The sequence below is a fragment of the Arachis hypogaea genome, chromosome 20 (genome assembly GCF_003086295.3).
Source record: "Arachis hypogaea cultivar Tifrunner chromosome 20, arahy.Tifrunner.gnm2.J5K5, whole genome shotgun sequence".
NCBI classification, from domain to species: Eukaryota; Viridiplantae; Streptophyta; class Magnoliopsida; order Fabales; family Fabaceae; genus Arachis; species Arachis hypogaea.
This window is the reverse complement of record NC_092055.1, coordinates 30,816,081-30,888,169: the sequence shown is the minus strand read 5'-3', so window position 1 is coordinate 30,888,169 and position 72,089 is coordinate 30,816,081. Positions and strand designations below refer to the sequence as shown.

General features: G+C 37.5%; 1 protein-coding gene, 1 long non-coding RNA gene and 2 other non-coding genes across 4 annotated transcripts; all 4 read left to right on the top strand.

The window, feature by feature from the left end:
• Nucleotides 1-11,808: 11,808 nt before the first annotated feature.
• LOC112787340 (small nucleolar RNA R71) lies at nt 11,809-11,916 on the top strand. Its single transcript, XR_003194758.1, has one exon. It is a non-coding gene; the product is annotated as a small nucleolar RNA R71 (small nucleolar RNA).
• A 12,146-nt stretch (nt 11,917-24,062) lies between these two features.
• On the top strand, nt 24,063-25,930 carry LOC112783640 (alcohol acyltransferase 9). Its single transcript, XM_025826674.3, has one exon. The coding sequence runs from the start codon at nt 24,522-24,524 to the stop codon at nt 25,836-25,838; it is 1,317 nt and encodes a 438-aa protein (XP_025682459.1). The 5' UTR covers nt 24,063-24,521; the 3' UTR covers nt 25,839-25,930.
• A 12,060-nt stretch (nt 25,931-37,990) lies between these two features.
• Nucleotides 37,991-38,098, top strand: LOC112787665 (small nucleolar RNA R71). The gene has a single exon (XR_003195065.1). It is a non-coding gene; the product is annotated as a small nucleolar RNA R71 (small nucleolar RNA).
• Nucleotides 38,099-49,323: 11,225 nt separating this feature from the next.
• Nucleotides 49,324-50,626, top strand: LOC140182650 (uncharacterized). The gene is made up of 3 exons (XR_011878631.1): nt 49,324-49,428; nt 49,583-49,940; nt 50,497-50,626. It is a non-coding gene; the product is annotated as an uncharacterized lncRNA (long non-coding RNA).
• The last annotated feature ends 21,463 nt before the right edge of the window (nt 50,627-72,089 follow it).

The following is a 72,089-nucleotide window of genomic DNA, read 5'->3' as shown; positions in this document are numbered from 1 at the left end:
AAATCAAATTTGATGGATTCAATTTACCATGGGCATGAAAACTATTAAATCGAAACTACTTCATTCGATTTACTAGTATCTCCCTTAAATCGAATCTATTTCATTCGATTTACTATAGTTGCAGCTAAATCGAATCTACTCCATTCGATTTACTATATGCATGTAAGGTGCTTTGTTTTGGAACATTCATATAATATTGAATGTCATTCTATTTGTTTAGGTACTTTATCCTAATATTTGCTTTAAAATTACTATAAAGCATAAAAGATAACAGTTACAACATAATTTCAAATATCAAAATATTTTAAAACAACAATATTTGCAATAGAATTTTGGATTAAAATAAGAGTCATATTTGTTTTAAGCAACAAGTTATATCACATATATATGAGAGTACATAATAAAATAAATAAATATATAAATAATAAAAAACAAATTAAATAAGAAAATTAAAAAAAAAGGAATAAAAACGTGAAAAAAGTGTGTTTAGACATTTTAATTTTTAACTTTTGTAATATACATTATTGTAGTATTCATTCTTTTTGTGTAAAAAATAAAAATAAATAAATAAACTGACTTGGCAGGCTGACCATTCCTAGCATCCCGATGTTTTGCAGATAACTAAGTCTCTGAAAGAAGCGCGCCCCTGAATACCTCATTCAACCGTGCACCAAGCTCCGGAAGGTCAAGGAAGTTGGTGACCTGATGACAGGGGAGCCGGCGACCGAAGCAGCTAAGCCACTACACTAGTACGAAGGAGCAAGCTCAATAGCCTCTTCCTCTGAATGCCTTATTGACCGAATGACCGGACGTGAAGGTCTCCCCTCATCCGACTCTCTGCAGGGGAATCCCCACTCACAGCTTCGAAATCTCATACCCAAGTGTTTAGGAATAGATTAACTGGGACTGGGGGATCACCACCTACCCCATCAAAATTGGCGAATTTGAAAACACAAATTTGACTATTAAAATGATAAGACACGATATATAACAACCATATATTTACATATGCAAAATTACTAATTTTCAATTAAATACAAAATAATTGATGACGATAACTTAATCCCTATGAATATAATAGGTTTAATTACTCTGCTGGTTCCTATAGTTTCGTAAAATTTTTAATTAGATCTTTATACTTTTTTTTCTTTTAATTAAATTCTTGTACCAATTTTTTTTTAATTGGATCTCTACACTTTTTTTTTCTTTTATTTAGGTCCATTGTACCAATTCTTTTTTTTTTAGTTAGGTCCCTATAAAATTAAGTCAATTACTACTAAGAGAGACTTAATTGAAAAAAAATTTTGGTGTAAGAATCAAATTAAAAAGAAAAAAAGTATAAAAACCTAATTAAAAATTTCACAAAATTATAGAGACCAACAGAATAATTAAACCAATATAATAGGAGCCAAAACACAAACCCAAAAATACACTATTAATAATAGCACAAAGAAGGTTATCACAAAAAGTGAATAATAACACAAGTAAGATATATACATCTTACGTGTTATATATGTATAAAGTAAATGCTTATTGTTATATATATATTGAGAACCATTGTTTTCTAACATATTGAAAACAAATTCGGACTTATGAACATCACATGTGTTCATATCCTGTCAAAAATATAGCCAGACCTAAAATGAATAAAAGTCCATCTAAGAGAGTTGGTTTCATCTATATTTACTTGTTACGGATTTGGCTCACGGATTCTATACCTGAAACGGTCTCGGAATTCGGTTACCTGGGTCCGACCCGCTCTGCCTATCTAGAAGGCCCAGAACCGGCTCATTAAAGCTCCTAATCAACTTTCGAATTTAAGCATCTCCCTTATCTTAGCCAAACAAGATAAGATAAGATAACTACCATCACATATAAATAGAGGACCTAGGTCCCTCCAGGTATTCATTCATTCCACACACATCTTACTCCTCTTAGATCCATTCCGACTTGAGCGTCGGAGTGTCTTTACAGGTACCACCCCCATCGTTCCAGTCAGAGAATCCGGCATCCGTCTCAACCCGCAAGTTTCCGGTCCATCTCTCAACCCGTACCGGAGGCATCCAGTACATTGGCGCCGTCTGTGGGGACTCGCAACGTTTAGACGGAATGGCGGACGGATTCGAGGAGCAATTCCCGAGCCACCACGATAACTCTCGAACAAGGAACCCGACTCCCGAACACCAAGAAACCACAACCCATGGAAGGATAGCAAGCACTATTCGCCAGACCCCAGTGCAAAACAAGGAGAATGGTCTCGAGATACCGATTAACGAAAACCTGGGAGAAAAAGCAGCTCAAATAATCCAAGACCTCTGTCTCCGAGTACAAGATCTCAAAATCCTGGCAGTTAGAGACCAAACACCGACCACCACCACCGGTAGAGCAATAACATTCTTTCCCGAAGACTGCCAACACGGCACCTCGGTGGAAGACGCCCCTTTTGTCATCTCGGCAAAGATCGGAACCGGACTAGTCAGAAGAATACTGGTGGATACAGGAGCAGACTCTAACATCCTCTTCAGAGGAGCCTTCGACAAACTCGGACTCCGCAACGACAATCTACAGACACACCGCAACGGAGTCACCGGACTCCAAGACAACTTCCTCAAACCAAATGGCTCCATCGTCCTCCCCCTCACGATAGGAACAGGAAACCAAAGGAAGACAATCCTATCCGAGTTCGTAGTACTCAAAGACTCCACCACCTACAACGTCATCCTCGAAAGAAAAACAATTAACGACCTCTCCGCCGTCATCTTCACCAAATACCTTCTCATGAAGTTCACAGTAGAGGATGGCTCCATCAGAACCATTCACGGTGACTGGGAGATCACAATAGAATGCGACAACGCCAGCTTAGCCCTACGAAAGAAATCCCACAACGCGGCCGGCATATTCTTAGTTGACCTGGACGCCCGACAAGACGGACAACCTAGGCCGGAACTAGAAGGAGACATGGAGAAATTGCAAATAGGGCAAACTAAAGAAGAATATACTTTCATCAACAAGAACCTCCCATACGACCTTAAAGAGGATCTCTCACGCTTCCTAAGAAAAAGCAGGGACTTGTTTGCATTCACACTTGTCGATATGCCGGGAATAGATCCCGATCTAATGTCTCACTGACTCGCCGTAGACCCCAAGGCTAAACTTGTGGCACAGAGGAGACGAAAAATGTCTTCCGACAGAGCAGCCGTAGTCAAAAAACAGGTTAAAGGCCTCCTCGAAGCAGACTTTATCAGGGAACTGCCCTATATGACCTGGCTGGCTAACGTTGTGCTAGTCAAAAAGGCTAATGGGAAGTGGCGGATGTGCATCGACTACACGGACCTGAATAAAGCCTGTCCAAAAGACGCCTTCCCCCTACCAAATACTGACGGGCTGGTAGACGCTGCATCCGGCCACCAGTATCTTAGTTTCATGGATGCGTATTCAGGATACAACCAGATACCCATGCACCGACCTGACGAGAAGAAGACGGCCTTCATCACTCCCGACGGCACATGCTGCTACACAGTCATGCCCTTCGGCCTAAAAAACACCGGAGCCACCTACCAAAGGCTCGTCAACAAGATTTTTCAAAACCTGTCTAAGACCAAGCTGGAAGTCTACATAGATGACATGCTCGCCAAGACCGAATCCGGCGAGCAACTCATCAGCGACCTCGAGCTTATAATGAACACCCTAAGAAGACACCAAATGCGTCTCAACCCGACAAAATGCGCCTTCAGGATAGAAGCAGGAAAGTTCCTCAGTTTCATGATCACGCAAGCCCAAAAAATCTCAAACATCCAGAAGCTTACCGGCCGACTTACCGTACTATCCCGTTTTCTAGGGACATCAGCGCAAAAGGCGATCCCTTTCTTCAAACTGATGAAGAAAGGAACCCCCTTCAACTGGGAAGTAGAATACGAAGAGACATTCCAACATTTCAAAAAAGTCCTAGCAGAACCCCCAGTTCTCACCAAACCCCAAACCGAAGAGACCATTTACCTATATCTCTCCGTAACGGAAGAAGCACTAGCAGCAGCCCTTATCCGAGAAGATGAGAATAAGGCCCAGCGACCCATCTACTTCAGAAGCAAAGTCTTACAGGACATGGAAACGTGCTATTCACGCCTTGAAAAACTCGCCTTCACACTCCTCACGGCCTCCCAGCGTCTCCGAAAATATTTCCAGGCCCACCCCATTACGATTTGTACCGACCAAGCAGTCAGGCAAGTCCTACAAAAGCCCGACCTAGCGGGGAGGATGCTCGCATGGTCCATCGAACTATCCCAGTTCGAAATAAAATTCGAACCCCAGAATGCGATCAAAGCACAAGTCCTGGCAGATTTTATCACCGAGATGACACCGGGAAATCCCACCCTCGAAACTTGGAAGCTACTCGTAGACGGCTCATCGAACACCACCTCTGGAGGAGCTGGAGTGATACTCGAAAGCCAAAACGGGGTCATAATCGAACAATCCGTTCGGTACGAATTCCCGGTCTCCAACAACCAAGCAGAATACGAGGCTCTATTAGCCGACCTAATCCTAGCCAGAGGGGTCGGGGCAAAAATCCTAGAGGTATGCAGCGACTCACAGGTAGTCAGCTCCTAAGTTAACGGAGACTACTAAACACGAGACCCCCTACTCCAACAATACCTCACCAAAGTAAACAAGCTAAAGGAAAAATTCGATTGTGTAACCATACGGTATGTCCCCAGAGAACGAAATGCCAGGCCAGACCTACTCTCGAAACTGGCCAGCACCAAGCCAGGACAAGGTAACCGGTCGCTAATTCAGGAAGTCATCAAGACGCCGTCCGTATCAGCACGGGCTGACACCACCCTATCAGTTTCCAACCAGGAATCATGGACCTTCCCTATCCTTCAATATCTCCTCGATGGAATGCTACCCGAGGACTCTAAAGAAGCAAATCAAATAAAAAGGGAAGCCGCAAATTACACTGTCGTAACAAGACAACTATACAAATGGGGATTTTTGCAACCCCTGCTCAAATGCATCGAACCCGGGGACACGGAGTACATACTCCGTGAAATCCACGAGGGCTGCTGCGGCCATCACATCGGAGGCAAGACATTGGCCCAAAAAATCATCCGAGCCGGATACTTCTGGCCCACAATCATTAAAGACTCAATACAGACAGTCAAAAACTGCGACAAATGCCAAAGGAATTTAGACTATCACAAAGTTGCCCTACACCAGCTCAACATCATAACGGCAGATCGGCCATTCGGAACTTGAGGCATCGACCTCGTCGGCCCCTTCCCAACGGCCCCAGGACAACTCTGGTATATCATAGTCGCAGTAAACTATTATACCAAATGGGTCGAAGCCGAACCCCTGGCCTCTATCACGGCAGCTCAATGTCGCAAATTCCTCTGGAGACATATCATAACCCGGTTTGGCATCCCAGAGGTCATAATCTCGGACAACGGAACCCTGTTCGCTGACAAAAAGTTCAGGAAATTCCTAAAAGGACTACATATATCCCAACGCTTCAACTCGGTAGAACACCCCCAGAAAAATGGACAAGTCGAATCGACAAACAAAATAATAGTAAAAGGACTCAAAAAATGACTCGACGAAGCCAAAGGACTCTGGGCCGACGAGCTCGGATCAGTACTCTGGTCGTATCAGACCACCCCCCAAAGCTCCACCGGGGAGACCCCTTTCCGCCTCACGTACGGGATAGAGGCCATCGTCCCTGTCGAGGTCGGGGACCCCAGCACAAGAAGAACCAACGGGGGCAACGACGAAGACGCCGAGCGAGACCTCACAGAAGAAATCAAGTCCATAACCCACATGCGAGAGCTAGCCTTAAAGCAAAAAATCAAGATAAGGTACAATCACGGTGTGATACGGAGAGACTTCTCACCCGATGACTTAGTCTTACGATGAAACGACATAGGAACTCCCACGCCAGGAAAAGGAAAGCTCACCCCCAATTGGGAAAGCCCATACCAAGTCAAAAGGAGAAGTTGGGAAAGGGGCTTACAAGCTCGAAAAGCTCAATGGAACCGAGATCCTGAGAACCTAGAATGCCGCCAACTTGCGGCGATATTACACGTAGGCGTACACCATACCCTCAAAATTTGCGTTTTATTTTTATTTATGATTCATTGTCAGTTGTTTTCAGGTACTCTTTCCCCACGAGGGTTTTAACGAGGCCCAACTTTAATAAAATTTCATTTACATTCATATAATTGCCTCACATCTCTCCCCCAAACCCCACATTAAAACGGCATAAACACGCGGCCACCACTGGGAGACTGATCACTGGTGCACGAAATTGTGATCTCCAGGCTCGAACAAATCCTGGTAATGGCTCCAAAGCTTGGTGCTCTGATCTTAATTCATAATTGTCACAACTTCGATACAACTAACCAGCAAGTGCACTGGGTCGTCCAAGTAATACCTTACGTGAGTTAGGGTCGAATCCCACGGAGATTATTGGTATGAAGCAAGCTATGGTCACCTTGTAAATCTCAGTCAGGCGGATATAAAATAATCATGGAGTTTTCGAATATTATATAATAAGATAGGGATAGAGATACTTATGTAAATCATTGGTGAGAATTTTAGATAAGCGAATGGAGATGCTTTTCGTTCCTCTGAACCTCTGCTTTCCTGCTATCTTCATCCAATCGGTCTTACTCCTTTCCATGGCTGGCTGTATGCAAGGGCATCACCGTTGTCAGTGGCTACATCCCCTCCTCTCAGTGAATAATATGCTCACGCACCCTGTCACGGCACGGCTATTCATCTGTCGGTTCTCGATCATGCTGGAATAGGATTCACCCTCCTTTTGCGTCTGTCACTAACGCCCAGCACTCGCGAGTTTGAAGCTCGTCACAGTCATTCAATCATTGAATCCTACTCGGAATACCACAGACAAGGTTTAGACCTTCCGGATTCTCTTGAATGCCGCCATCATTCTAGCTTACGCCACGAAGATTCTGGTTAGGAGATCTAAGAGATACTCATTCTAGCTTAATTCATGTAGAACAGAAGTGTTTGTCAGGCACGCGTTCATAGGGGAGAATGGTGATGAGCGTCACACATAATCATCTCCTTCATCACGTTCTTGGGTGCGAATGGATATCTTAGAAGCGAAATAATAAGAATTGAATAGAAAACAGTAGTACTTGCATTAATCTTTGAGGAACAGCAGAGCTCCACACCTTAATCTATGGAGTGTAGAAACTCTACCGTATGAAAATACATAAGTGAAAGGTCCAGGCATGGCCGAGATGGCCAGCCCCTAAAACGTGATCAAAGGATCATAAGGTAATCCAAAGATGCCAAATACAATAGTAAAAGGTCCTATTTATAATAAACTAGCTACTAGGGTTTACATGAGTAAGTAATTGATGCATAAATCCACTTCCGGGGCCCACTTGGTGTGTGCTTGGGCTGGGCTTTGATTGTTACACGTGTAGAGGTCCTCCTTGGAGTTGAACGCCAGCTTTTGTGCCAGTTTGGGCGTTCAACTCTGGTTTTGGCTCCTTTTCTGGCGCTGGACGCCAGATCTGGGTAGAAAGCTGGCGTTGAACGCCAGTTTACGTCGTCTATTCTTGGCCAAAGTATGGATTATTATATATTGCTGGAAAGCCCTGGATGTCTACTTTCCAACGCAATTGGAAGCGTGCCATTTCGAGTTCTGTAGCTCCAGAAAATCCACTTTGAGTGCAGGGAGGTCAGAATCCAACAGCATCAGCAGTCCTTTTTCAACCTCTGAATCTGATTTCTGCTCAAGTCCCTCAATTTCAGCCAGAAAATACCTGAAATCACAGAAAAATACACAAACTCATAGTAAAGTCCAGAAATGTGAATTTAACACAAAATCTATTAAAAACATCCCTAAAAGTAACTAGATCCTACTAAAAACAATGTCAAAAAGCGTATAAATTATCCGCTCATCACAACACCAAACTTAAATTGTTGCTTGTCCCCAAGCAACTGAAAATCAAAATAGGATAAAAAGAATAGAATATACTATAAATTCCAAACTATCAATGAAACAGAGCTTCAATCATATGAGCGGGACTTATAGCTTTTTCCCTCTTGAATAGTTTTGGCATCTCATTTTATCCATTGAGGTTCAGAATGATTGGCATCTATAGGAACTTCAGATTTCGAATAGTGTTATTGACTCTCTTAGTTCAGTATGATGATTCTTGAACATAGCTTCTTTATGAGTCTTGGCCTTGGCCCTAAGCATTTTGTTTTCCAGTATTACCACCGGATGCATAAATGCCACAGACGCATAATTGGGTGAACCTTTTCAGATTGTGACTCAGCTTTGCTAAAGTCCCCAATTAGAGGTGTCCAGGGTTCTTAAGCACACTCTTTTTTTTTTTGCTTTGGACCTTGACTTTAACCGCTCAGTCTCAAGTTTTCACTTGACACCTACACGCCACAAGCACATGGTTAGGGACAGCTTGGTTTAGCCGCTTAGACTAGGATTTTATTCCTTTAGGCCCTCCTATCCACTGATGCTCAAAGCCTTGGGGTCCTTTTTAATTGCCCTTGCCTTTTGGTTTTAAGGGTTATTGGCTTTTTGCTCTTGCCTCTTGGTTTTAAGAGCTTTGGCTTTTTCTGCTTGCTTTTTCTTTTTCTTTCTATTTTTTTTTTCGCCTATTTTTTTTTTCTGCAAGCTTTGTTCTTTGCTGCTTTTTCTTGCTTCAAGAATCATTTTTATGATTTTTCAGATTATCAAATAACATGTCTCCTAGTCATCATTCTTTCAAGAGCCAACATATTTAACATTCTTAAACAACAACTTCAAAAGACATATGCACTGTTCAAGCATACATTCAGAAAACAAGAAGCATTGTCACCACATCAATATAATTAAACTAAGTTCAAGGATAAATTCGAAACTCATGTACTTCTTGTTCTTTTGAATTAAAACATTTTTCATTTAAGAGAGGTGATGGATTCATAGGACATTTATAACTTTAAGACAAAGTTACTAACTACTAATGATCATGTAATGAAGACACAAACATAGATAAGCACATAACATGGAAAACGAAAAGTAGAAGAATTAAGAACAAGGAATGAATCCACCTTAGTGATGGTGGGATTTCCTTCTTGAGGAATCAATGATGTCCTTGAGCTCTTCTATGTCTCTTCCTTGCCTTTGTTGCTCCTCCTTCAGTGCTTTTAGATCTTCTCTGATTTCATGAAGGATGATGGAGTGCTCTTGATGTTCCACCCTTAGTTGCTTCCAATAATTGTGTGGAAGAAAATGTATCCCTTGAGGTATCTCAGGGATCTCTTGATTTGCAGTCAAATGTTCTACCACTGAGCTATAGACCCTTGATGGAAGCTTTTGTCTTCCCTTTCCTCTTTCTAGAGGTTTCTCTGGCCTTAGGTGCCATCAATGGTTATGGAAAAAACAAAAAAGCTATGCTTTTACCACACCAAACTTAGAATGTTGCTCGCCCTCGAGCAAAAGAAGAAAGAATAGAAGAAGAAGAAGAGGATATGGAGGAGATGGATGGAGGTGTGTATTCGGCCATATGGGTGGGATTTGGTGGGAGAGAGATGTTGAATTTTGAAGGTAGTGGTTGTATGGGTGTGAGTGGTAAATGGAAGACAGAAGGGATGAGTGGTTATTGGGAATAGAGGATGATTGAGAAGAGAGAAGAGAGTGAGTGAAGGTAGGTGGGGATCCTGTGGGGTCCACAGATCCTGAGGTGTCAAGGCATTTACATCCCTGCACCAATTTAGGCATGCAAAATGCCCTTGCACACAACTCTGGGCGTTCAGCGCCAGGTTGGTGCCCATTTTGGGCGTTCAACGCCCCTTTACTGCCATTTCTGGCGTTGAACGCCAGAATCATGCTTGTTCTGGGCGTTCAGCGCCAGAACTATGCTCTGTTCTGGCGTTTGAATGCCAGACAGATGCTCCTCCAGGGTGTGATTTTTCTTCTGCTGTTTTTGATTCCGTTTTCAATTTTTCTATTTATTTTGTGACTCCACATGATCATGAACCTAAGAAAACATGAAAAACAATAAAAATAAGAATTAGATAAACATTGGGTTGCCTCCCAACAAGCGCTTCTTTAATGTCAATAGCTTGACAGTGGGCTCTCATGGAGCCTCACAGATGTGCAGAGCTTTGTTGAGACTCTCCAACACCAAACTTAGAGTTTGGATATGGGAGTTCAACACCAAACCTAGAGTTTGGTTGTGGCCTCCCAACACCAAACTTAGAGTTTGACTGTGGGGGCTCTGGTTGACTCTGCTTGGAGAGAAGCTTTTTCTGCTTCCTCTCCATGGTTGCAGAGGGAGATCCTTGAGTTTTGAATACAAGGGAGTTCTCATTCCATTGAAGGACTATTTCACCTCTGTCAACATCAATCACAGCTCTTGCTGTGGCCAGGAAAGGTCTTCCTAGGATGATGGATTCATCCTCTTTCTTTCCAGTATCCAGGACTATGAAATCAGTAGGTATGTAAAGGCCCTCAACCTTTACTAATACATCTTCTACTTGTCCATAAGCCTGTTTTCTTGAGCTGTCTGCCATCTCTAGTGAGATTTTAGCAGCTTGCACCCCATAGATTCCCAGTTTCTCTATTACAGAGAGGGGCATGAGGTTTATCCCTGAACCAAGGTCACACAGAGCTTTAAAGATCATGGTGCCTATGGTACAAGGGGTTATGAACTTTTCAGGATCCTGTCTCTTCTGAGGCAATGTCAGTTGATCCAGATCACTTAGTTCATTGATGAACAAGGGAGGTTCAACTTCCCAAGTATCAATGCCAAACAATTTGGCATTCAGCTTCATGATTGCACCAAGAAACTTGGCAGTTTGCTCTTCAGTGACATCCTCATTCTCTTCAGAAGAGGAATACTCATCAGAGCTCATGAAGGGCATAAGGAGGTTCAATGGAATCTCTATGGTCTCTAGATGAGTCTCAGAGTCCTTTGATTCCCCAGAGGGAAGCTCCTTATTGATCACTGGACGTCCCAGGAGGTCTTCCTCCTTGGGATTCACGTCCTCTCCTCTCCTCACTGGTTCGGCCATGGCGCTTATGTCAATGGCCTTGCACTCTCCTTTTGGGTTCTCTTCTGTATTGCTTGGGAGAGTACTAGGAGGGATTTCAGTGATCCTTTTACTCAGCTGGCCCACTTGTGCTTCCAGATTTCTAATGGAAGATCTTGTTTCATTCATGAAACTTACAGTGGCCTTAGATAGATCAGAGACTAGATTTGCTAAATTAGAAGCATTTTGTTCAGAGTTCTCTGTCTGTTGCTGAGTTGATGATGGACAAGGTTTGCTATTGCTAAACCTGTTTCTTCCACCATTATTAAAGCCTTGTTGGGGCTTTTGATCCTTCCATGAGAAATTTGGATGATTTCTCCATGTTGAGTTATAGGTGTTTCCATAAGGTTCACCTAAGTAATTTACCTCTGCTATTGCAGGGTTCTCAGGATCATAGGCTTCTTCTTCAGAAGATGCCTCTTGAGTACTGTTGGATGCAGCTTGCATTCCATGCAGACTCTGAGAAATCATATTGACTTGCTGAGTCAATATTTTGTTCTGAGCCAATATGGCATTCAGAGTATCAACTTCAAGAACTCCCTTCTTCATAGGCGTCCCATTACTCACAGGATTCCTTTCAGAAGTGTACATGAACTGGTTATTAGCAACCATGTCAATGAGTTCTTGAGCTTCTGCAGGCGTTTTCTTTAGGTGAATGGATCCACCTGCAGAAGTGTCCAGTGACATTTTTGATAGCTCAGATAAACCATCATAGAATATATCCAGGATGGTCCATTCTGAAAGCATGTCAGAAGGACACTTTTTGGTCAACTGTTTGTATCTTTCCCAAGCTTCATAGAGGGATTCACCTTCTTTCTGTCTGAAGGTTTGAACATCAGCTCTAAGCTTGCTCAGCTTTTGAGGAGGAAAGTACTTGGCTAAGAAAGCCGTGACCAGCTTATCCCAAGAGTTCAGGCTGTCTTTGGGTTGAGAATCCAACCATAATCTAGCTCTGTCTCTTACAGCAAAGGGGAAAAGCATGAGCCTGTAGACTTCAGGATCTACTCCATTAGTCTTAACAGTATCACATATCTGCAAGAATTTAGTTAAGAACTGAAAAGGATCTTCAGATGGAAGTCCATGAAACTTGCAGTTCTGCTGCATCAGAGAAACTAATTGAGGTTTCAGCTCAAAGTTGTTTGCTCCAATAGCAGGAATGGAGATGCTTCTTCCATGTAAATTGGAATTAGGTGCAGTAAAGTCACCAAGCATCTTCCTTACATTATTATTATTTTCGGCTGCCATCTCCTCTGCCTGTTCGAAAATTTCTGTAAGGTTATCTCTGGATTGTTGTATTTTAGCTTCTCTTAATTTTCTCTTCAGAGTCCTTTCAGGTTCTGGATCTGCTTCCACAAGAATGCTCTTATCTTTGCTCCTGCTCATATGACAAAGAAGAAGGCACAAAAAAATAATAATAATAATGGAGATCCTTTATACCACAGTATAGGGATCCCTGTGTGAGTGGAAGAAGAGGGGGAGACACAGAATGTAATATAATTGAAGAAACACAACTGTGAGGATGGAAGAGAGGTGAGATGAGATGTTAGGATATGAATGAATAAATAGAATGAGATGGGGGAGAGATAATTTTCGAAAATTGTTTTGAAAAAGAGTTAGTGATTTTTGAAAAATGGTTTTTTTGAAAAATGTTAGAAATTTTCGAAAATTTTTGAAATCAAAAATAAAAATAAAAATAATTAGTTAATTAAAAAGAAATTTTGAAAAAAGGGGGAAGATATTTTCGAAAATTAGAGAGAGAGAGTTAGTTAGGTGGTTTTGAAAAAGTTAAGAAACAAACAAAAAGTTAGTTAGTTAGTTGAAACAAATTTTGAAAAGATAAGAAGTTAGGAGGTTAGATAGGATATTTTGAAAAGATATTTTTGAAAAAGATAAGATAAGAAGATATTTTTGAAAAGATATGATAGAAATTAGTTTTTGAAAAAGATTTGAATTTTTAAAATCACAATCAATGACTTGATTCACAAGAAATCACAAGATATGATTCTAGAACTCAAAGTTTGAATCTTTCTTAACAAGCAAGTAACAAACTTCAAATTTTTGAATCAAAACATTAATTGATTATGTTATTTTCGAAAATTTGGTATAAAAATAAGAAAAAGATTTTTGAAAAATATTTTTTGAAATTTTCGAAAATAACTAAGAATTTTGAAAAAGATTTGATTTTTGAAAAAGATTTTGAAAAAGATAAGATTTTCAAATTGAAAATTTGATTTGACTCATAAGAAACAACTTGATTTTAAAAATTTTTGAAAAAGTCAATCCAAATTTTCGAATTTGATGAGAGAAAAAGGGAAAGATATTTTTTTGATTTTTGAAATTTTTATGAAAAACATGAAAAATATGCAATGCATGAAATTTTTAGATCAAAACAATGAATGCATGTAAGAATGCTATGAATGTCAAGATGAACACCAAGAACACTATGAATGTCATGATGAACATCAAGAACATATTTTTGAAAAATTTTTAATGCAAAGAAAACATGCAAGACACCAAACTTAGAAATATTTCATGTTTAGACTCTAAGAAACGAAAAATGCATATGAAAAACAATAAAAGACACAAAACAAAAAATCATCAAGATCAAACAAGAAGACTTACCAAGAACAACTTGAAGATCATGAAGAACACTATGAATGCATGAATTTTCGAAAAAATGCAAGATGCATATGCAATTGACACCAAACTTATAATATGACTCAAGACTCAAATAAGAACACAAAAATATTTTTGATTTTTATGATTTTCTAATTTTTTTTTGGATTTTTTCGAAAATAATATGAAAAAGAAAAAATAAGGATTCCAAAATTTTTAATATGAATTCCAGGAATCTTGCCATGTTAGTCTAAAGCTTCAGTCCAGGAATTAGACATGGCTCACTAGCCAGCCAAGCTTTCAATGAAAGCTCCAGTCCAAAACACTAGACATGGCCAATGGCCAGCCAAGCTTTAGCCTTTAACACGAGAGTATATTGCTCTTTGATAACAAATTGCAAGCCTCAGTCCAAAAGAATTTAGACATGACTTTACAGCCAGCCAGGCTTCACATGCTTCATGAAACACTAGAATTCATTCTTAAAAATTTTGAATAAATTTTTGAAAACATTTTTATTTTTTTCGAAAACAAGAGAAATTTTTTGAAAATATTTTTGAAAGATTTTTGAAAAAGTTTTGAAAAATAAAATAAAAAGAAAATTACCTAATCTGAGCAACAAGATGAACCGTCAGTTGTCCAAACTCAAACAATCCCCAGCAACGGCGCCAAAAACTTGGTGCACGAAATTGTGATCTCCAGGCTCGAACAAATCCTGGTAATGGCTCCAAAGCTTGGTGCTCTGATCTTAATTCATAATTGTCACAACTTCGATACAACTAACCAGCAAGTGCACTGGGTCGTCCAAGTAATACCTTACGTGAGTAAGGGTCGAATCCCACGGAGATTGTTGGTATGAAGCAAGCTATGGTCACCTTGTAAATCTCAGTCAGGCGGATATAAAATAATCATGGAGTTTTCGAATATTATATAATAAGATAGGGATAGAGATACTTATGTAAATCATTGGTGAGAATTTCAGATAAGCGAATGGAGATGCTTTTCGTTCCTCTGAACCTCTGCTTTCCTGCTATCTTCATCCAATCGGTCTTACTCCTTTCCATGGCTGGCTGTATGCAAGGGCATCACCGTTGTCAGTGGCTACATCCCCTCCTCTCAGTGAATAATATGCTCACGCACCCTGTCACGGCACGGCTATTCATCTGTCGGTTCTCGATCATGCTGGAATAGGATTCACCCTCCTTTTGCGTCTGTCACTAACGCCCAGCACTCGCGAGTTTGAAGCTCGTCACAGTCATTCAATCATTGAATCCTACTCAGAATACCACAGACAAGGTTTAGACCTTCTGGATTCTCTTGAATGCCGCCATCATTCTAGCTTACGCCACGAAGATTCTGGTTAGAAGATCTAAGAGATACTCATTCTAGCTTAATTCATGTAGAACAGAAGTGTTTGTCAGGCACACGTTCATAGGGGAGAATGGTGATGAGCGTCACACATAATCATCTCCTTCATCACGTTCTTGGGTGCGAATGGATATCTTAGAAGCGAAATAAGAAGAATTGAATAGAAAACAGTAGTACTTGCATTAATCTTTGAGGAACAGCAGAGCTCCACACCTTAATCTATGGAGTGTAGAAACTCTACCGTATGAAAATACATAAGTGAAAGGTCCAGGCATGGCCGAGATGGCCAGCCCCCTAAAACGTGATCAAAGGATCATAAGGTAATCCAAAGATGCCAAATACAATAGTAAAAGGTCCTATTTATAATAAACTAGCTACTAGGGTTTACATGAGTAAGTAATTGATGCATAAATCCACTTCCGGGGCCCACTTGGTGTGTGCTTGGGCTGGGCTTTGATTGTTACACGTGTAGAGGTCCTCCTTGGAGTTGAACGCCAGCTTTTGTGCCAGTTTGGGCGTTCAACTCTGGTTTTGGCTCCTTTTCTGGCGCTGGACGCCAGATCTGGGTAGAAAGCTGACGTTGAACGCCAGTTTACGTCATCTATTCTTGGCCAAAGTATGGACTATTATATATTTCTGGAAAGCCCTGGATGTCTACTTTCCAACGCAATTGGAAGCGTGCCATTTCGAGTTCTGTAGCTCCAGAAAATCCACTTTTAGTGCAGGGAGGTCAGAATCCAACAGCATCAGCAGTCCTTTTTCAACCTCTGAATCTGATTTCTGCTCAAGTCCCTCAATTTCAGCCAGAAAATACCTGAAATCACAGAAAAACACACAAACTCATAGTAAAATCCAGAAATGTGAATTTAACACAAAATCTATTAAAAACATCCCTAAAATTAACTAGATCCTACTAAAAACATACTAAAAACAATGTCAAAAAGCGTATAAATTATCCGCTCATCAATCACCCCTAGGGCCTAATATACGGATATCCACGAAATAAATGACTACACGACCCCACGACAGTCAGTCCCTCCTGACTAAACCGGGAACGCAAGTAGAGTCACAATACACGGCTCAAAGATACTTAAAACCAAACATGCCAAATTTACGGCCTAAACAGGCCTAAAAAGTTCAGAGTCATAACTTACGGCCACACGGCCAAAATATCAACAAAATTACAAAAGTTCTAAACATAATCAAAAGAAAAAAGAAGCCTACACGAGGTCAATGATTTGGCCATCACGGATAGTCTTGAACGCCCCCATCATGAACACGTCCACACCCGGCGCAAGGACTAAAACCTGGGCCCTCATCGTCTCCTCGGTAGCAGCAATGGCACCCTTCACATCCGCCAGAAACTCTACCTTTTCCTTCTTCAAACCCTCGGCCTCGACCTCCAGGACTGCAACCTTAGCCTTCAAAACATTCACCTCATCAAGGAGCACAGCAGCCCGAGACTCGGCATTGGAAGCCCGCTTACACTCCACCCCAGCTGAGACAGCAGCGAAGTCTCGACCTCGGACAGATGGAGGATCTCAGTACCCGCCTCCTAGGATGACTTCATGGCCTTCTCCTTAGCCACCTGCGCAGCCTCAAGCTGCTCCTTCAGCTTAGCCGCCTCAGCCTGGGAATGGCGAAACTTCTTGTCCAAAAGGCCGACCTGGGCCATCATAAGCTCAGCCTTCCGAACAATAACAGCGGATCGGTAGAGGGAGCGATAGACAGACTTGGCCTGGAAGGCCACGTCACAGTCATAAAAAACCCCTCAGTACCGGGAATAAGATGCTGGTCAATAAACGCCGAAGCATCGAAGATCCGATCCATCACAGAAGGCACAGTACCCTCCTCCTCCAGATTTTCACTACTAACCTCCTCGGGCCTCTTCCACTTCCAAGAAGCCTCGGCCACTGAAACCACAACTACCTCATCCTCGGGAGCGTCCACGTGACCCGGGGAAACCCGAGCTTCAACCCTCGCCCCAGTCGAGATCACCTCTTGCGAAATAACCCGGGAGTCCGTGGCTTGTTGAGACCCCAGGGTGGAAAGAGCAACCGAAGATGCCTCCTCCCGATCCATAGCAGCCTTGAGTCTCGCCAGCGAAGTCAAGCCACCAGCTATCTCAACTGAAAAGGGAAAGAAAAAACATAAGTCCCAAACTCGGCAACACGCTAAAGAAAAAAAACCCACACACCAACATATGACCGGAAAGCCATAGGGTCCCCCATAACATCTCGAGGATTCAATGGTCGTTCCCTGAACAAATGCCAGAGGACGGAGGCAATGTCCTTATCCTACGGAGTCAATCCATCATAAATAACTCTCGTCAACACCGATGAGGTTGAGCCCTAAATGACATATATCCTTTTTATGCTTTCCCTCCTTGGTCGGGAGGGTACATAAGAAAAGAAAGAGAAAAATGGGAACGGAGACCAGAAGCTCGAAAAATTCGCACACAAGCTCAAACGTACGAACAGCCGCCCAACTATTCGGATGAAGCTGAGACGGCGCTACGGAACACTGACTCAGCAACGCCTAGACAAAAGGCGAAAACGGAAGCCGCACGCCAAGTCGAGTGAACATCGATTCATAGACCCACATCCAATCCGGGACGGTCGGTGAATCGAGGTTCAGGTAGCAAACCCTCTCATCAACATCGGGGAGGGCGAGCTCATACTGACGCTCCGCATCACCGCTTCTGATCACGGAGCATTTGGAGATTCGCCTCCATCATCCGTGATGGAACCCCCCAAACGCCGCTAGTCACCCAAGCATAGCGGGAGGGAACACCCCTGGAAGGAGCTATTGGAGCACCCACACCCTCATTCCTTCACCAATGCATACCTAAAACAAGGAGGAGCACCACCGTCAGCCTACTAACACTACGCAGAAGCAGAAAGGATAACAAAAAACCTATCACCTACTACCAATCCACGTAGTGGTGCTCAGTCCCTCCAAAATGTAAAACCACTACCCCCACCCAAAACACAGTACCAGAAAGCAGCAGGCAACAATACATGGCAAAAATAGGAAAACAAACACCACAGAGTAACAAAAGGCAAAAGGAAACCAATCTGGTATTGTGAAACGTAAACTTGAAGAGTGTTAAAGTAGGGAAGCAGAAACACAACCACGGAGAGATAAAACAACACCAGAGCAAAAGGGAAAGCGAAGGAAGTATCACAGAGAAAAACCAAGAAATGAGACGAACGAGGGAAGGAAGAATAGGAACCAAAACGGTTTAAAAACCAACAAAAGGACAAAAATACCCCAAGGAACAAACAGAGCGTGAAGGGTAAAATCGAAAAGCAACCCAAACGTCCCCTCGCAATAAATGCTCTCTTGGAAAATGAAACTGACAAGCACGCCTCAGAAAATGCAACGGACACAAGGATACAGAAGGGTCGCGTCAAATCAAACGACCAGGCGAAACTCGACTTAGCCTCAAAACCCGGGACCAACACGCCGATCTCCCCCTGCTAAATCCATCGAACGACGATCCGAGAAACCGAAGAAGGCCACAAACGGCAAAAACTGTATCCTCCAGCGACAGACCGACCTTACTCGCTCTCCCGCTGTGGGGGCAACTGTTATGGATCTAGCCCACGGATCCTACACCCAGAACGGTCTCAGAACCCGACTACCCGGGATCTGACCCGCTCTGCCTATCTAGAAGGCCCGGAACCAGTCCATTAAAGCTCCTAACCAACTTTCGAATTCAAGCATCTCCCTTATCTTAGCCAAACAAGATAAGATAAGATAACTACCATCACCTATAAATAGAGGACCCAGGTCCCTCCAGGTATTCATTCATTCCACACACATCTTACTCCTCTTAGATCCATTCTGACTTGAGCATCGGGGTGTCTTTGCAGGTACCACCCCCCCATCGTTCCAGTAAAAGAATCCGGCATCCGTCTCAACCTGCAAGTTTCCGATCCATATCTCAACCCGTATTGGAGGCATCCAGTACACTACTCGATCTTATAGAGGTCAGACACAATGTCAAACAACTCAACTCTACTTATCTAAACAAATAACTAATTCTTAAGATATCTCCCATTTATCTAGAAGGAAGATCTCAACAACTTTTTTAGAAAAAGAAAACGGTCATCCACTATCAAAGGTGGAACTACTACTCTAAAAGGTGGTTATCTACCCAACTATAAATACACTGATACTCTCAAGTATATTCAGGACTCATCAATCTATAAAAAAACATTCTTTAAACCCTTGCTAACTTAATAAGCATTAGAGTCCTTTATAGGTACCACCTCCACCTCCTCAGAAGAAACTCGAACAGCAGTACCTCGGCACCTACAGAAGTTGGACGCTGCCACAAAAGGAGTCTGGACCTCACGTTCAAGCGCAAAAAGCAACCCATCAACCACGATTTTTCCATCAACCACGATCATATTAGAATTGATAAAGGAGAGGTCTACCTCGAGAGCTATAATTTAAAACTAAGCCTTCAGGTTCTCAACTAATTCATGCATCCCTGAGTTATAGTCTCCTCCAAATCTTCATACTTCTCTCTTGACTTGGTGACCTCATCCACCAAATTCAGCTTTTTCCCGAAGACCCTGGTATAGCTCTCCTCATTGAGTTCTACCATATAAATTAAACAATAGTAAAAATAATAATTTTAAAAAATTTGAAAGATTTAAATTTTAAAATAAGTAATATATTATTTAGTGATATTTAAAATATTAAATTTTTAAATATATAATCAACAATAATTTGATAAACTCATTTAAAAAAAATTTACTATAAAAAAATTACAATTTAAAAATGTAAACTTTTTAGAGTATAAATGACAAAATAATTTTATAATAATTTAATTATTTTTATTATTTTATGTAAAGAAAATTTTGTTTTATTAAGGTCTAAAAAATAATATTGAAATTAATACTATAAAAAAATATTTCAAATTTAATATTACGAAGAAAAATAAAAAAATATATAAGGACTAATTTGATTAATTTTTAAAATTTTAGGGATGGAAATAACTAATGTCTAGATTTTCAAGAACTATTTTTATTATAAATAACTTTTTTACATGTCAAGTGACACGTGACATGCTATGTGTAACTGACCTAATACGTGTGACATGTGGCATTAATTTATCACGTCATCATCATGCCATATGACACTTAACAAGACACGTCATCATTTAACTATCGGAAGGACCAATTTGATTTATGTTTTATCTTTTAATGACTAACATGACTAAATATTATTTGAGGACTAATTTAAAAAAGGTGTTTGCTTCGGTACGACGATAAATTTATACGTACCGATATAATAAAAATGTGGACAAATTAAAACACGACATGTGGATTATATTTTCTACGTCAATAATTATTTTTCTTTTTTAAATACATATCATATCAATGATTTTACTAAATCACCCTTATATTTTAATAAAATTAAAAAATGAATTTTATTTAATTTTTATAAAAAAATTTAAATATTTTTTTTTTGGTATTGGACAAAAACAATCCTAATCCTTTTAATTTAATCAAAATTCAATTAATTTTAGTTTTATAATTTTAAATCTGAATCAATTTAAAAATCAAAACCAAAATACATTTCATTATTTATAATTGATTCCACCGTCGCCGTTATGTCCCTCCGGAAGATTATTCTCCGATGTCACCAATGCAGCATTGGCAGCAGCTCTCGTGATGTTGATGGAGCCGCCATGTGTCTCTTGAATTTGGCCCACAAGATTGGAGCTTTGAAGGTGTTGATGGCCACAGCGATCAAAAGGTGGTTTTTGTAACGACGTTGGAACCATCGCGATGATCGAAGGAAAGATATAGCGGGAGATTGTTGAAGCTGAAAGGGGAGATTGAAAGACGATCAAAAACGTCTTCTAGGGTTTGAATCTCAAATTTTTCATTATTCATAATTGAATCAGGATGATGAAATATATTTTGGTTTTGATTTTTAAATTGATTCAGATTTAAAATGATAAAATTAAAGCTAATTAAATTTTGATTAAATTAATATAATTAGGATTGTTTTTGTCCAATACTAAAAAAAATTTTAAATTTTTTTATAAAAATTAAATAAAATTTATTTTTAAATTTTATTAAAATATAAGGATGATTTAGTAAAATCATTAATATGATATGTATTTAAAAAAAATAATTATTGACGTGAAAAATATAATCCATATATCGTGTTTTAATTTATCCACATTTTTATTATATCAATACGTATAAATTTATCGTCATACCGAAACAACCACCTTTAAAAAATAAATAATTTTTTAAGAACGAATTAAACTATTAATCTAATTAAAACCTTGAACACTAAATCATCTTTAAAGATAAGAATTTTATTGTATAAATGATCAAGCGACTCAAAAAAAAAAAGAAACTTGCAATTTTAATCGTTATGAAGATATAAACACTTGGTATTTATCTCAACAACAAAACTGATCCAATGTTAACAATAAACCAAAATTAAAGTTTTTTTAATGGTGCAATCATAAATGGTTATGATATATTGATATCACTTGTTGGAGCTTTTTAGATTCTTTAATTCTAAAATTATCCATGTTAAATTATTAAATAAAAATATTAGAAAGTAAAAATATACTTAAATTTATAAGCATGATTGAAATAGTGTGATTTTATGATATTTTTCAATCAAAGTCTTCTATATCTCTGGTAGAATTAAATCATAATTTTTCTTATGAAAAAAAATTACAAAAGTGACTTTGATGTATTATTAGAAAGCGAAACTCTGAAGTTATTATTTATATTTGAGTGTTGCACTCATTAAATTCTAAAATCCAAATAAAATAGTATCTCTAATTTTATTTTTATTTAATTCTAAATCAAAATAATAATAAATTATTTGATTCATTATTTATAATAATAAATAAGATCACTATTATATAAATTATTTAATTTAAGGGCAATTTACCTAAATAAAATGGTTGGGAGAAATCTTTACTCAAATGCGACAACTGCAATTCCTTTACTTGCGTGTCCTCATTTATTATTATGTAAACCGTGGTAAGTTACTACGTTTTACTTTTTACACATCAACCGTGGCAGGTAAGCACGGTTTATGAAGTAACCAAGATGAGCATAAACCGTGGTAACTAAGCACGGTTTATGTAAAGAGAACTTTGATCATAAAACCTTGTTACTTCCCACGGTTTATGAAAGGATATGCAAATGCAAAAACCTTTGTTACTTGCCACGGTTTATGAAGAGAAAAATTCTATATATATGAGTGAGATTCAAGCTGTTGAAGAGAAGTATTTTACAATGGTAAGTGAGGAAGAGAGCTAAATAATAAGGGCAAATCACACTATTAAACCAGAATGGAGGAGACATGATTCAACCAAAGCAAAAAATGTAACATGGATCAACCAGAAGCGTGTTTTTATATAATTCGAATCAAACTAATTCGAATTACAAACCAACAGTAATTCGAAGTTGATCAATTCGAAATATGCAGCCAAAATTCGTACGTAATTCGAACCTATTTGATTCGAATTATGCATGCAGGTTGACCCATGGTAGGTCGAACTACACTCATTCGAATTATAAGGGATGCAATTCGAATTACACTAAAAAAATAAAATTATCTAGAATATTGGACCAATTCAATGTTAATCAGATTTTTTATTTCTATTATAAAATATAAAAAAATTTAATTCTAAAAAAAATCATGTTATTTTTTAGGATTTAATTTTTTTATTGTGTTTTCATAAAGTTTGCACAAAATTCACCTATCACATTGACTAAACTTATTTATTTACGTAAAATTTGTTTATGGACTCAGCAAACTTGTTTACGTTTTAATACGATTTAAATTGTATTAGTATATTTTTATTTTTAATTAATTTAATTTTATTTAAATAATTATATTTTTAAATTATAAAATTTGTATTAGTTTGTAATTTATAATTTAAATAGATATAGTTTGTAATTCTCATAAACTGTGGAACCTAGCACGGTTTCTACCCACGTTATTCATGCATAATCCATGCATAATAAAGTAAAGAAATTGCAATTGTCGCATTTGAGTAAAGATTTCTCCCAACCATTTTATTTAGGTAAATTGCCCTTAATTTAAAACAACTTAATTTTGTAATATATATATATATATATATATATATATCATAAATAAATTAATAATTTCTAACATAAACAATTTAAAATTTTTAATAGAGGAATGTTAGGGGTCAGCAACTTTTGTGATTTGTAGCCATCAAATAGCCATCAATGAGTTTTAATGGTGTGAGATTGGTGTGAGATTTCATCCAATAGCTCACTTTTTTTTACTGGTTACATGCTAGCCAGAATTTAACAAAATTGCTGACCCCTAGATTTTTTCTTTTTAATAATCTCTAAAATTTTAATTCAATTTGAATTCTTAATGGAGTTACATATTATTGATAAAAGTTTGATTAGCATCATAAAGGCAGTAATTGATAAGACAGTAAAAGATTGAAAACGTGGAGACAAGATGCTAATATCGTAGAAGCATTATATTGCAAAGAATCTAACATTGGTATAGTATAATATGTTATTGATTAATATTCTAGACATATGCATATGACATATACGTGAAAATATGTCGCATAAGATCCATAGATGTGATGAGATATCAACATATATACTGTCCACTCCACTGCAGGAACCTTTTCTAACTTTTTTTTTGGGCACTCGATTGACCTTAGCTTCATATACTCTTAATTAGATTAGTAACCTGTATCAATCGACAGATACTACTTTTATGCAGGGTAGAAATTCTAGGCATTTATATATTAATTGATTAAACACAAAGATGCTCAAAGGACAAAAAAAATATATTATACATTAACATAATCAAAGTCTATATGATTATATATGAATGGATATTAGAGAATCAATTTTTCTTATTCCAAAAATGTGCAAAAGAAGAATCCAAGATATATCACACTCATCCCATCACTTAGTGGGGTATATATATAGTCAGTATTCACCTAGTTGTCACATGTAATATAAGCACATATCTGCATACTAAGCTAGCTATCTTAGATGTTTTCACCTTTTGCAATTCAATGTGTGTTTTTTCCATAATAATAATTCTTCTTCTAGGTAGAGTAGACAGGGAGTGAGACAGGTATCTGAAAAGAAGAAAAAATTTTGGTTTGTGGTACATGATATTTGAGAGTAGTGGAATGAGCCTGAGAAAGAAAAGGGATTTACTATTTTTGTTTGTTTTGATGATATAATTGAATTTTTTTTTTCTTTTATTTTTGGTAAAGCGATTCCCGGAGAATCTTGGCACAAATCTTTGACAGTTAAGCAGTAGAGAGAGAAGGAGGAGGCAGGGGTCCCCTTACAAATAGGTGTCTGTACCACTCATCACTACAATTAATAACATACCACATCATAGGCACAGCAAAGCACCATCTTGAATTCTTAAGCAAAGGAAAGGCATCATCATCTCATCACATGGCAACAACCTCAGTGCGCGTCAAAGAAGCTGTGCTCGTCACACCTTCTGACCCCACACCAACTGGGATTCTCCACCTCTCCGCTCTCGACTCCCAACTCTTTCTTCGCTTCACCGTTGAATATCTATTTGTTTACAGGCGATCCTCTGCCCTCGACCAGCCTGCCACCGTGTCACGTATGAAGTCGGCATTGGCAAGGGCGCTCGTTCCGTACTATCCCTTTGCCGGCCGAGTTCGCTCCAGGCCGGACGTCCCCAGCCTCGAGGTAGTCTGCCGGGCACAGGGCGCACTCTTCATCGACGCCTGCTCTGATGTCTACACTGCCAATGATTTTGAGAAGGCTCCCAAAACGGTTACACAATGGAGGAAGCTCTTGTCACTCTATGTTCCCGACGTTCTCAAAGGATCGCCGCCACTCGTCGTTCAGCTCACGTGGCTTGCCGATGGAGCCGCCGCAGTTGGCGTCGGAATCAACCACGCCCTCTGCGATGGCATAGGAAGCGCTGAGTTTCTCAACTACTTCGCTAATTTAGCTTCCCAAAGGTTTGGCCCTCGCGATTCTGATCTGAAGCCCAAGCCCGTCTGGGATCGCCACATCATGAACCCGCCGTCAAAGAAGAACGAGCGGGCTAACACGTATAACCACCCTGAGTTTGCACGGGTTCCCGATCTCTGCGGGTTTTTGAACAAGGTCACCACCGGGCTCAGGCCCACCTCCATTGTGTTCAACAAGAGGCGCATCAACGAGCTCAAGGGAGTAGCCCGTTACTCGAGCGAGTCGTCATCATCGTACACGTCTTTTGAGGTGCTAGCGGCCCATGTGTGGAGGAGCTGGGCCCGAGCATTGGGCTTTCCACCAAACCAGCAACTGAAGATTCTCTTTAGCATTAACGTGCGGAACCGGGTGAAACCGAACCTTCCAGAGGGTTACTACGGGAACGCGTTCGTTCTTGGGTGCGCACAGAGCAGTGCAAAGGAGCTTGTAGAAAAAGGAATCGGGTACTGTTCGGGCCTGGTGAAACGGGCCAAGGAGAGGGTGGATGGAGAGTACGTTAGGAGGGTGAGTGAGTTGGTGTCCGAGTGGAGGGTGAGTCCTGACCCTGTTGGTGTGCTCATAGTTTCTCAGTGGTCTCGTTTGGGCCTTGAGAGGGTTGAGTTTATGGGCCGGCCCATTCATGTTGGGCCCATATGCTGGGATAGATACTGCTTGTTTCTTCCGGTGAGGGATGAGACGGAGAGTGTCAGGGTTGCCGTGGCTGTCCCTGCCGCCGCCTTTGACAGCTACCATCGCTTTATTGCAGAATCCACTTCATGATACGCAACTCTTTTTTCCTGTTCTGACTTCTGTAATTATTTTGTCTTTTTTCTTTTCAAGTCAAGAAACCTTAAAATTTGCAGTTACTCTCATTTAATGATGTCCTTTTCTTTTGCATGAGCCGTGGCAATTGGTAATTAAAACCCGTGAATCCGAAAATCATTGAAATTGTTAATTTTTAATCAATGATTAGGTACTTAATTACTAACTGTTAAGCAGTCTCTTAAACTGTTGTCGGAGAGGTGTGACATAGTTGTCACAATCGAATTGGTCATCGATTCCAAATAAATAAAAAACAATTTTGCTATATAACCAACAAAGATTCTATCAACTTCTGTCAGTTCTTATTTATGATTGTATTTAATGGAAGTGTCTTTGGGAATGTATCTAATGAAAGTGTCTTTTTTATGGATGTGTCTAATAGAAGTGTCTTTGTAGATGTGTCTCATAGATACATGTGTCTCCTTATACATGTATTTTCTAGTGAAAATGTCTTTGATCGAATTGAGAAGGTAGAAACGAGATAGAGGGAGCGCGCTATGGTGGACGGTGGCAATGCAGATCGTGAGAGGAAAGGTGCCACAGTGGTCCTGCAGAGGAGAAAATTGCGCATGCAAAGCACGCATTGCGGCGATGGGAATTGGTTGCAGATGGCACCAGCACTGCCCAGAGAATCGTGGGTGGGGTGGATGCCGCAACGGCGGTGCAGACGCGAATCACTGCACGCATTCTGAGCAGTGCAACTAACGGCGCGATGCAGCAACGGCAGCTTCACAGGGAGGGGGTTCCGCATGGCGGTGAAGACGATAGTGGTGAAAGCTCCACGACTTGATGACGAAGACGATAGTGGCGGAGGGGATGCGACGCGGCGATCGCAGAGGCGTAATGTGGGCAAGCATGCTTGGCACGTCGTGCAGGGACAGCAATGGTGGAGGCAGAGGATGCAAGCCGGGGTGAGGGAGAACGCAGAGGGGTTGCTGCGGAAGAGGGTTGGGTGACACCTTCCTAAATTCATGTTGCAGCTCTCCTTGGCACGGTTACAAATTCTTATAATTCAAATTTTTTTATTAATTTAGGTCAATTCAATGCTAATTGTAATTAAAATATAATAATTAATTATTATTGGCAATAAGTTGGCAGATAATATATTGGTACCCTATACTTTTTCAATAAAAAATAAAAATAGTCAAAGACTTAAAATTAAAATTTAAAATACATATATTTATTTTTTTTGAACCAAAGAAAGCTCAACACAATAATGTGGAGCAAACGGAAGCACTACATAAAATTACATAAAAATCCTGAAATTTCCGGCATTGTCATCAACAATCAAAAGGATTACTATTGGCCCATTCTTTGTAGCTCAGAATCGTCTTCCTGATTACGAACTCAACACCTGCTTCCTTGTTATTGAAGATCCTAACATTGTGTTCCACTCAAATGTTCCAAATCATTGCAAAGAACCTTGTAAGCCACTTCTTCTGATCTTGTTTTCGCTTATGCCTACCGATCCACCTCTCAAACAATTCCCTTATAGTTCCAAGAATAGTCCAAACTTCACCGAAAGACCTCAACCGAAACACTTCCCTCAATAAAATACATATATTTATTAACATTTGAAATACCTAAAATTAAGATACTTCCAATCACATCTTGACTTGATACATTTATTTGCTGTAAATTAAACTTACATAGTTATTAAAAGAAGTAAGATAAACACGTTTCTGTAAAGAAACTCATGTTTGATATTCTGTCATAAAATATAGTATTTTTTAACATATATAGCTTCGAACAAGATCATACTCACCCTTTTCTAAGAGCATTTAACAAAATATTTATTAGGTTTTGCAAACCTTAGCTTCAAACCAAATAGATTATAAGCGTTATAATCATAAGACTGATAGAAAAAAAAATGAAGCACACAAACATTATGAAAAATAGTGGCATTGAAGCATTTCATCAAACATCAGTTGAGAAAAGATATTTCTAACACAATCATGTCCTAATATATTTCAACACAACAGTCATTTAGCTAAAATAGAAACTAGACATATAACAAACAATTATTATAATTAGTGAGTAGTGACAAATTTCAAGTCATTCACCTCGTTTTAATTGCTCCAGCAATGTGAAAAATGAAATTAAAGACCTAGAAAAAAAACAGAGATCCAAATAAAAAAATGAAGGAAGAAGGAGCAGAACCAATGATAGATGGTGATGATGAAAGAACGCGGGCAGAGATGAGAAAAACCAAACTATGCAGCAGCGACATCAAAACAAAGATTGGCGAAGGGGATGCAGCAGGGACGGTAACCAACACTAAACGACGACGCGACGACGACGACAAACTCACACGAGCAACAAGACGCGACGATGCAGTGTAGGAAAGCCATAAACGGAGGCGACGACGCAGTGATGGAGACACACAAGAGCCGACAAGACAAGGCAAAGGAGTCGGTGATCATTACAACAACCATGCAGTGGCGGTGCCCAATGATTTTTTTTTAGTGTGAGACAGTGAGAGAGTGCCTCTAGAAGGCGAGGCTGAGTGAGATTGAGAGAGATGAATGGATTCTTCGATCATTTAGGTTAGGAATTTTTTTCAAAACCAACAAATTGACATCGTTTAGGGGGGGATAGTAGGTTAAAAAAACATCAGTTTTTTTTTCTTCTATGGTCAGATTTCTCAGTCGGACCGACTTTATAATGAGTTCATCGATTTTCGATCAAACCAGTAAATTCAGTCTGATTTTGATAGCTATGAATATGACACTCTCACACACTTAATTACGATATCCTTTTTTAAATGTCCATTGATAAAAGATATTTGCAAAAATATAAAAAATTAATATAAAATAATTTAAAATTATTTTTTATATTTTTAATTATTATTTATTATATTTTGTATTTTTTGATTATTAGAATAATCGAATAATATTAAATATAATAAATATGTAATTATAAATATTACTTACGTAAATTAAATAAAATAAAATAACTTTAAATTATTGTCTTTCTAATATTATCGTTAAATAATCGATTCCACCATTTTATATTTACCTATATTGAATATGCATAATTAAAAATATTTTAATAAATAAAACAGTAGAACTCATTTTTTTTATTAGTTAAAATTTAAAAACGTACCTCTAAAAATTCAAGAATTATACATTTAAATTTCATATTCGTTTGATAATTGATTTTTTTTCTACGTATTTAATATGGAGTAAAATTAATTGCATATTGAAAGTCACAAAACACCATTACGAAGGAATAAGGAGATGCTAAAGTCATTTTAGGAGATTTGTAGCAACACCGCCAAAAACAATAGTAATAATAATGGGTTAGAATCTGTTTAATTCCTCTCAAATGATCTTCATGTGGTATGAGGTATTGCATTGTGTAAAAAAAATTTGCAAACCTTATTCAAGCTTATTAATTAACTAAATGGTACTATCTTTTATCCAAAAATATATCTGGAAACATGCTGACTTGTATAGAGTATAATATGAATTATATTCACGTAGAATTTTGAGTAAATTTTATACGAATTTATCTATTTCTTTTAAATATTATAAATAAAAGGTTTAACATCTTTTTAAAGTATGTCATTGAATTTTAATTTTTATATCTTTTGTATTTCAACTGATTTGATTGTTGGAATCTCTCACAAATATACTTGATCTATAGAAACGTTAATCTAAAATAAGAAAATTATTCACCATAATCCTATATTTTATTCTTATAAATTTATGTTCTATGATTATAATTATGAGAGGTAATTTTTCACCTTCCAAATACTAAATATGGAGTTTTCCATAAATAGAAGTAGTTACTCACCTAATGAACTAATTAAGATCCATGATAACTAGTATTATAGCTAACTACGCAGCTCATAAATACTTGTACTAATTGTATGATCTATAATTCTATATAATACATCTTTAATTTTAACAAGCCCGAGAAATCTCTATAAGCCAAGATAGTTTATTATGTCTCTCAGCAATCGCTTTTATTTATTACTCACATCATAAACATGGTATGGAAATTATTTATAAAAATCTTTTTCCTTAAAAAAGTGGATCGTGTCTAATTTGATATTCAGCAAGAGATATGAATGGCGTATGGTAGAGACATTTTAAATCTAGCATCATATATATTCGTTATCTATTTTAATAATTTGGTGCATGTACATCATCATCTTATGCAGACAAAGGGCATCGATGACTTGATTACTTAATTCCAAATAATTATGTAGTTTGTTTTGACAATCTTAGATATACTCGATGCTAAACGGGTTTGTTTGACTTTGAATGTTATCATGTTTAGTATATGTGACAATTAATTTGGTTGGCCAGTAGTTACTTTAATCGTCTGTTTAGACGATTCAAATTAGATTCATAGTGAATTAATCATTGATTTAGGAGATATTATGAAAAAAAATGTGTAATATATTTGACATAAATCACATTAATATATGATTATTATTACAATAAATATAGCGGCAAAATTGTACAGAAAGAATGCACTGTTAGTTATTTTGATAATTATTCCTTGTCTCTCTTCTCTTATTCTATGCTAGATGTTTTCTTTAAATTCCATGTGAATGATCCTTAAGGTGCCTTAAGATAAGATTAGGAAGGATTCTTCAGATAGAATATTATATACTAAATTATGAATGTCTACTAACTAACAACCCCCCGCCCCCTCCCCAACCCAGAAATAAATAAATAAATAAAAATAATTAGCATGTACTGATTTTTTTATCAGTTATAAACTTACACCAAAAGAAATAAATAATTAAATTTTAAATCTATTATATATTTTTAATTTTACCATCAAAATGTACCACATGTCACTTTCTCATTGTAATTAGAATCAAATTTTTCTCTCCAAAATCTATTATATATTTCTAATTTTACAACCAAAATGTGCCACATATCACTTTCTCATTGCAATTGGAATCAAATCTATCTCTCCAAAATCTATTATATATTTATATATATATCTCTAATTTTACAACCAAAATATGCCACATGTCACTTTTTCATTGCAATTGGAATCAAATCTTTCCCTCCAAAATTAAGAAATTATCCTCTCCTCTTTATTAATTTTACAACCAAAATATGTCACATGTCACTCTCTCATTATAATTGAAATTAAATCTTTTCCTTCAAAATTAAAGAATTCTTCCCTCCTCCTTACTAATTTTACAACCAAAATATACCATATCCCGTATGTCACTCCCTCATCGCAATTGAAATCAAATCTTTCCCTCCAAAATTAAAGAGTTCTCCCCTCCTCCCACTACGAGAGGCGGAGGATACTGGCCAAAAATTGCCGGCCGTTCATCCAATTGCCGCAGATAACAGATATACCAGCCATTGTAATTCCACTGCCGCATCATTTGATTGATTAGCGGCTACTGCATGAAGAACCGCCGGTAATCAGAACCTTTATATCAATTTTCATTTATTCAATCTCTTTTTTATCTTATAACCAACACCCCCTCCCTTAACATCTGCCGAAATCCCTAATCCCTAATCCCTGCTCTACTCTGCACCTCTGCGTGGTTATGGAGTCGCGCGACTGCCATCCATCCTTTTCTCCCCGGCGTCAACCTTTTGCCTCTCCTCCACAAGCACAATGCGTGAAATCTCTGCTTCCTCCTCCACGGTGTGCAAAATTCGTAGTCTCCGCTCCACTGTGCGATTCTGTGTCGTCGTGGAGTCGACCTCGTGGCTGCCCATTGGTGCACGAAATTGTGATCATCAACAATGGCGCCAAAAACTTGGTGCTCTCAAACGTGAATCACACTTTGTCACAATTTCGCACAACTAACTAGCAAGTGCACTGAGTCGTCCAAGTAATAATCCTTACGTGAGTAAGGGTCGATCCCATGGAGATTGTCGACTTGAAGCAAGCTATGGTCATCTTGTAAATCTTAGTCAGGAGGATTCAAATGGTTATGGAGTTTAAGGTGATGAAAATAAACATAAAGTAAAGATAGAGATACTTATGTAATTCATTGGTGGATTTCAGATAAGCGTATGAAGATGTTTTGTCCCTTTCGTCTCTCTGCTTTCCTACTGTCTTCATCCAATCATTCATACTCCTTTCCATAGCAAGCTGTATGTTGGGCATCACCGTTGTTAATGGCTACAATCCCGTCCTCTCAGTGAAAATGTTCAACGCACTCTGTCACAGCACAGCTAATCATCTGTCGGTTCTCGATCATGTCGGAATAGAATCCAATGATTCTTTTGCGTCTGTCACTAATGCCCAACACTCACGAGTTTGAAGCTCGTCACAGTCATTCAATCCTTGAATCCTACTCGGAATACCACAGACAAGGTTTAGACTTTCCGGATTCTCAAGAATGGCCGCCAATGGATTCTAGCTTATACCACGAAGATTCTGATTAAGGAATCCAAGAGATACACACTCAATCGAAGGTAGAACGGAGGTGGTTGTCAGGCACACGTTCATAGGTGAGAATGATGATGAGTGTCACGGATCATCACATTCATCAAGTTGAAGAACAAGTGATATCTTAGAACAAGAATAAGCTGAATTGAATAGAAGAACAATAGTAATTGCATTAATACTCGAGGTACAGCAGAGCTCCACACCTTAATCTATGGTGTGTAGAAACTCTACCGTTGAAAATACATAAGAACAAGGTTCAGGCATGGCCGTGAGGCCAGCCCCCAAAACGTGATCTAAGATAGCATAAGACTACTCAAAGATGAAAATACAATAGCAAAAGGTCCTATTTATAGAGAACTAGTAGCCTAGGGTTTACAAAAATTAGTAATTAATGCAGAAATCTTCTTCCGGGCCCACTTGGTGTGTGCTTGGGCTGAGTATTGAAGAAATTTCGTGTAGAGACTTCTCTTGGAGTTAAACGCTAGCTTTTGTGCTAGTTTGGGCGTTTAACTCCAGCTTTTGTGCCAGTTTTGGAGTTAAACGCCAGAATTCTTGAGCTGACTTGGAACGCCTGTTTGGGCCATCAAATCTCGGACAAAGTATGGACTATTATATATTGCTGGAAAGCACAGGATGTCTACTTTCCAACGCAATTGAGAGCGCGCCAATTGGGCTTCTGTAGCTCCAGAAAATCCACTTTGAGTGCAGGGAGGTCAGAATCCAACAGCATCTGCAGTCCTTTTTCAGCCTCTGAATAAGATTTTTGCTCAGGTCCCTCAATTTCAGCTAGAAAATACCTGAAATTACAGAAAAACACACAAACTCATAGTAAAGTCAAGAAGAGTGATTTTTATTTAAAAATTAATAAAAATATAATAAAAACTAATTAAAATATACTAAAAACAATGCCAAAAAGCGTATAAATTATCTGCTCATCACAACACCAAACTTAAATTGTTGCTTGTCCCCAAGCAACTGAAAATCAAATAGGATAAAAAGAAGAGAATATACAATGAATTCCAAAAACATCTATGAAGATCAGTATTAATTAGATGAGCGGGGCTTTTAGCTTTTTGCTTCTGAACAGTTTTGGCATCTCACTTTATCCTTTGAAGTTCAGAATGATTGGCATCTATAGGAATTCAAAATCCAGATAGTGTTATTGACTCTCCTAGTTAAGTATGTTGATTCTTGAACACAGCTGCTTTATGAGTCTTGGCCGTGGCCCTAAGCACTTTGTTTTCCAGTATTACCACCGGATACATAAATGCCACAGACACATAACTAGGTGAACCTTTTCAGATTGTGACTCAGCTTTGCTAGAGTCCCCAATTAGAGGTATCCAGGGTTCTGAAGCACACTCTTCTTTTTGCTTTGGACCTCGACTTTAACCGCTCAGTCTCAAGTTTTCACTTGACACCTTCACGCCACAAGCACATAGTTAGGGACAGCTTGGTTTAGCCGCTTAGGCCAGGATTTTATTCCTGTGGGCCCTCCTATCCACTGATGCTCAAAGCCTTGGATCCTTTTTATCACCCTTGCCTTTTGGTTTAAAGGGGTATTGGCTTTTTCTGCTTGCTTTTTTTTTTGCAAGCTTTTCACTGCTTTTTCTTGCTTCAAGAATCAATTTTATGATTTTTCAGATCATCAGATAACATTTCTCCTTTTCCTTTCATTCTTTCAAGAGCCAACAATTTTAACATTCATAAACAATCAAATTAAAAAATATGCACTGTTCAAGCATTCATTCAGAAAAACAATAGCATTGCCACCACATCAAAATAATTAAACTATTTTAAAATTCAAAATTCATGTACTTCTTTTTCTTTTTCAATTAAAAATATTTTTTATTTAAGAAAGGTGATGGATTCATTTTCATAGCTTTAAGGCATAGACACTCATGATCATGTAATAAAGACACAAACATAGATAAACATAAAGCATAATTTTCGAAAAACAGGAAAATAAAGAACAAGGAAGTTAAAGAACGAGTCCACCTTAGTGATGGCGGCTTGTTCTTCTTCTTGAAGATCTTATGGAGTGCTTGAGCTCCTCAATGTCTCTTCCTTGCCTTTGTTGCTCCTCTCTCATGGTTCTTTGATCTTCTCTGATTTCATGGAGGAGGATGGAATGCTCTTGGTGCTCCACCCTTAGTTGTCCCATGTTGGAACTTAATTCTCCTAGGGAGGTATTGATTTGCTCCCAATAGTTTTGTGGAGGAAGATGCATCCCTTGAGGCATCTCAGGGATTTCATGATGAGGAATTTCCTCATGCTCTTGATGAGGTTCTCTTGTTTTCTCCATCCTTTTCTTAGTGATGGGTTTGTCCTCATCAATGAGAATGTCTCCCTCTATGTCAATTCCAACCGAATTGCAAAGGTGACAAATAAGATGAGGGAAGGCTAACCTTGCCAAAGGAGAGGACTTGTCCGCCACCTTGTAGAGTTCTTGGGATATAACCTCATGAACTTCCACTTCCTCTCCAATCATGATGCTATATATCATGATAGCCCGGTCTATAGTAGCTTCGGACCGGTTGCTAGTGGGAATGATTGAGCGTTGGATGAACTCCAACCATCCCCTAGCCACGGGCTTGAGGTCATGCCTTCTTAGTTGAACCGGCTTCCCTCTTGAATCTCTCTTCCATTGAGCGCCCTTTTCACATATGTCCATGAGGATTTGGACCAACCTTTGATCAAAGTTGACCCTTCTAGTGTATGGGTGTGCATCTCCTTGCATCATGAATTCCAACCTTACATTTTCCGGACTAAAGTCTAAATATTTTCCTCGAACCATTGTAAGCCAATTCTTGGGGTCCGGGTTCACACTTTGATCATGGTTCTTAGTGATCCATGCATTGGCATAGAACTCTTGAACCATTAAGATTTCGACTTGTTGAATGGGGTTGGTGAGAACTTCCCAACCTCTTCTTCGGATCTCATGTCGGATCTCCGGATACTCATTCTTTTTGAGCTTGAAAGGGACCTCGGGGATCACTTTCTTCTTGGCCACAACTTCATAGAAGTGGTCTTGATGCACCCTTGAGAGGAATCTCTCCATCTCCCATGACTCGGAGGTGGAAGCTTTTGCCTTCCCTTTCCTCTTTCTAGAGGTTTCTCTGGCCTTTGGTGCCATAAATGGTTATGAAAAATAAAAAGCTTTAGCTTTTACCACACCAAACTTAGAAGGCTACTCATCCTCGAGCAAAAGAAGAAAGAAGAGAGTAGAAGAAGAAGAAATAGAGGAGATGGAGTGGACTTTGTGTTTCGGCCAAGGGGGAGAAGTGGTGTTTAGGTTGTGTGAAAATGAAGGAGTGAAGATGGGTTTATATAGGGGTGAAAGAGTGTGTATGGTTCGGCTATAGAGGGTTGGTTTGGGAGGAAAAGTGGTTTGAATTTGAATGGTGAGGTAGGTGGGGGTTTTATGAAGGATGGATGTGAGTGGTGAAGAGAATGGTGGGATTTGATAGGTGAGGGGTTTTTGGGGAAGAGGTATTGAGGTGATTGGTGAATGGGTGAAGAAGAGGGAGAGAGTAGTAGGGTAGGTGGGGATCCTGTGGGGTCCACAGATCCTGAGGTGTCAAGGATATCTCATCCCTGCACCAAGTGGCGTGCAAAATGCCCCTTTCTGCCAATCCTGGTGTTAAACGCCAGGCTGCTGCCCATTTCTGGCGTTTAACGCCAGTTTCTTGCCCATTCCTGGCGTTAAACGCCAGTCTGGTGCCCTTTTCTGGCGTTAAACGCCCAGAATGAGGCCAGACTGGGCGTTTAACGCCCATTCTGCTACCTTTACTGGCGTTTAAACGCCAGTAACTGTCTCCTCCAGGGTGTTCTATTTTTCATTCTGTTTTTCACTTTGTTTTTGCTTTTTCAATTATTTTTGTGACTTCACATGATCATCAACCTACAGAAAACATAAAATAACAATAGAAAATAGAAATTTAACATAGATAAGTAAAAATTGGGTTGCCTCCCAACAAGCGCTTCTTTAATGTCAATAGCTTGACAGTGGCTCTCATAGAGCCTCACAGATGTTCAGAGCAATGTTGGAACCTCCCAACACCAAACTTAGAGTTTGAATGTGGGGGTTCAACACCAAACTTAAAGTTTGGTTGTGGCCTCCCAACACCAAACTTAGAGTTTGACTGTGGGGGCTCTGTTTGACTCTGTATTGAGAGAAGCACTTCATGCTTCCTCTCCATGGTTACAGAGGGATATCCTTGAGCCTTAAACACAAGGGAGTCTTCATTCACTTGAATGATCAATTCTCCTCTGTCAACATCAATCACAGCCTTTGCTGTGGCTAGGAAGGGTCTGCCAAGGATGATGGATTCATCCATACACTTCCCAGTCTCTAGGATCATGAAATCAGCAGGGATGTAATGGTCTTCAACCTTTACCAAGACATCCTCTACAAGTCCATAAGCCTGTTTCTTTGAATTGTCTGCCATCTCTAGTGAGATTCTTGCAGCTTGTACCTTAATGATCCCTAGCTTCTCCATTACAGAGAGAGGCATAAGGTTTATGCTTGACCCTAGGTCACACAAAGCCTTCTTAAAGGTCATGGTACCTATGGTACAAGGGATTGAGAATTTTCCAGGGTCCTGTCTCTTTTGAGGTAATCTCTGCCTAGTCAAGTCATCCAGTTCTTTGATGAGCAATGGAGGTTCATCCTCCCAAGTCTCATTACCAAATAACTTGGCATTTAGCTTCATGATTGCTCCAAGGTATTTAGCAACTTGCTCTTCAGTAACATCTTCATCCTCTTCAGAGGAAGAATACTCATCAGAACTCATGAATGGCAGAAGTAAATTCAATGGAATCTCTATGGTCTCAGTGTGAGCCTCAGATTCCCATGGTTTCTCATTAGGGAACTCCATGGAGGTCAGCGGACATCCATTGAGGTCTTCCTCAGTGGGAATCACTGCCTCTTTCTCCTCTCCATGTTCGGCCGTGAGGGTTGTGGTTATGGCCTTGCACTCTCTTTTTGGATTCTCTTCTGTATTGCTTGGGAGAGTGTTAGGAGGGAGTTCAGTAATTTTCTTACTCAGCTGACCCGATTGTGCCTCCAAATTTCTAATGGAAGACCTTGTTTCAGTCATGAAACTTTGAGTGGTTTTGATTAAATCAGAGACAATGGTTGCTAAGTCAGAGTGGCTCTGCTTAGAATTCTCTGTCTGTTGCTGAGAAGATGATGGAAAAGGCTTGCCATTGCTAAACCTGTTTCTTCTACCATTATTGTTGTTGAAACCTTGTTGAGGTCTCTGTTGATCATTCCATGAGAGATTTGGATGATTTCTCCATGAAGGATTATAGGTGTTTCCATAGGGTTCTCCCATGTAATTCACCTCTTCCATTGCTGGGTTCTCAGGATCATAAGCTTCTTCTTCAGAGGAAGCTTCCTTAGTACTGCCTGTTGCTGCTTGCATTCCAGACAGACTTTGAGAAATTATATTAACTTGTTGGGTTAATATTTTATTCTGAACCAATATGACATTCAGAGTATCAATCTCAAGAACTCCCTTTTTTCTGAGTTGTCCCATTATTCATAGGATTCCTTTCAGAGGTGTACATGAATTGGTTATTTGCAACCATTTCAATGAGTTCTTGAGCTTCTGCAGGCGTCTTCTTCAGATGAAGAGATCCTCCAGCAGAGCTATCCAATGACATCTTGGATAGTTCAGACAGACCATCATAGAAGATTCCTATGATGCTCCATTCTGAAAGCATGTCAGAAGGGCACCTTCTGATCAATTGCTTGTATCTCTCCCAAGCTTCATAGAGGGACTCACCATCCTTCTGTCTAAAGGTTTAGACTTCCACTCTAAGCTTACTCAATTTTTGAGGTGAAAAGAACTTTGCCAAGAAGGCATTGACTAGATTTTCCCAAGAGTTCAGGCTTTCTTTAGGTTGTGAATCTAACTATGTCCTAGCTCTGTCTCTTACAGCAAAAGGAAAGAGCATAAGTCTGTAGACTTCAGGGTCAATCCCATTGGTCTTGACAGTGTCACAGATTTGCAAGAATTCAGCTAAGAACTGATGAGGATCTTCCAATGGAAGTCCATGAAACTTGCAATTCTGTTGCATTAGAGAAACTAATTGAGGCTTAAGCTCAAAGTTGTTTGCTCCAATGGCAGGGATTAAGATGCTTCTCCCATAGAAATCAGGAGTAGGTGCAGTAAAGTCACCAAGCACCTTCCTTGCATTGTTGGTATTGTTGTTGTTTTCGACTGCCATGGTTTCTTCTTCTTTGAAGAGTTCTGTTAGGCCCTCTAAAGAGAATTGTTCTTTAGCTTCTCTTAGCTTTCTCTTCAAGGTCCTTTCAGGTTCAGGATCAGCTTGAACAAGTATCACTTTATCTTTGTTCCTGCTCATATGAAAGAGAAGAGAACAAGCAAGTAGGGAATCCTCTATGTCACAGTATAGAGATTCCTTGAGGTGTCAGAGGAAAAGAAGAATAGAAGGAGGTGGTAGATGGAGGAGAATCCGAACATATACAGAAGGAGGGAGTTCGAATTGCACCTTGATGAGGAGTCTTAGTCCTTTAAATCGAATGATGTGAGAAGAGGGGAAGAATTTTCAAAAATTAATTAAAAGATTTTAAAAAGAAATTTGAAAATTTGATTGAGATTTTCGAAAACTAAGGTTGGGAAAGAAATAAAGTGATTTTTGAAAAAGATTTTGAAATTAGAAAAAGATATGATTGAAAAAAAAATTAATTTTGAAAAAGATGTGATTGAAAAGATATGTTTGAAAATATATGATTTGAAAATCAAATTAAAAAAAAGAGAAAGTTTTGAAACTAAAGTTGATTACTTGACTAACAAGAAATTAGAAGATATGATTCTGAAATTTAAAATTTAATCCTTTCTTAATAGGCAAGTAACAACTTGAAAATTTTTAAAGTAAATCTTTAATTTTAGCAAGGATTTTTGAAAATAGTAAAAATAAATATAAAATGGAAAGAAATTGATTTTGAAAGAGATATGATTGAAAAGATATGATTTGAAAAAGATTTGATTTTGAAAAAATATGAAAACTTGAAAAAAATTGTGAATTAAAAACAAAATCTTCCCTCTAGTATCATCCTGGCGTTAAACGCCCAGAATGGTGCCCATTCTGGCGTTTAACGCCCAAATCTCTACCTTTTTGGGTGTTAAACGCCCAGCCAGGTGCCCTGGCTGGCGTTTAAACGCCATTTTTCCTTCTTCATTGGGCGTTTTGAACGCCCAGCTTTTTCTGTTTGATTCCTCTGCTGAATGTTCTGAATCTTCGATTCTCTGTATTATTGACTTGAAAAGACACAATTTTGAAAATATTTTTGGATTTTTAATGATGAGAAACAATAAAAATACAACTAAGATCAAATAAACAATGCATGCAGGACACCAAACTTAAAATGTTTGTATACTAAGGACTATAACAATGTAAAAAATGCATATGAAAAACAACAAAACACACTAAACAAGAGAATTTAAAGATCATAGCAAGGAAATCAACAAGAACAACTTGAAGATTAATGAAGAACATGCATGAATTCAAAAAATGCAAGAAGAACAGAAACATGCAATTGACACCAAACTTAATACTAGACTCAAACAAGAAACATAAAATATTTTTGGTTTTATGATTTTAAAATTTTTTTTGTATTTTTCGAAACTTATATGGAAAAGAAAATAAAGAGAATCAAAACTTTTAATAAGAATTCCAGGAATCATGTAATGTTAGTCTAAAGCTTCAATCTAAAAAGATTAGACTTGTTTGGCCAAGCTTCAGCAGGACATTACATTCAATAGCTAAATTGATGAGAATCAATCAGCTTTTGTGATGGTGGAAACATCACCTTGAAACTCTAGAATTCATTCTTAAAAATTCTGAAGAAAAGATACCTAATCTAAGCAACAAGATGAACCGTCAGTTGTCCAAACTCGAACAATCCCAGGCAACGGCGCCAAAAACTTGGTGCACGAAATTGTGATCATCAACAATGGCGCCAAAAACTTGGTGCTCTCAAACGTGAATCACACTTTGTCACAATTTCGCACAACTAACCAGCAAGTGCACTGGGTCATCCAAGTAATAAACCTTACGTGAGTAAGGGTCGATCCCACGGAGATTGTCGGCTTGAAGCAAGCTATGGTCATCTTGTAAATCTCAGTCAGGCGGATTCAAATGGTTATGGAGTTTAAGGTGATGAAAATAAACATAAAGTAAAGATAGAGATACTTATGTAATTCATTGGTGGATTTCAGATAAGCGTATGAAGATGCTTTGTCCCTTTCGTCTCTCTGCTTTTCTACTGTCTTCATCCAATCATTCATACTCCTTTCCATGGCAAGCTGTATGTTGGGCATCACCGTTGTCAATGGCTACAATCCCGTCCTCTCAGTGAAAATGTTCAACGCACTTTGTCACAGCACGGGTAATCATCTGTCGGTTCTCGATCATGTCGGAATAGAATCCAGTGATTCTTTTGCGTCTGTCACTAACGCCCAACACTCGCGAGTTTGAAGCTCGTCACAGTCATTCAATCCTTGAATCCTACTCGGAATACCACAGACAAGGTTTAGACTTTCCAGATTCTCAAGAATGGCCGCCAATGGATTCTAGCTTATACCATGAAGATTCTGATTAAGGAATCCAAGAGATACACACTCAATTGAAGGTAGAACGGAGGTGGTTGTCAGGCACACGTTCATAGGTGAGAATGATGATGAGTGTCACGGATCATCACATTCATCAAGTTAAAAAACAAGTGATATCTTAGAACAAGAATAAGCTGAATTGAATAGAAGAACAATAGTAATTGCATTAATACTCGAGGAACAGCAGAGCTCCACACCTTAATCTATGGTGTGTAGAAACTCTACCGTTGAAAATACATAAGAACAAGGTTCAGGCATGGCCGTGAGGCCAGCCCCCAAAACGTGATCTAAGATAGCATAAGACTACTTAAAGATGAAAATACAATAGCAAAAGGTCCTATTTATAGAGAACTAGTAGCCTAGGGTTTACAGAAATCAGTAATTAATGCAGAAATCTTCTTCCGGGCCCACTTGGTGTGTGCTTGGGCTGAGTATTGAAGCATTTTCGTGTAGAGACTTCTCTTGGAGTTAAACGTCAGCTTTTGTGCCAGTTTGGGCGTTTAACTCCAGCTTTTGTGCCAGTTTTGGAGTTAAACGCCAGAATTCTTGAGCTGACTTGGAACGCCTGTTTGGGCCATCAAATTTCGGGCAAAGTATGAACTATTATATATTGCTGGAAAGCCCAGGATGTCTACTTTCCAACGCAATTGAGAGCGCGCCAATTGGGCTTCTGTAGCTCCAGAAAGTCCACTTTGAGTGCAGGGAGGTCAGAATCCAACAGCATCTGCAGTCCTTTTTCAGCCTCTGAATCAGATTTTTGCTCAGGTCCCTCAATTTCAGCCAGAAAATACCTGAAATCACAGAAAAATACTGATGAGAGAACTTTTGCATGGTCTAGAAAAATGTGGATAAATCCTCGTTGCAAGTATAGTTTCTAAACCTTCAAAAGTCCTTTCATACAAACGTTTTGGGTGTCACAAGTAACAAACCCCTTAAAAATTGTTAACCGAGTATTCAAACCTCGGGTCGTCTTCTCAAGGAACTGCAGGGAAGTATGTTCTTATTATTGGCTATAAAGGTTGTGATTGGGGTTTAGAAGATGAGAAGCAAGTGATTTAAATGACAAGTAAAGTAGATGGCAATTAAAATAAATAAATACTATAAAGCAACTTTTGGCAAGGTAAGGGAAATTGGAAGTCCAACTTAGTTATCTCTCTCAACAATAATGAAAGTTGAATCTAAATTGTACTTAGTTAACCTTTACTAAAGCAAATGAAAGTCAAGGGACTAATTAGTTTGACATTCGAATCCTATTTATTTCCTAAGAAAAAGTTGGGATTATTGAAGTTCAGTTTAATTAGCAAGATAACGATTATCAATTATGCTGAGTTTGACAACTGTTGAGTTATTGATTTCTTAACCAAGACCAAAAAGAGAAAAAGTAAATTGCTGGAATAGAATATCTTCAGATTGGAAACAATGGTAACACAAATTAAAGAGAAATCAATCAATAACTGAAATACCTCAAATATCATTATTAATTCAAATCATAATATGGAAAGGGTTCATAAGTCAAGTTGGCAACATTTATAAGTACGCATAAAAGCATTAAAGTAAATATTAAACCTGGATCAAGAGTCACTCTTACAAACTAAGAGAAGTCCTAAATCCTAATCCTAATCCTAAGAGAGAGAGGAGAGAACCTCTCTCAAACTAAATCTAAATCATGGAAAGTGAAAATTGGCGAGCTCCACTGAATGGATGCGTTTCCCCACTTCATAACCTTTGGTCTATGCCTTCTGGACTTGGATTTGGGCCAAAAAGGGCTTCAGAATTTTCTATCAGCGTTTTCTGTAATTTCTGGTGCGTGGCCTCTGTCACGCGTCCGCGTGGGTCACGCGGTCGCGTCATTCGGAGCATTTCCTTGCCACGCGGTCGCATCAGTCATGCGACCGCGTCATGTGCGTTCTGCTTAAGGCGCGCGGTCGCGTCAGTCATGCGGCCGTGTCGCTGCTGATTCGCGCTTGGCACGCGATCGCTTCGTCCATGCGATCGCGTGGATGCCAGTTTCTTCAGAAGCTCCGTTTGGTGCTTTCCTTCCATTTTTGTATGTTTTCTTTCCATCCTTTAAGTCATTCCTACCTTAGAAGATCTGAAACTACTCAACACACTAATCACGGCATCGAATGGAAATAAAGGTAATTAAAATAATTAATATTAAAGCATAGGAAACATGTTTTTCACATACATCACATAATAAGGAAAGGAAAGTAAAACCATGCAATTAATATGAATAAGTGGGTGAAGAGTTGATAAAAACCACTCAAATGAGCACAAGATAAACCATGAAATAGAGGTTTATCAACCTCCCCACACTTAAACAATAGCATGTCCTCATGCTAAGCTCAAGAAAAACTATAAAGATGAAGAGGAATGGTAGGATGTATGAAATGCAACCTATCTATATGAATGCAACTACATGCAAAAAATGTTTTTACCTACTTGGTTAAAAGTAAATAAGTTCCCCAAGACAAACATAAATCAGATTTCACTAATTCAAATCATATAAAGTAAAGACAAGTAAACTTGTAAGAAGATAGCTCATAAAAGCAGGGAACATAGAATTATGCATTGAACCCTTACAGGTAGTGTATATGCACTCTAATCTCTCAAGTGTATAGGGTAATTCACTCTACTCTTCTCTAATCATGCTTTCTAAACTTTGTTCTTCATCTAACCAATCAACAAATATTTAGCATACCAATGCAAACATCATGAGGTCTTTTCAAGGTTGTAATGGGGCTGAGGTAAAGGTAAGGATATATGTATGGCCAAGTGAGCTATAATATGAATCTTCAATTAACCTAAGCTCTTACCTAATATACATATACTCTATATACTTTTAAATTCATGCCTAGCTACCCATAATTTTCACTTTTGTATAATTTCCATACTCATGTACCAAATTTTAATTTTTTTATCACATGTGCATTGATCTTTTATTAACTTAACATTGGGGTAATTTTGTCTCCTTATTTATTTATTTATATTATATATATTATATTTTTTTTCTTTTTTTCTTTTTCTCTTTTTCTTTTTCTTTTTTTTTTGTAGAGAAATAAACATAACTTATCAATGCACATGGATTTTTTATTATTTTTCTATTTTGGTTTTTTATGAGTAGGTTCCCAAATTCCTAATAAATTAGAAACATGTTACATTCCCTTATTAACCCATGTTCCCATAATTTCCCCACACTTATTTGATACACAATTTCTATCTTAAGCTAACCAAAGATTTAATTGGGATAATTAATTTGTTTTCCGCTTAAGGCTAGTGATGTGGTAAAATATAGAACAAAAGGGGATTTAAAGGCTCAAGGGGGCTAACAAGGGTGATGTGAAAGGTAGGTTATTTTTTGGGATAAGTGAGCTAAACAAGTAATGGCCTCAATCATATGCAAGCATGTAAATATACTAAATAATGGACATATAGAATGGAACAAAACTAAGATTGCAATCATAGAGAAGTAAACACACAAGAATAAAAATTTATGGTTAAATAATGTAACCCTATAAATAAGCTCAAAATCTCACAGGTTGTGTGTTCTTTGGCTCAAAAAATGTGTTCCAAATACAACTTCTGACAAGTTTAACACAAAAATTTTGATTTTAAATTAGTGAAATTTTTCAAAAATAGGGTCTTACAAAGAAATTTATTATTTTAACCAAGTAGTAACTAAATGCACAAAATCAAATAAATATGCAATCAAACATGCAAATGCAACAACTAACAAGAAAAATAAAATATTGGTGTTGATAAAAAAATACTAACCCATGGAGATCGGTATCGACCTCCCCACACTTAAAGATCGGTGCATGTTAAGATGTGAAAGTGGACGGGTGGCTTCAACTGATGCTTTTCTATAGATTGTGCAGATTGACTTGCCTGTCTCCCCATGTAAACGTCTTCCGATTCTCTTCCGGGTGGCCATCCTGAAAGAAAAAGGGAAGAAGAGTAACCCAGGAATAAAGATAGGAAAATAAATATAGTCTAGGTGGGTTAATGCCAAATAATAAGAGTCTCAATTACATGGTAGCTACAACATGCAAGTGAGAAAATAATAGAAGCCATGGCATACCAGTGGTGCAGAATATGCAACAAAGGGGAGGTGTGTGGGTAATGAAAATATCAATATAAGTTCATGTCAATGCAAGTGAATGTGCAAGTATCATAAAAGGTTGGCATTGGCAGATAATTAATATCATCCCACAGTGTAAAACAAGTTACCAAAGTAAATTCAAGAAAAGATGCAATAGTTTGAATAAGAAAAATTTTTTGAACACCAATGGAAAAAAAAATTCAGAAAAGAAAATAAAATTATGCACAAAATTAAAATGCAATGAATGCAAGTATGCAAATAGATTAAAATAAAATAAAATGAAAGATAATAAGAATGTGAAGGGAAAGAAGGGAAGAAGAAGTAAGTAAGAGAGGAGGGAGGAAAAATTAGGATTAGGGAAGAAAAGATAAGATATTTGGCAAATTAGGATAAGCTGTGCGGCGCAGGCGATGCGGTCGCGTGGGGCACGTGGTCGCGTGAGATGGACTGTGCGTCCAGCGCCAGTCCAGCACCACTCTAGCACAACTTTCGGCTGTGCACCATTATTACGTCGAAATCTTGGTCACGCGGCCGCGTGGGGCACGCGGTCGCGTGGGAGGCCATTATTCCCATATGACGCGGTCGCGTCAGCGATGCGATCGCGTGGGGTGAATTGTGCCATTGGCATGCCTCCAGCCCTGCTCCTGCGTAACTCTCTGTTCAATTCTTTTCTTCCAAAACGCGCACTGGTGACGCGGACGCATCAGCGACGCTGCCGCGTCGCGTGCGTTGTTTTTTTTTTTGTTTTTTTTATATGCATGAGAAATGCAGAATGCAATGATGAATGAGATGCAACATTCCAGGTTCAATATAATAAACTAAAATAAAACTTGAAAACAAAAAAAACGAAATAAAAATTGAAAAATGAACGATCATACCATGGTGGGTTGTCTCCCACCTAGCACTTTTAGTTAAAGTCCTTAAGTTGGACATTAGATGAGCTTCCTGCTATGGTGGCTTGTGTTTAAATTCATCTAGAAATCTCTACCAATGTTTGGAATACCGGCAGCCTCCGGGGTCCCAAACTAGGCATGTGAAGCTTCTGAGCAGCTTCAACCAGATTTTCAGGCTCTCGGGGTGATGAATATCAGAATATTTTCCAGGATCCCAAACTTTGGTTCTAAATCCGCCTTCGTTTTGATATATATTTTTCCATCCCGGCGGTTTAGAAGGTAGATTCTCACCATAGTAACTAAACGTTTTCTGAGATCCATTCAATTGAGCATGATACCAATCCGTGCACTTCAAGTTGAAGCGTGGAACCTTATTGAACCTTGTACACCAGCTCTGAGCACGAGCCATTTCCCTCTTACTCTTAAAGCCGCAAAGAGCTCTAAGCTGGCCATCTGTTTTAAGCAAACCATATTCAAGTGAATAAGCAAAGTTAAAGGTTAAGGATTGTACCCACTTGAAGCTTGTATTAGGTGGTAATGGCCTTGGGATAGGTGTTTCTGGTGGTTCTGTAAGTTTCACTCCCTTGTGCTCTTCTGTGAATTGCTCCACTTCCTTGCAAGGTTCTACAATTGTATCTGTGTCCTGGTCAAAGTCTTCTATGTCTTCCTCATCACTTGAGTCATAGATTGGAGGTTGAGAGAAATCTACCTCCGCATCATCTTCATATTCACTTAGGGAAGATTCTTCGATCTCAGAGAATTCACTTGCGGATGCAAGTTCATTACTAAGAGAATTTGACTTGTGACTATCATCATCAAGGGAATTTGTGTCCTGGGTTGTTCCGTCTGATTCTTCATAAACAACTTGCCTTGGAGATTGTACAATATCCTCCTTAGCATCAACTGTAGCGTCCTTGACGGAGTTCTCCTCAGTTCTGGATTCCCATGGAGGTTCAGCATCTCCTAGATCTTCAACCAACTCTTCTTCTTGAACAATGACAGCTTCTTCTACTTGTTCTAGAACGAATTCATTCTCTGTCTTATCCACTGGAGTTTCTGGTATTTTCTTCATGCTACGCTCTTCGTTAGACTGTTCACATGGGGCTGTGGCTGATCCTTGTGTATTTGAGCGTCTAGAAACCCATTGAATTACTACTTGCTCCAGTTGTCGAATGGTTGTTTGAAATTTATTTATTGTTTCCTTTAGGCGAACCTCTGCTTCTCGGGTTGCCGGACTTGGACATGATACATAGGAAAGTGGTGGTGATTGGGAGTGATTGGATTGGTACTGGGGTAAAGAAGGATCATATAGTGGCGAATGGTGAAGAGAAGCTTGTGAGTGTGGTGGTTCGAGGTTATGTTGAAAGGATGGTTTATATGCACGGGGTGGGGCTTGTTGGTAGTTACAAGGTTGTCCACCATATCTTTCAGCTGGGTATGCACGGTAGAATGGTCTTTGTCCATGATATCTTGGAAGGTGTTGTTGCCTAAAGGGTTGATTATATCCTCTTGGCTCCATCCATCCTTGATTGGTCGGACCTTGATGCATATTCCTGCTGTAACTTCTATTTCCCTCAACAAAGTTAGAACCAAACTCAAAGCGAGAGGGGTGAGAGTTCATGGTAGCAAATAAAGATAAAAAGAAAAAAAAACAAAAATAAGGAAACAAGCAAAAGAAAAATATTTACAATAACCAATAACAAGGCACACGTTAGCAGTTCCCCGGCAACGGCGCCATTTTGATGAGAGAACTTTTGCGTGGTCTAGAAAATTGCGGATAAATCCTCGTTGCAAGTATAGTTTCTAAACCTTCAAAAGTCCTTTCATACAAATGTTTTGGGTGTCACAAGTAACAAACCCCTTAAAAATTGTTAACCGAGTATTCAAACCTCAGGTCGTCTTCTCAAGGAACTGCAGGGAAGTATGTTCTTATTATTGGCTATAAAGGTTTTGATCGGGGTTTAGAAGATGAGAAACAAATGATTTAAATGACAAGTAAAGTAGATGACAATTAAAATAAATAAATACTATAAAGCAACTTTTGGCAAGGTAAGGGAAATTGGAAGTCCAACTTAGTTATCTCTCTCAACAATAATGAAAGTTGAATCTAAATTCCACTTAGTTAACCTTTACTAAAGCAAAGGAAAGTCAAGGAACTAATTAGTTTGACATTCAAATCCTATTTATTTCCTAAGAAAAAGTTGGGATTATTGAAGTTCAGTTCAATTAGCAAGATAACGATTATCAATTATGCTGAGTTTGACAACTGTTGAGTTACTGATTTCTTAACCAAGACCAAAAAGAGAAAAAGTAAATTGCTGGAATAGAATATCTTCAGATTGGAAACAATGGTAACACAAATTAAAGAGAAATCAATCAATAACTGAAATACCTCAAATATCATTATTAATTCAAATCATAATATGGAAAGGGTTCATAAGTCAAGTTGGCAACATTTATAAGTACGCATAAAAGCATTAAAGTAAATATTAAACCTAGATCGAGAGTCACTCTTACAAACTAAGAGAAGTCCTAAATCATAATCCTAATCCTAAGAGAGAGAGGAGAGAACCTCTCTCAAACTAAATCTAAATCATGGAAAGTGAAAATTGGCGAGCTCCCCTGAATGGATGCGTTTTCCCACTTCATAACCTCTGGTCTATGCCTTCTGGACTTGGATTTGGGCCAAAAAGGGCTTCAGAATTCGCTATGAGCGTTTTCTGCAATTTCTGGTGCATGGCCTCTGTCACGCGTCCGTGTGGATCACGCGGTCGCGTCATTCGGAGCATTTCCTTGCCACGCGATCGGGTCAGTCATGCGACCGCGTCATGTGCGTTCTGCTTAAGGCACGTGGTCGCGTCAGTCATGCGGCCGCATCGCTGCTGATTCGCGCTTGGCACGCGATCGCTTCATCCATGCGATTGCGTGGATGCCAGTTTCTTCAGAAGCTCCGTTTGGTGCTTTCCTTCCATTTTGTATGTTTCCTTTCCATCCTTTAAGTCATTCCTACCTTAGAAGATCTGAAACTACTCAACACACTAATCACGACATCGAATAGAAATAAAGGTAATTAAAATAATTAATATTAAAGCATAGGAAACATGTTTTTCACATACATCACATAATAAGGAAGGGAAAGTAAAACCATGCAATTAATATGAATAAGTGGGTGAAGAGTTGATAAAAACCACTCAAATGAGCACAAGATAAACCATGAAATAGAGGTTTATCAAACACACAAACACATAGTAAAGTCCAGAAGAGTGATTTTTATTTAAAAACTAATAAAAATATAATAAAAACTAATTAAAATATACTAAAAACATACTAAAAATAATGCCAAAAAGCGTATAAATTATCCGCTCATCACCCATACATCCACTTCTCATCGTTGTCGAAGAAGAGGAAGATTTCTACTTTGATGCCATAGAAAAAGAAGAAGATTTCTTTGATGAAATGGATGAAAACAGCCATGATGATGGTGGTGTTGCCGATGATGATGCTCTTGATGAGTATGAGATGGTAACCCCTTTTCTTTTTCTGTTTCTATTTATTTGAACCTTTCAGTTATTCATCGAGTTCATATAAAAACCTTTTTTTTTCAAAATTTGTTTATTTAAGAGAAAAAGGGGGGTATTTGTTTTCATACTCATAAGGTGTTTGATGATTGTTGCAGCTCACTAAGGTAACTGATACATCAGCTGCACAAGCAAGGAAGGGAAAAGACATTCAGGGTATTCAGTAGGATAGATTGAACATATCAAGAGATAGTTACAGAGTTACAAGGCTTGAACAGTATAAGAATTATGAGAATATTCTTGCTTCTGGGGATGCTATAAATGAGGTTTCTTTTTTTTAATATTTTTTGTTTTATCAAACCCTTTTCCTTTGGGATTATGGGGGGCAGGGAAAGATGCAGAAGTAAATTTTGTTTCTTTGTCTCTCAAGATTGCAAAAGGTCTGTGAAGGGTGGAAAATACTATGACTTTTTCTATAATACAAGAATGGTTAAACCTACCATCCTTCATTTTTAGGTTTGTTTGATTTTTCACATGGTGCTCGAACCTTGTTGCTACTTGATTTTATTCCTATTATGTTTGTTATATTGTTGATAAGTATTGTAGTGTTGCTTGATGAGAGTACATGGCTAAAAAGTTAAAAAATGAATGTAATTCTTGATGAAAGCCCCTAATTAACCAGTTGTGGAAGATATAAGCTACTATAGATTCAATATATACATAATATTCGGTGGTTCTGCAGTACTTGTTTGCAGTCTTGTCTTGTACAGTTGCATTTCTTTATATGATTTTATTTTTTATTTCATTATTGAGGAAAGAAAACCGATGATCTTCAAATCTATTATTGTTTTCTCTAGCCCTTTGAATGCTGTACTGGTATGCTATAGAAATTGGATTAAGGTTGTTTTTTTGCTATATACATCAAGATTCAAACATTTATCAATTTTCATTTAACACTCTATTGTTGCTTCTTTTTTTAGTATATGGTTTTATTGATGTAGGTTTGGACAGTTTATTAATTACTTTTCAAGCCTAATGGGTGATGATTTGTTTCATTTTTTGTGGGATTCAGTTGAGAAACTTAGTATGGGCTACTTCAAAACACGATGTCTACCTTATCTCCAATTACTCGGTCATGCATTGGTCATCATTAAGTGGCGATTTGTTGGAGATAATAAATTTTGCTGGACACGTAGCCCTAAGTGAGGTAATGAAATCTCTTACACAGCTTTGTTCAATATTCATGATTTTTAGTTTTAGTTGCATATACATTAATAGTTTTGTCCTTTACACTATGTATCCTTTGGTTTTGTAGAAACATGCTGGAAGTTTGTTGGAAGGATTCTCACAGACCCAGATTAGTACTCTATTCATGTTATTGCAGCCAGTCGTCTGTGGCAGGTGCTTAACATCATATATCAGTTCATATGTTCGTTAGTATTTGGTGCATTTGCATTCTACACGATTCATGTTCTCTCTGTCCACAGCTTGTGGTTGTACAAGCTGACTTGAATCGTCACTTGAAGGACCTGAAAGACTATTTTCTTTTGGCAAAAGGAGATTTCTTCCAGGTAAAGTATGAAAAGTTATCTATACTACTAACATTTTTCTGCTGACTTGTGTTGATTCTTATTTTTTATTGATATTTTTTATTTTTTGTATGAGGATCTTTTGTCCTTCTTGCCTTTTGTAATAACCTTTTCTAATTACTAATATTTTGTCTTCTATGAAAAAAATACTGACATTTTTTATACATGCATCATTTTTTGTGCTAGTGTTTCCTCGAGGAAAGTCGCCAGCTAATGCGTTTGCCACCTCGGCAATCAACTGCTGAAGCTGATCTTATGGTGCCATTTCAGCTGGTTAGTTAAATTTTGCATACGATCTTTACTTTTTAATGCAGTTCATCCTTTAACTATTTAAGCTTGTTCATGTTTTAACTACATCAATGAAAGCTGATTCCAATTCCTTGAAATGCAGGCTGCGTTAAAAACTATTGGTGAAAAAGACAAATATTTCTCTAAAGTATCCTTGCGGTAAGGTTCTGCCTTCATTTTAGTTCTTCTGTTTAAGTTAGCTTGGAGTTGTTATGAAATGTGCTTTCCCTCTTCTAGGATGCCATCTTATGGAATCACAGTTAGACTTTCCCTATAGATGTATCAAGGGCAAACACTTCAGCAGATGGAAGCTCTGGTGCTTCTTCAGAAATGTCACTTGATGGTTGGGATGGTCTTGCCCTTGAGTATTCTGTCGATTGGCCTTTGCATTTGTTCCTTACTCAAGAAGTCCTCTCTAAGTCAGGTTTTACTCCTATAATATTAATATTAATGGTGGATTCTTTCCTCTTCCTGTCCTGCTAAAATATACTCGATGTGATTGAATTCCCTTCTAAAATGATAAATTTAGAAATTGTTATGGCCTCATAGATGCAAACTGTGTTATCAAGGCATATAGGAGATGTTGAATACCTTAAAGGGACCATTAGTTTAGGAGAGACATCTTTTGTAAAGGATATATCTTGTGAGAGATCATTGGTTATTAATTATGAATAAATCTTGACTATGGTCTTATTTAGTTTAAATGGTCAAGATTAATGAGTTCTTAAAATAAAATTGAAAAAGTCAAATGACTTTGTCTGTTAATTTTGACCATTTATGTGAGACTCAATAATCCTGTTCTCGTATTACGACAATAATGTGACATTACATGGCTTAATAAAACATGATATTTTCAATAGGTCACTAAATTTTGGCACAATTAACAGATATCTTAGAGTTTTCCAATATTTATTGCGGCTCAAACGAACACAAATGGAGTTAGAGAAATTGTGGGCATCTGTAATGCATCAATATCACCGTGATTTTGCCAAACGCAAAAAGGATCAAGCTAAGAGCCCAACGGCACAACAGAAATCTCAGCGATCTCGATCAATGTGACGCGTTAGAGAACATATGGCATTCTTGATAAAAAACATCTCCAATTTTATATTCAGGTTGTTCTACATGACTTGATATTTATGCTAAAATTTTTAGATGACTGCGATAATCATTGTTAGAAGTTGTTGTGTGATCTATTACACTAGTTCAGTGCTATTGTGCTAATTATACACTCGTGCACTTAATAACTTAAAATGCTTTATATGAGCAGAAATGGAACAAATGGTGATCAACAAATCTTGTACAATTTATGTTCTTTTCATCTCTGCATATTTCATTTTTGTGCATATTTGTTCAATATATTTACAAATTTTGATGTCATTTCAAATTTGTATAGTTTTTCTTCTGCTTGGGTTAGCATGAGTGATTTTTAAATGTAAATGTAAATTATTAGTTGTAGACAGATACTTTTGTTGTATTGATGATTTTGTTTTCATTTGTTGTATTGGCAATGCCAGTCTTCTCAATATTTGTTGGTACTTTTTTGTCAAGTCCTTTCTATGTAGTTTATTTCTCATCACTAGATATGTATTGTGTCTTTTTTCTTTCAACAAGTGGCTACTACAAAGGAAGATTTAAAGTATATTGGGTTAGATGGAGAAATTGGTTGCACAGTGAATGGTGCAGGGTTAGCAATGGTCACAATGGATATAATTAAATTGCATGGTGGGGTGCTCCGGCCAATTTTCTGGATGTAGGTGGCAATGCCTCTGAAGGCCAGGTAATGTTGAAAAAAGACACACATAAATTTGCGGCGGTTTCAAAACGGCTGCAAATTTTTTTACCCATTGACCAAAATAGCGGCGGTTCTGAAAACCGCCGGTAAACATGAAGCAAATCGTGTCAGTCTCATTTGGCGGTGGTTTTCTAATTGTGTGCCGCGAAATTTTGATTTTGTGGCGGTTATACCAGCGGTTGCTGGAAACCACCGCCAAACCCAATTCCGGCGCCCATATCCATGGCGGTTCAATTTGCCGCCGGCCTTTGATTTTGCGGCGGTTTAAAACCGCCGCTAATCAAGAATAAAACTGCCGGTATTCTGTGCCTCCCTTGTAGTGTCCCTCTTTCTTTCTCTATTTCTCTCATTCCTTCAACCACTCTATCTATTTTATATATCATTATCAATATCAATGACTAATTACTAATTTGACAATCAAAATATGCAACATGACATTCTTTAATTACATTAAAATTAAAATTGAAATATTAAAATTGAAATTAAAATATACTTATATTATATATCATATATTACTATCTAATTTAATAATCAAATGTCTCACATGACACTCTCTTATTAAAATTGAGAGAAAATATTTTTTTTTAAAATTAATAAACTCCCATCCTAAATTCTCTCAACCTCTCTCCATATATTAGTAATTTGAGAAATCAAAGTATGCCATCCGATATTTTTTTACAATTAAAATAAAATTTTTTCTTCAAAAATTAACAAACTCTCACTCTCACTCTCACTCTCATTTTTCATCTTTATCTTTCTCTCTCTTTTCTCTTATTCTCTATTTTTTCTATCTTTCTCTTTTACGGAAAACAAAATTAACAAAATAATATAATTTAAATAAAAAATATTATTATTATTGTTATTATATACATAGTTTTTTATTTAATTTTAAATTTTTATCACTTATCTTTTTAATTTATATTTTAATTTTTATTCTTTCAAATATTTATTACATATAAATTGGAGAAAATACTAATATTATAATTAAAAGTTAGAATCAAGATTCAATTGTGTTAAAAAAATTAATTTTGAGTTAATTTTATAACTATCAGTATAATTTTTTATGCTAATATCTAATTATATTTTTATATACACAGGGAGAAAAAATATTATTTTTAAATAGTAAATATAAAAATTAATTATTTCTATTTGTGCAACAGACTTAACAGTTAACACTTAGTTGAATGTAAAAATATACGCGTTAAATTATTTTAAATTTTAGATAACGAATGTTAAAATTAATTATTAATAAAAAATTAGACTTTTTCATATAAAAATAATAACTAAAAATCTTATTATTTGATTTTTTTTCTATAGATACCTTGGTCTTCTTAGCCAGAAACTTTTGTCAACCTACGACTTTTTTTTTGTAAAAATAATTTGATTTTATAAATCGTTTATGCCATGCATAATCTATACTATCAGAACAAAGTGGACCGTAGTTTTAAAAAAAATTATATTCCCGTAATATTATTATAGATAAAAATACTAGTTTATTTTATAAAGGAGATCATACAAATTATATATTGTTCAATAATTCTATTGGATATTGTAATGTATTATTTTTTAATAGGAATACATATTAATGAGCACTGATATATAAAAAATTGTTTATAAAAACATCCCCTTAAATATTAACAAAACAGAGTTTAAAAAAAAATTCGTTTGCCTTGTATAATTTTAAAAATAACTAATTCTTTATATATGAGATCGAGTATTTTTTTTTTTCGGATTCGGGTGCAAGTCAGGTAAACTCGATCCACACTACAACAACAAATAACACTCATCCAAATACACATTCAAAAGAATTCAAATACTAATCTTAACTATCATTTTTCTCTCTCATATCTATCAGTCTTAATTTCAGAGTTAAATTAATCAAGAGGCTTCAATTGGTCATCGTTGCTGCTTCAAATGGCCTTTAAATTTATTTTCAATTTTAATTTTGTAACAATTCTAATTTTTACATTAACACGAACTTTTTTTAAAATAATATTTTAAAGCAATTAATTTTATTTTGACAAAATGACTTCGAACTTCGAAGTAAAATATAAATAGAAATATAATTTTATTATTATGTTATTTATTTATTTTACTTGCTCTAATTATAATGGAGTCTAGATAATAATAATAATATGAGCTTGAGTCTATGGAAGAGCATATACCAGAGCATGTACCGGAAGAGGATATTCCTATAGAGCAGATCTCAGTATTTTTGTCTGAGCCGTCATCAGAAGCCACACACTACCTCTATTAATGGACCTTCAAGTATTGGCCAGACCAGTAGTACGAGTGACAGGACCCCTCCTGAGCTTATTGAGATTTCCGATGATGAGGACGAGGATCCTGAGGAGTGCTCAGATGTGATTGTGATTTTCTTTGACGAGGACAACTGATGGCTGGGGGCTAAGGATGTGCCTTTAGGTAGTTTTTGGGGATTAGCCTATCTTTTGTGTTTAGTTTCTCACTTTTGATTAGACTCACTGAGAGAGTAGGATGTAGATAGTTGACTAGGCTAGTTTCGGGAGCCAGCTTAGAGGCTTCCTATATAGACCAGGGCCTAGAGTGTTAATTATGTATATAGTAGCAAGATGTGAATGGTTGTATGCTAACTTATGATATATAAATATGGCAGTACCTTTATATGTATGTGGGACCTATGACACGTGTTATGTACATATATATATATATATATATATATATATATATATATATATATATAATGTTAGCCTTGTGTATGTTTTACTTAATTCCTTATTATGGCTTGTGTATGTTTAATTACTTGCCCTCACAAATCTTTTTATAAAGAAAACATTTTTCCAAAAATTCGATAGTGCACTAGTACGATTACATGCTTAATAATAAATAGTTAAAGTTTTAGGTAAGCAAGTTGGTGACACTCAGTTTTTCAGTATGATCATGACATATTGAGAATTGGGTCGTCACAACTTCTGCATAATCTGGATCAAGCTAATTTAAGAGTGCAGAAATTGATTGATGTTGTTGTTAACTGCACCCCTCCCTCTAACTGGAGTGATTCGGGAGTCTCTCCCCTCCCCCCCAAAACAAGGTGAGGCTTGGAAGAGAGGTCATAACCACCTAAAAAAATGCACTCTTCTTTAGGAAATGACAGTTTCCTTTTACCCCAAACACGATCGTGATTCCTCCTTCCACGATGGGTATCTCTGCCTACCACATCGGTTTGGAAAAGGTAGGTGTGATACCCATTGCTAGTAGCTAAGTTGAAAGATGTCTACCACTGGTGGCTGGATCTGAAGTTGGTATTAGTTTCTCGTTGTTTTAAATGTTTTCAAGTTGTGAAGGAAGATTGGTGCACCAGCATATAGGAAGTTAGTTTGTACTTTTGAGGGCTACAATTGTATGGACAAAGATATTTTCATTGCACGGGACCTACACAAAGCTACAGAATAAAAGTTCCATTTGAAGGGTTTTGATATCATGAAGGACAGAGTTTATCTCTCAGAGCCTTCCCTTCAATTTGATGGATTTACCCAAGGTAAGACAATCTGAATCTATTAAGGTTCTCCCCATGTCTAGACTTTTGACAAGAATTAATGCTTTTCTCATTATACCCAAGCATCTGCCACCATTCTTGAATTTGCTAGAAAATTGGATACAGTCCCTCCTCTAATTTCGTCGTTCTAGTATCTCATTAATGCTACATAAGTCATTTTGTTTGTAATATCGGAGTAGCATGCGCCAATGACTTCTTTGGTAGTGGTATTCATTTAACAGATAATTTGCAAATTGTTCTTTGATTTTGCATCTATTGATGATTAATTCATTGACTTTGTTAAAACTTTTTTCTTGGACTTTTGCATAATGGATAGTAGCTAGAGGATTTGGTTTAGAGTGATTAAACACTGCATAATTTTTAGCCCTCTAGAGAGCCCAACTTAGGTGATCCACTTTGCTCTATCTTCCTTCCTTATCATGTGCAACTTTGGCTTTAATCTTTTTGCAAAATTTTTAAAGCCAAATTTCAATTAATGAAACTAATTCCTTTGTGGGTGTGTCCCTGTATTTAAAATCTGAACCACATAGGTCTTGTCCATCTGCATAATAGGATAACATGTTCCATCATTTTAGGCACCTACAAACAGAATGGACAAATTGGATTGCTAACGATTTTCTTTTTGAATAAATTTACCCTTACCAGAATGATGTCATAGACTTCTTTTTAAAGGAACATTTTGATCTTCTAAGGTGCTTTCATATCTCATATCGCTTTTCAAAACTCCCTCAAATCTGTGTTCAAAGTTGTTGTCCTATCCTCTCCTCTTCCATCCTATCCTTTAGCAATGTGATAGCCTATCTTGACCATATATATACCATCTTTCTTTTAGAGCTACAATAATGTATCATCTGTCGTGAATTTTCTCATCTAGGTACATTGTAAAATTCGGTTAAGTAACACATAATTAACCCACAAATTAAAATTTATTCTAGAAAATTAGAAAGGTGATTTTTATGGTTTAATATGATAGAGAAAATTAAAACGAGAATTTTGACACTAATTTTATAGAATTTGGCCCGAGATTGGGCCGAACGGGCCAAACCAGTCAAACGGACCCGTGGGCACCACCCACTCACCTAATTAAATGAACTCAGCCCATTTCTCTCTCCCATTTCATGCAATTCACGCTGCTGGTGCAGCAGGAGGGGAAGAACCCCAATTCCTAAACTCAAACCCTCACCTAATCTTCAATCCTAGATAACTTTTGATCGTAGCTCTGATTGCCACACCGTTTGTAGTCATGCAACCGTGTTGCCGAGCTCTACAAAGCTCACAACTTTATTCAAGAGATAAGCCACAAATCCCTTCCAGTTTTTTCAGCTTTTATTTCGAAATTATTGGGTTAAAGTGTTGAGATTTTGGGGCTCTTTGATGTTATAGGATCCAATTAGCTTGAAGAGAAAGCTTAATCTTGCCTTTTTTATCCTTGGGTGTGGTAAGATTTCTCAACCTTAAGTCTAACGCTTGAGTTGTGACTGGATATTGAGTTTATATGTGTGGGTGCATATTATGTGTATTAGGCAATGTACATGTAAGTGGGTTGAAGCTTGTTGGTGATTTTGGAAGCTTGGAAGTAGATTTCAAGCTGGAAATTCTATTGGTGAGGTGTTGAGTCCCGAAAGCTTGAGGAAAAAGTGAAACTGGAAGTGTTCCGGGTTGAGCGGAGAATCGGCCAAGGTATGGTTTCAGTTTTCTGTATCTAAAATATAATATAATGTGAAAACTTAGGCTAGAGGTCCTAGGATAGGCATTGAATTTGAGATGTTGTTGATTGATTATAATGGATTATATGGATTACATGATTATTAGTTTTGGAGGGTGTAAATGATGTTCTTATTGTTGGTGCATGTGAATTGTATGTGATGATGATGATTGGTATGTTGATTTGAAGTTGAGAATTATGCTTGATTTGGTTAATTGATTTGTATGTTGAACAATGTGGAATTGGAAGTCTTAATTTTGAGGTTTGATGAAAATGAAAGATTGGAAATTGATAAGGTGTATTATGAATTGTGAACTTGGATTATTGAGTTAAAGTTGACGAAATAGAGAATTGGTGTGTTGTGGAATGAATAGGAAATTTGGATTGTGGTTGAGGCTGAATTGGTGTGGTTTTGGTTGAGAATTTTGGTAAGTTGAGGATTTAGTGAACTTTTGTAAAAATAGATTTTTGATGAACTTCAACGGATCATATCTTGAGCTACAGTTTGTGAAATGAAATGAATTTTATCTCAAATCAAAGATAATTTAAAGAGCTTTAAAATGGTATCAATTTTGTAGAAATCCAAATTTTGTATAAAAAGATATGATCATTGCAATTTAGTGTCTGAAATCTGAATTCTATGAATGCTGCAAAATTTGTGATTTCTGGTTTGTGTGCGCACGCACACCCCGTATATTTTTGAAAATGTGCATACGCACACTCTTGTGCGCAAGCATGCAAGGGGATATGGCTTCTGCTGGGAGCGCTAGCACGCTCTATGCGCAGACACAACCAACGAAGCTTTGCAAGCTGTGCACACGCACATGCTGGGAAGTACATTCTGTTGGGGATGTTTGAACGTTCTGTGCGTGCACTTAACAACGAAAATTTTGCTTTCTGTGTGTACGCACAACCTTGTGCGCACACACACTTTCTAAAAATCCTTCTGGGCGTGCGCACGCACAACCCTATGCGTACGCACACTGCCCTATTTTCTTATAAAAACCTTGTTTTTAAATGTTCCACCTTCCCGGCAAGCTTGTAATCTTCCGTGACCCTGTTTTCAGCAAATATGACTTTTGTGTTTTTAAAACCGAATTTCAAACTTCTAAGCCTCCATTTTCATCCTCTTAGTACTAAATCCTTATAGTATGATTATAATGAGAGGAAGCTAGGAAGGGTGGTATCTTGAGGATGAAGTAAGGGGAGAGTTATTATGAATTGTGATTAATGAAGATTATATGAGTTACCGAGGGTGATGGTGGAAGTGCGGTGTATGCCGTGAGCCAAAGGGCTGTATTTAATAATGACTGTTGGCTGGTTATGGATTATGTTATGAGCCGGATGGCTATGATAAATATTGATTTATGGCTGAAAATGAAAATATGAATTTGAATGATTGTTTTATCTTGAGCTCTCTTTCTCGAAAGTGCGACCCCAGAGAGATGAAGGAAGGTGATGATCCCCTTCCTTGTTCCTCTTGGTATTGTAAAATTGCCTCCAACAAGATGGTGGGAGGCTTGGATCCCCTCCTTAGTTCCTCTTGGACATATAAGAACGTACCTCCTGGGTGGACGCAAGGGTGTGGTTTTGCCCCTACTTGCACCAAGTTGGTTAGTATAGAGGCTCCCCAGGTGGACGCAAAAGTTGTGGTTTTGCCCCACTTGCCCCGGGTTATGATGAGTGATGTATGAAAAGTGGAATTGTATGATGTATAATTGATGATATAGTCATAAAGAATGATTATGGAATGTGTATGAATGAATGTGAAATAATTATCTGAGATACGAGTTTCCTTGGAGTAAAGCAGTGACTAGCCACCACGTGCTCCAGGTTGAGACTCGATACTCTGCTGATCCTATGTCGTAAGTGTGGCCAGACACTGTGAAAGTTCGGGATGAGCTCGCCCTCGTGGATAAACACCAAAGTGGGTGTTGTATGATTATGATTATGATTATGTTTATGAGTGTGAATACCTCGAGTTTGGGATGCGCGACAGAGGGACAGTCCAATGGTTAGCTACCAGGACTTGTCGGGTTGGCTTTATAATCGACAGATGAGACTCATCAGCCACTAGGACAGGCATGCATCATATGCATCTATATGTTTGTTTGGTGTGATTTATTTGGATTGCTTAAGTGACTGCATAAACTATTTGCTACCTGCTTTATTTGCAATATATGCCTTCTATTTGTGATTTTCCTTGCTTGAAATAATTGTGTTTGTGGTACCTTGGTTTTGTTGGTGGTTGGGAGGTTCGGAGGAGTTGGAAAGGGGAGTTTTAGATAGCTCTGAAGACCCTTAGCTAGTTGCCTATTTTATCTTTATGGGTTAGTTATGTTTTTAAGCTTTAATTATTTGTTGGAAGTTCTAGGATCGCCTTCGGCTTTTCGAGGACATTATATGTTAGATATGTGGGTACTGTTACCATGATGAGAACCTCCGGTTCTCACCCATGTGGATTTTGTGGTTTTCAGATGCAGGACGTGAGGCTCCTCGCTGAGGCATGCTGGAAGCTTCTGATGTTGCGAAGACCTTTATCTTTTAGGTTTATTTTGGTTATCTGTATTTGCTTAGATACTTATTATCTTCACTATTATATATATGCTGTATTAATTCCTCTTAGAGGTCATTTTGGAGAAATAGGTTCTGTAACTCTATATTTTGGGTGTATTTCGGGTCCTCTAATATATATATATATATATATATATATATACACACACACACTTATTCGCTCGGGCTGGTTTATCTTCGCGAGCCGAGTTCTTGAGTTTTGTTATATGTATTTTGGAACTCTTGGTATATTAATTCCTTAGCTTGTTCTATCTTGCTTCGTCTGCTTTATCGCTTCGGGAGCATTACGCCTTTCGATTTAACGATTTTGCTTTATCCCTTTCTTCAAAGGCTCCTAGTTATAAACATTTTTCACTATATTTAATATATAATTTTTCTTTTAGAGGTCATAGCACCTCGCCACCTCTATTTTACATCCTAAGTGTAAAGCTCTATGTGGTAGGGTGTTACATTATGGTATCAGAGCAGTTCGTTCCTGTAGAGCCTGAGGGACGGACTGACTATGCTTTTGAGCATACTCTGAGTCGTGTTTATGTACTATTTAGGATATTTGATTGATATACATAGCATAAAATTCATGAGCATGCATTTGGATCTTTCAACACTTGACTTGTGATATTGAGACTGATCACCTTGATATCACTTATTTGGTGTGAACAGGAACCAAATGGCATCTCGTAGGCATAATCAAGGTCGAGGACGGAGAGGTAATGAGATAACTATATCGGTAGGTAGTTTGACCAATTTCATGAACATGATGACGAATGCTGCTGCTGCCATCGATGCTGTTGCTGCTGCGACCATTCGAGCAATGGATAGGATGGAAAGACAAGCTAGAATTGGCAACGACGGTGGTAATGAAAATGAAGGCGGAAATAATGTCTCAAATACAATGGTACCAGTAGAGGTAACGGGTTGCCCGGAGTTAATTAACATAGGTCAAGCAACGGGAGAAAGCTCAAGAGGGACCGAGGTGACAAGGAGTAATCGCCGGGAATCCTTCACAGAGAAAAAGGGAAAGAAAATGAATATTACACCAAGGGGCCAAAGTTTCAAGAGGGGTCATTTCGTCACTTCACGTTCTCAACGCTGGAACAATGACCGAAGGAACGACAACCGTCAAGGGCAGGTTTTTGAAGGGCTGACTAGTACTCAACCGGAAGACTTAAGGTGTCCAAGGTGCAAAAAGTATCATCCAAACAGATCATGCAGGGCCGGACTGGCGTATGTTACCAATGCGGGAAGCCAGGGCATATATCTCGGGATTGTTCACACAGGAAAGGCCAGGATGTAGCCAAATCTGATTCTCAGACCCGAGGTAATGGTGAACTAGTTGCTAAAATTTTTAACTATCTTGCATACCATTAGTAGGTAATATTCATTGTGACGTAAGACAAGCGTCGATAATCGTAAGGGCCAAGTCGATGATTAGTCGAAGACTATTACTCCTTATATATATATATATATATATATATATATATATATATATATATATATATATATATATATGTTGAGATGGAATGATATTTAGTTAACTTAGAGGAGTGGCTAAGCTCTTGAAGGTTGAGGATCAAGTGATGTAGCAGAAGCGGTTTGGATTATATCTAAGGGATCAGAAGTTTTGAGAGCTGTGGCGGAGTTATTGTTCGAAATCCAGTGACAGTGAACTGCGAGGAAGAGGACTGGAACGGATTCAACCTTTAGTTGCTAATCGTTTGATGGGCGAGTGGAGATGAGACCAAATCGCTATTGCGAGAGAGTTTCCGAGACAATCCTGAAGGTGTACCAGAACCTCCATCTCGGAGAGAAAGTGAGTTTGTGATAGACTTAGTACCGGAAGCCGAATTAGTTTTGATTGTACCGCAACCAAAGACACCATTATAATCGGTAGAGCTTAGGATCGAGTTGGAGGGAGTATTAGAAGAGAAAACTGTCTGACTAAGTGTTTCCCTGTGAGGGGCGCTGGTTATGCCAGTGAAGAAGGAAGAGAACAGCAAAAGGCTTTATGCAAGGGGGAGTGTGCCAACAGAATCTTCGCGACCCGATCTAATCTTCTTTTGAAACCTATATTGAAACTCTATCTGGAGTTCTTCTTAAATGACTTGAGCATCTTTCTAGTTTTACTCTTTACGCACACGAATATTTTTTCTTCCAAGATGAGCTTGAGCTTGTCTTGGTATAACCACGTAATCCTTGAATTTTGGGAACTTGATGTGAGTATAGTTGCTTTCATTCGCTAATCGTATACTTCAAAATCAATTGAGACTTCTTTGACTCTATACGCTCTGCTCTTTCTACCAAAGTTTCTCGATTTGAGCTCTTTTCTTGAGATGCACCTTGATTCCTCTTCTTGTGCATTTCATTATATTGGTATAACTCTGTTTGATCGTATACAAAACTTTCTTTTGATTTCTTGTGAATATCCTTCGTGTTGCTTATTCGTCAATTTGAACATAACATCTTTTTGAAAATTAACTCGTACTAAATTTTTTGTCGCGCACAACTCCAAGATGAAACCATTAAAGTGTTAATTCCATAGAGCAAGACTTTGAACACAAAAAATATGCCTATGGCACTACGAAGAATTTTGGAGCCTTAATTCTTGACAACCATATTATCTGCGGTTAAGCTAACACTTTAGGATGCGTGCGAACACAACTTCATGAAGCGGTGATTGACGCCTGAGCAGGAAATCTCTTAGTATTGCTTGTATGACCAAGGAGGATAAGGAGCTATCAAGGATATGGAAGTTTGTTAAACAAGAAAATCAAGGAGAGATCGAGGAAGACAAGAAAGAAACTTGGAGGAATGAAGAAAACGAAATTGAAGGTATAGGAAGAGGTTAGTGTGCCTAATGTCAAAAGTTGACACATGAACTGTTGTCGGAAGCACACAAGAACGGATTTTTGATTCACCCTGTAATTACCGAAACATGTCATGAATTCAAGGAAGATATTTTGGGGTGGCTCGATGAAATGACGTGGCGGCACGTGTGATTAAGTAGATGACATGTTAGAGAATAAAAAGTGACCAACAGAAGCCATTCGAAATAATGTAACCATTGAAGGTTCTACCCTGAAAGTGAGGAAGGATAGCCATTGATTTCGGAATAGATTGCCGAGGTTTAGGACAGAAGGTGATGCTGTCAGATAATCGTGGAACAAGTGACCAAGTCCATTCCGTCCATCGGAGCAAACTAATTATCAGAGATATTAACGAGACTATACACCAGGGAGATGGTGGGATTTCACAGTGTGCTAGACGCCTTTGTATTGATCTGAAACTAGAAGTATCAAGCATCGTAGTTCCTGAGTTTGATAGCCGAGACAACGAAAAAGCCGATTTAAGATTTTCACTGCGAAGAGCCAACAAAAGAGTTATGCGGACCTAAGGAGAAAACTCCTCAAGTTTGAAGAAGGGAGATACGCATTGGTGAGGATTACTTCAACAAACTAGCATTTTCGAACCTATTTGATGTACTCCACATTTCGTAACTTCTGAAGCACGCTTCTGAAACAAACGCATGTCTTACAACCTAAATTAGTTTAACTGAAGGGAGATTGACGTTTCGAGTATGAGGTCAGCTTCAAGAAGCTCTGAGTAAGAGGAGTCTTATTAGTAAGGGTTGTTTGGAATCGAACTAGAGACAAGGATGTACTCGGGAACTTGAATTAGAAATGGAGACAGACTACCTGCACCTATTTTCAGGTAACTGAATTCGAATTTTGTGGACAAAATTCCTATTTAGGTGGGTAGAATGTAAAACCCGATTAATTAACGCATAATTAACCCACAAATTAAAATTTATTCTAAAAAATTAGAAAGGTGATTTTTATAGTTTAATATGATAGAGAAAATTAAAATGAGAATTTTGACACTAATTTTATAGAATTTGGCCCGAGATTAGGCCGAACGGGCCAAACCGGTCGAACCGGATCCAAACCAGGCCCGTGGACCCCACCCACTCACCTAATTAAATGAACTCAGCCCATTTCTCTCTCCCATTTCATGCAATTCACGCTGCTGGTGCAGCAAGAGGGGAAGAACCCCAATTCCTAAACTCAAACCCTCACCTAATCTTTAATCCTTGATAACTTTTGATCTGGAGCTCCGATTGCCGCACCGTTTGCAGCCTGCAACCGCGTCGCTGAGCTCTACAAAACCCACAAATTTAATCAAGAGGTAAGCCACGAACCTCTTCCAGTTTTCTCAGCTTTGATTTCGAAATTATTGGGTTAAAGTGTTGAGATTTTGGGGCTCTTTGATGTTATAGGATCCAATTAGCTTGAAGGGAAAGCTTAATCTTGCCTCTTTGATCCTTGGGTGTAGTAAGATTTCTCATCCCTAAGTCTAATTCTTGAGTTGTTGTGATTGGATATTGAGTTTATGTGTGTGGGTGCATATTATGTGTATTAGGCAACGTATATGTAAGTGGGTTGAAGCTTGTTGGTGATTTTGGAAGCTTGGAAGTGGATTTCAAGCTGAAAATTCTATTGGGGAGGTGTTGAGTCCCGAAAGCTTGAGGAAAAAGTGAAATTAGAAGTGTTCCAGGTTGAGCAGGGAATCGGCCAAGGTATAATTTCGGTTTCCTGTATCTAAAATATAATGTAATGTGAAAACTTAGGCTAGAGGCCCTAGGATAGGCATTGAATTTGAGATGTTGTTGATTGAATATAATGGATTATATGGATTACGTGATTATTGGTTTTGGAGGGTGTAAATGATGTTCTTATTGTTGGTGCATGTGAATTGTATATGATGATGATGATTGGTATGTTGATTTGAAGTTGAGAATTATGCTTGATTTGGTTAATTGGTTTGTATGTTGAACAATGTGGAATTGGAAGTCTTGGTTTTGAGGTTTGATGAAAATGGAAGATTGGAAATTGATAAGGTGTATTGTGAATTGTGAACTTGGATTATTGAGTTAAAGTTGACGAAATAGAGAATTGATGTATTGTGGAATGAATAGAAAATTTGGATTGTGGTTGAGGCTGAATTGGTGTGGTTTTGGTTGAGAATTTTGGTAAGTTGCGGATTTAGTGAACTTTTGTAAAAATGGATTTTTGATGAACTTCAACGGATCATATCTTGAGTTACAGTTTTTGAAATGAAATGAATTTTATCTCAAATCAAAGATAATTTAAAGAGCATTAAAACGGTATCAATTTTGTAGAAATTCGAATTTTGTATAAAAAGATATGATCGTTGCAATTTGGTGTCTGAAATTTGAATTCTATGAATGCTGCAAAATTTGTGATTTCTGGTTTGTGTGCGCACGCACACCCCGTGTATTTTTGAAAATGTGCGTACGCACGCTCTTGTGCGCACGAACACAAGGAGATATGGCTGCTGCTGGGAGCGCTAGCACGCTATATGTGCATACACAACCAACGAAACTTTGCAAGCTCTGCGCACGCACACACTGGGAAGTGCGTTCTATTGGGGGCATTCTCACGTTCTGTGCGTGCACTCAACAATGAAAATTTTGCTTTTTGTGCGTACGCACAACCTTGTGCACACGCACACTTTCTGAAAATCCTTCTAAGCGTGCGCATGCATAACCCTATGCGTACGCACACTGTTCTGTTTTCTTATAAAAACCTTATTTTAAATGTTCCACCTTCCCGGCAAGCTTGTAATGTTTTAAGCAAATATGACTTGTGTGTTTTTAACTTGAGGATGAAGTAAGGGGATAGTTAATTATGAATTGTGATTAATGAAGATCGTATGGGTTGCTGAGGGTGATGGTGGAAGTGCGGTGTATGCCATGAGTCGAAGGGCTGTATTTAATAATGACTATTGGCTGGTTATGGATTATTTTATGAGCCGGATAGTTATGATAAATATTGATTTATGGCTAGAAATGAAAATATGAATTTGAATGATTGTTTTATCTTGAGCTCTCTTTCTCGAAAGTGCGACCCCAGAGAGATGAAGGAAGGTGAGGATCCCCTTTCTTGTTCTTCCTGGTATTGTAAAATCACCTCCAGCGAGATGGTGGGAGGCTAGGATCCCCTCCTTAGTTCCTTTTGGACATATGAAAACGTACCTCTTGGGTGGACACAAGGGTGTGGTTTCGCCCCACTTGCTCCAGGTTGGTTAGTATAGAGGCTCCTCGGGTGGACGCAAGGGTTGTGGTTTCGCCCAATTGCCACGAGTTATGATAAGTGATGTATGAAAGGTGGAATTATATGATGTATAATTGATGATATAGTCATAATGAATGATTATGGAATGTGTATGAATGAATGTGAAATGATTATTTGAGATACGAGTTTTCCTGGATGAAAGCAGTGACTAGTCACCACGTGCTCCAGGTTGAGACTCGATACTTTGCTGACCCTATGTCGTAAGTGTGGCCGGACACTGTGAAAGTTCTGGATGAGCTGGGCCCCGTGGATAAACCCCAAAGTGGGTGTTGTATGATTATGATTATGATTATGTTTATGAGTGTGAATAACTCGAGTTGGGGACGCGCGACAGAGGGACAGTCCAATTGTTAGCTACCAGGACTTGTCGGGTTGGCTTTATAACCGACAGATGAGACTCATCAGCCACTAAGACAGGCAGGCATTATATGCATCTATATGTTTGTTTGGTGTGATTTATTTAGATTGCCTAAGTGACTGCATAAACTATTTGCTACCTGCTTTATTTGCTGTATATGCCTTCTATTTGTCATTTTCCTTGCTTGAAATAATTGTGTTTGTGGTACCTTGGTTTCGTTGGTGGTTGGGAGGTTCGGAGGAGTTGGAAAGGGGAGTTTTAGGTAGCTCTAAAGACCCTTAGCTAGTTTCCTGTTTTATCTTTATAGGTTAGATATGTTTTTAAGCTTTAATTATCTGTTGGAAGTTCTAGGATCACCTTCGGCTTTCCCAGGACATTATATGTTAGATATGTGGGCACTGTTACCATGCTGAGAACCTCCAATTCTCACCCATGCGGATTTTGTAATTTTTAGATGCAAGACGTGAGGCACCTCGCTGAGGCATGCTGAAAGCTTCTGATGTTGCGAAGACTTTTACCTTTTGGGTTTATTTTGGTTATCTGTATTTGCTTAGATACTTATTATCTCCAACTATTAAATATATGCTGTATTAATTCCTCTTAGAGGTCATTTTGGAGAAATAGGTTCTGTAACTCTATATTTTGGGTGTATTTCGGGTCCTCTAATATATATATATATATATATATATATATATATATATATGTATGTATGTATATACACTTATTCGCTCGGCCGGTTTATCTACGCGAGCCGAGTTCTTGAGTTTTGTTATATGTATTTTGGAACTCTTGGTATATTAATTCCTTAGCTTGTTCTATCTTGCTTCGTTTGCTTTATCGCTTCGGGAGCGTTACGCCTTTCGATTTAACGATTTTGCTTTATCCCTTTCTTCAATGGCTCCTAGTTATAAACCTTTTTCACTATATTTAATATGTAATTTTTCTTTTAGAGGTCATAGTGCCTCGCCACCTCTGTTTTACATCCTAGGTGTAAAGCTCTGTGTGGTAGGGTGTTACATGCATACTATTTTTTTGCTAATCACTTAAGAAAATATGAATTTGATTTTTGATGTATTCCACTCTCTATTCGGATTAATAAATTCCTCCACCTTGTTAGCTTCTTAGTTTTCCATTCCCATTGGTGATGATACCCCATGTATTATTTATCCTCTCACAAATCAATGTTGTTTTCTTTACTTACACTCCATATTTTTTTTAAGAATGTTCTTATCTCAAAGATGCTTCTCTAAATCTATGTTGAACCTTTTATTGCTTTTGCATACCAGAAGTTTATTTTAAGAAAATAGATAGCCTTCAAGACCTTGACCCACAAAGTCTCTGAATTTTTGCTTATCCTCCAAGCTTGTTTTGCTAATTGAGTTATATTTTTTGTGTGTAAACTCCTTGAATCTTAGTTCTCCATCTTTCTTGCTAACATAAATTTTGTCCTAACTTTTTCAATTTATACTTCTATCCTTTTCAGTTGACCTCCACCAGAACGTAGTAATTTTTTGTGCATATTCTTAAAAAAATTTTTGGGAATCTAAGAACACTCATAACATAGGTTGGAATGGCCTAGATCACTATATGGATAAAGAATTTCTTTTTTAGCTTGATTTAAGAGGCTTTTCTTTCTATCCTTGAATTTTCTGAAGGGTCTTTTTCTCTATCCATTCTAAAGATTTATTTGTTGATCTTTTTCAATAGGCTAATATTCTTAGATATTTACCTGAGTTTTTCCAAGTGGGTATACTTAGGATTTCTTCGATATTGCCTCTAGTTTGAATGGGTATACTCTAAATATATACCTAAGATTGTATATGTTATTGACTTAAGACGGTTGAATATAAGAACCACCCAAATTCAGAAAGAACACTCGGTTAATAAGAACGTAGATGTTTCAAATTTTAAATTTGCATAAAAGTCTAATTACTAACGAAATTTTTTTTAAAATTTAAATACTCTAACCACACATGTTAATAGAAATGTATAAATAGGAGCAGACTAACAAAGTGAGAGATCATCCTCTCAATTCTATTCTTCAAACTCTTTCTTTTACAAAAATTTTGTGTGCAAATACAAGAAAGAATCAGCACCATACTATTAGAAATAAATCAAGGAGCTCTAGAAACAGAAATGTTTGGTAACCAAAGAAAATCAGTCAAAAATAGTCATAACTTGTCTTATTTAGCATTCATTAATTGTTGCAACAATTAATGAATGCTAAATAAGGCAAGTTCTGGTTATTTTTTGGGTTATGTTAGGTAACCAATAATTTTCTTGAATAATATAAACAATCATCAATCAAATCAAAACACGCTACACCTCCAAATTACCCACCTAAATTTTAATATTAGAATAACCATCCGCACACCTATTGAAATGAATATCCGATATATCCATTGTTCATATTGTTTAGTATTTTTATTGTCTACCTATACTTTTTCTATTTTTTTGTCTTCCTAACATTATTGAAACCATATTTATGTAGGGGTCCATGTGTTTTATTTATATTCGTGCATGACATATTTTATAATTTCTCTTATTATTATTACTACTACTATTATTATCATTAGTGTTATTAGTATACATACCACTACTTGATTTTATATATATATTATGCTATTTGTGATTAATATCATCTTTATTATTCTTATACATATGAGTCTTTTTTTTTTAAGAAAAATGTGTATATATATGATATTATGTGTTATATAATTTTTTGTATTATATTGTTTTAAATGCTTTACATCATTAAAGAACTGAGAGAATAATTATTCAATAAAGGAAGATATGATAATCGAAGTGATTTTTCGATAAGGGAAGATAATCGATAAACTTTTGGGATAAAAATTTTCGATAACTTAAGGATACTCCCATCAATATATATACATGTTTTGAGTTCAATACCTTCTATAAAAATCACAAAAAAAAGTCTTTATTAATGCAAAAGATATATCTATATTTGTTTATTTTTTTTTATCTTTATCTTCATTAATTTTTCTTTTTTCATAATTGAATATGCTAATATTATTTTTTAAAATTTTCACTTTCTTTTATCTGACCAAGAAATAATACATGTCATGCTCCTTTTTGTAGATCTCATAGAATGGGTTGGAGATAGTTATAAAAGTATTACATAATATACCTACTAAGAATTTGTATTTTCACCTCTTTTCTTTTTTTCATGATATCTTCGTAGGATTATGGCGCGTCGGGTGGAGATATGGTGTCTCTTAAAAGTGACATATGAGTATGACCCTACTAAGCATGTTTGGGCAGTTGCAGCCATTACTACTATGATCCATATTATCTATTTAGGTCGTAGTATGAAAGAGAGTCCACGGTTATTAATTATATTTTTTTTTTGAATACGAGCTCTTTAGCACCCAAAAAGCTGTCACCAGATATAATCAATCTTAGCTCGCATTTGAAAATGTAAGAGGACAAGTTCAATGACCTATGCAAAGAAGTAAGAGAGGGGGATCCAGAGGAGGAGACACTTTTTTCTTTGAGTCCAAGAATTGACTATGTGTCGTAATTTCAGTTTTGTGTTGGGACTTACCATGTCATACCGACGGAATAGAGTATTTATCTTTCAAAAAAGTATTGCAGGAGGATTACTAGTGCCAAATTCGTAGAGTAATGAAAGGTTCTAATGAAGGATGGAGTATGAGATGAGAATGGGAGTTGATTCAACAAAATTTAGTCTAGGGCTTGCTTTCTATTGCTTTAAGATATTTCTTATCTAGGATACTTTCATAGTAATAGGAATAAGACTCATAATAAATTGTTTTATCTATTTAATTTATTTTAAATGTTTGAATGCACTGGTATACCATCCTTCATTAGAACTTTTCATTACTCAACAAATTTGGACAACAGTAATCTTCCTCCAATGCTTTTCAGCAAGGATAAAGACTCTGTTTCGTCGCATGAAATGTGTTATGATCTGGTGTGGTGCCAAAACCAAGGAACATGATATATACTCAATTCTCAGACTTAAAGAAAAAAGGGTCTCCTCCTTTGGATCCTTCTCTATTGGATCCTCCTTCTCTTTTACTTCTTTGCTAAGATAATTGGGCTCATTCTCTTTCATTTCTAAATCCGAAATAAGGTAGACCATATTCAGTGACTGCTTCTTTGGTATTTGAAGGTTCGTATTCCAAAGTGATGACAAATAACTAGCAGGTTCTCTTCTACACTACGACCTAAATAGATATTATAGAGTACAGTAGTAGTGGTCGTAACTACCTATGCATGTTTGGTATGGTCATGTCACTCTCGAGGACACTATATTATTTTCAACCGATGCGCCACAATCATCTGGAGACAGTATAAGAAAAGGAAAAAAGTGAGAACACAAATTCACAATAAATATGCTATGTAACACCTCCAAATTTATTTTTAGCCCATTCTATGGGATTTAAAATGAGAAGCATGACATGTATTATAATTTTCTTGAGGAAGATAAAAGGAAGTGAAAATTTAAAAAAATAACATAACATATTCAATCATGCAAAAAGATAAACTCAAAAGAAGATAAAGAAAAAATGAACAACAAACAAAGATATCTTTCCTTTTGCATTAACAATTACTTTTCTTGTGACTTTTATGAAAGACATTGAGTTGAAATCGTATATAAGTTGATAGGAGTTTTTTCACTGAA

Coding starts and splice junctions, on each gene's coding strand:
- LOC112783640 (XM_025826674.3), top strand. CDS start 24,522: ATGGCAACAACCTCAGTGCGCGTCAAAGAAGCTGTGCTCGTCACACCT.